The 71570-nt window shown below is 42.7% G+C and overlaps 4 protein-coding genes and 3 pseudogenes across 7 annotated transcripts; 4 read left to right on the plus strand and 3 right to left on the minus strand.

Annotated features, from left to right (window-relative positions):
• Positions 1-218: 218 nt before the first annotated feature.
• On the plus strand, positions 219-7245 carry LOC130205681 (neurofilament medium polypeptide-like; annotated as a pseudogene).
• Positions 7246-10570: 3325 nt separating this feature from the next.
• LOC130205682 (neurofilament medium polypeptide-like) lies at positions 10571-23855 on the plus strand (annotated as a pseudogene).
• Positions 23856-45447: 21592 nt separating this feature from the next.
• LOC130205683 (neurofilament medium polypeptide-like) lies at positions 45448-51176 on the minus strand. The gene is given in 6 exon segments (XM_056433180.1): positions 45448-46579; positions 46638-47385; positions 47516-47640; positions 48459-49491; positions 49493-49523; positions 51137-51176. Coding segments are annotated over 6 exon segments (2616 nt in total). The 3' UTR covers positions 45448-45940.
• Positions 51177-52180: 1004 nt separating this feature from the next.
• On the plus strand, positions 52181-54908 carry LOC130205416 (neurofilament light polypeptide-like; annotated as a pseudogene).
• Positions 54909-57820: 2912 nt separating this feature from the next.
• nefla (neurofilament light chain a) lies at positions 57821-60481 on the minus strand. The gene is made up of 4 exons (XM_056433328.1): positions 59424-60481; positions 59194-59318; positions 58519-58949; positions 57821-58413 (listed from the first exon to the last, which is right to left on the minus strand). Exons 1-4 carry the CDS (start codon positions 60474-60476, stop codon positions 58085-58087), a joined length of 1938 nt encoding a protein of 645 aa, XP_056289303.1. The 5' UTR covers positions 60477-60481; the 3' UTR covers positions 57821-58084.
• A 3878-nt stretch (positions 60482-64359) lies between these two features.
• pgam2 (phosphoglycerate mutase 2 (muscle)) lies at positions 64360-66272 on the plus strand. Its single transcript, XM_056433329.1, has 3 exons — positions 64360-64899; positions 65059-65239; positions 65832-66272. Exons 1-3 carry the CDS (start codon positions 64483-64485, stop codon positions 65999-66001), a joined length of 768 nt encoding a protein of 255 aa, XP_056289304.1. The 5' UTR covers positions 64360-64482; the 3' UTR covers positions 66002-66272.
• A 1016-nt stretch (positions 66273-67288) lies between these two features.
• On the minus strand, positions 67289-71163 carry LOC130205315 (syntaxin-like). 4 transcript variants are annotated; one of them, XM_056432593.1, is made up of 9 exons: positions 70998-71163; positions 70501-70566; positions 70304-70403; positions 69804-69878; positions 69281-69354; positions 68991-69099; positions 68415-68488; positions 68137-68256; positions 67289-68028 (listed from the first exon to the last, which is right to left on the minus strand). In XM_056432593.1, exons 2-9 carry the CDS (start codon positions 70552-70554, stop codon positions 67822-67824), a joined length of 813 nt encoding a protein of 270 aa, XP_056288568.1. In that variant the 5' UTR covers positions 70555-70566; positions 70998-71163; the 3' UTR covers positions 67289-67821. The 4 variants fall into 4 exon arrangements, with proteins under 4 accessions (XP_056288568.1, XP_056288567.1, XP_056288565.1 ...); XM_056432592.1 differs by having other exon boundaries at positions 70501-70569; XM_056432590.1 differs by lacking the exon at positions 70998-71163 and adding an exon at positions 70913-70985 and having other exon boundaries at positions 70501-70569.
• Positions 71164-71570: the final 407 nt, after the last annotated feature.

The following is a 71570-nucleotide window of genomic DNA, read 5'->3' on the forward strand; positions in this document are numbered from 1 at the left end:
TTTTGCTGGACTTCTTTTCTGCTGCAGTGCCATTTGAAAACACTCCAACCCTTCTGCAGTGTGCTGGAGCCCAGAACTGATGTTGAATGACTCCGCTGTTTTTTGCCCAACGCGCACATCCGTCGAGCCACTGTGTACATCACATTACCGCCATCGCCCCTCGTAAGGCATCCAAAAGCACCGCAAATTACTGAGGAAAAGACCCGATAGTTAAATACATGCATTTAAAAAGCCTGCACAGAGAAACTCATGGAGCAGTGGTCAAGGACACTGTCAGCGTGCCAGGAGATGGTGGGTGGGGCTGCTGGAGTAAAAACATTTACAATAAATATCAGTAGGAGACAGTCATTAGGACCGTCTCTCCTCCCCTCCCCCCTCCCTCTCTGTCTAGCTCTCTCCCTCTCTCTCTCCCTCCCTCTCTCTGCCTTTCTGTCTTGGGAGCAATCTAAATGGGCCATGCTTGATGCATTAGCTCTGCTTGACTAAAGCTCGGAGTGGAAAGCCAAAGAGTGAGACAAGACAATGTAGACAGGTGACTGATGGACGATGTCTAATTCCGTGTTAAAAAGCAGAATAACTTCTCTCCTTACATGCTACATCCAAAGCAAGCAGCTGTTTAAAAGGTATACCTTATTTAATTGTGAAAGGTGTACAAATGTACAAACACTATATCTATGCGGGAATGTTAAATAACAACATATGTGTTTCCCCATACAAGATAATAGAAAATGTATACGTAGAACGCTTTGCAGGTCAAATAAAATCCAGATGTAGGCCGTACAAAGGATTTTACTCAAAGGTTTGATGAACATTGGTTCTTTTGTGTTTCACTGAGATTCATCCAAAATAAACGAACGACGAAATCCAAATTAGTTTCTTGACATTAACGGTTCAATTCATGATTTACTTAATGGCTCTGAGTTATATTAAACAGAAATACATTCAACATTAAGTTTTAATGTTCGAATGTCAGCGTTACTAATTTGTCACTTCAGATAAGACAAATGAGGAATATCAATATTAATAGGTAGCTTTACTATTCATTCACTATTATGCTAACTCCTGTCACCACAATCACAGGATCATTGGGTGTAACTTCCTGGTTGGGAAGTTCAAGTAACAAGACAAATCTTCAGTCCATAGACTTGATGAAAAAAATCATCATCATCATGTGAGAGTAGAAGTTCATGCATTTCTAATTCACTTCACAAAAATATGTCAGAAAAATGCTGATGTCATCTAATCAGAGAAAGTGTTTTAGCTGAGGGAACCACTGACGCTGTCCGTGGTGCTGAAGCGACGAGACCAACTCAGCCAGAAATTGTTCCGACCAGTTACCTCATTTTGAAGAGAGGGAGAACAGATTAAAAACTGTCGAAAAATATGTTTTTTTATCATCGAGGTGTCTTTTTTAAATTTAAAAAAATCGATCTATCTCAACACCCGACTCGACACCCAAGTAGCCGCTGCAGCCCACGTGGTTCAGACTGCATGGGCGGGATGCGCACTCCCCTCCCTGTGATCAATGGACGAACTAAAAGTGCTTGGACTTGTCTTGTTGCCGACAGTGTCTCCGGTATATAAGGCGCAGCGGATAGATGAGGTCTCATTCGCTGTGAGAGCCCGTCACCTGCACACACACACACGCACACACACACACACTCATATCACACACGCACACACACACTCGCCCCACGCCTTCACCCTTTGCAGTGTTCCTCCCTTCATTCCGGCGCACATCAGAGTCTGACCGGATAAATTACCCGGTGGACACGGAGCCCCTTCAGGAGAATTATGGATACTCGGACGACCGGCTACGGCTACAGCCGCTCAGGCGGCGCCCCCTCCAGCGGCTTTCGCTCCCAGTCCTGGTCCCGGGCAAGCCCCGGCTCCACCATGACCTCGTCCTACAAGAGGAGCGCGAACATGCCGGTATCCCGGGTTTACAGCTCCACGGTGCACAGCTCTGCCGACGGCGGTGATTATGGTCAGACCTCCATCCTGAACGGAGACTACAAGCGATCTAACGAGAAAGAGCAACTTCAGGGGCTCAACGACCGGTTTGTTGTTTACATCGACAAGGTGCACTACCTGGAGCAGCAGAACAAGCAGATCGAGGACGAGATCCAGGCACTGCGGCAGAAGCAGGTGTCGCGCTCCCAGCTGGGCGACCACTACGACCAGGAGCTGCAGGAGCTGCGCTCCGTGCTGGAGCAGATCCACCACGACAAGACGCAGATCCAGCTCGACACCGACCACATCGAGGAGGACATTCAGCGGCTCAGGGACCGCTTCGACGAGGAGGCTCGCATCCGGGAGGAGACCGAGGCCATCATCCGCCTCCTGAAGAAGGACACGAGCGACTCCGAGTTGGTGAAGTCTGAGTTGGATAAGAAAGTTCAGTCGCTGCAGGAAGAGATCGCCTTCATCTGCAACAACCACGAGGAAGAGGTGAACGACCTCTTCGCCCAGATCCAGGAGTCTCATGTGACCGTGGAGAGGAGAGACCACCAGAAGACGGACATCACCGAGGCTCTGCGAGAGATCCGCTGCGAGCTCGAGTGCCACTCCAACCAGAACCTGCAGCAGACGGAGAACTGGTTCACGTGCCGCTTCTCGAAGCTCACCGACGCTGCGGAGCAGAACAAGGACGCCATCAAGTCCGCCCGTGATGAGATATCCGACTACCGCCGCCAGCTGCAGTCCAAGACGGTGGAGCTGGAGTCCATCCGCGGGACCAGAGACTCGATGGAGAGGCAGCTGAACGACATCGAGGACCGCCACAACAGCGACCTGTCCAGCCTGCAGGTAGGAAGCAGCCACCGAGCCGTGCGCAAAGACAGAAACACACCGTCTGAATACACTTGGACAATGTTGATATGAGACTTATTTTATGTTCACTTTCATGTTTTTAACTATTAACTGGGGCGGCTTTAGCTCAGTGGGGTAAGAGGGCCGTCCTGCAACCGCAAGGTTGTGGGTTCGATCCCCGCTCTCCCCATTAGTTGCAAGTCGAAGTGTCCTTGAGCAAGGCACTGAACCCTCAGTTGCTTCCCGGGCGCTTCACCGCAGCCCACTGCTCCTTAATAACTATGGATGGGTTAAATGCAGAGAACTAATTTCCCCTTGGGGATTAATAAAAGTGTATATTCTATTCATATTCTTAATCGGGGTTTGAGTTGGTGGCGATTATAGATTGTTAATGCACTGCATATTTAATTGTTTGTATATTTTATTGTGACGCAGTTTTTAATCTGAGGGATTTAACAATAGCAAACTAACTTAATTAATTGATTCATTTTCTAAATCATAGTTTAGCTCCAGTGTTGAAACATTTTCTGCTGCGTAATGACCGCTATGAGCGTTATTGCGCTTCCAAGTCATGACAGCTGACTTCAGGGGCGTTTGTCGGATTCAAAGAAGGGGGGGGGGGGGGCTAAACCCCAAGTCGAGTGGTATGATGTGGCAAACATTTTTTTCTGCTTTGTAGTTATGATTGCATTCAGTATATCATAACACAAGAGAGATCACTTCAGGGTCCTAGTGATATTTAATGTTCATTTGGACACTATCGCTGAGATAAAGATGAACTAGTTCAGTTTAAAATATACCATTTAATGTAAACACATATTATAATAGTATATATTAATGCAAAGAATAGAGAGATGTCGATAGTTATTTCTTGTATTAAGAATTTCACTCGTGCACTCTTCCTCAATGGAGACAGTTTCTAAGTTTCCTTTAATTTACCTCAAGTAAAGCTAAACGTAAGCAGGTAACAATAATTACCCACTACAGATATATTTTATATATATATATATATATATATATATATATATATAGCCACATTCTGTAACTACCTGGACTTACAGTTCACTACGTGCATTATTGACTTTGAGGTAAACTCCTGCTGTCGTTGATGAGAGACGTTACTTGGCAGAGTGACAAAGCCAGTGCAGTAGCCTCCCCAAGGTGCTAGTGCCCGTGGATTATATCGTTATAGGATATTGGATTGTTATTTGAATGGGAATAAAACATACAAACAAGAACGCACGCACATATGTAGCATGTTAAAGTTATAAATAGCGTGTCCATGTGAGCAACAATAATTTAATTTAATGAAATTACCCACACAAAAAAAGATTTTTAAAGTCAAAAATAATTTGGGAGGGCTGAAGAATGCTTTAGGGGGGCCTTAAAATAGGCCTAATGACGTCCCTGGCTGACTTTTTTTACAAATCACTTACCAAGTGTCAGGAAATGGTTAAAGGGAGATGCCGGAGAAGCATAATCCCCCATCCCTCCTCCACCCTAACCCCTCGCTGTATTGCTGAGTCAGATGCATGGATCGATGCTGAGATGTTGGGGTGGGTGTGAGGGTTCATTGACAAAGAGTGGAGTCCGTCCTTGAGACAGAGGCCCTGAACATGAATGAATGGTGTGTGTGGCCTCAGATTCTATTAAAGCTACATCATTTGGTGCACAGAGTTTATACAAATGTGCACAGAATATAAAAGACGGAGGCATCAACACAGGTTAAAGTTTAATTTCAAGGTCAATTGGTAAAACATTCTTTGAAATTCTTTGAAAAGCTGTTGCCACAATGGTAATCCAAGAAGGTGATCTTCAAAGATGCATGAATGAACCTTTTCTCTGTGTGTCATCTTGTTGTACTTAATCAACCTTGTATTGTGTACTGCTCTGTTTTCTCAGGAGACGATTCACCAGATGGATAATGAGCTCAAGAGCACCAAATGGGAGATGGCTCGTCACCTGCACGAGTACCAGGACTTGCTCAATGTCAAGATGGCCTTGGACATTGAGATCGCTGCATACAGGTAGCCAATATACTGACCTGCAATGAACATTTTTCAGAAATGATATTTGCATTCATTTAAAATAATGGTTTTCTTTTCTGTATATCAAAGGGATTACTGAATATTATATATATATATACATTTGCTGTCCTCAGGAAACTCCTAGAGGGAGAGGAGACCCACTTCAGCACTTTCCCTTATGGTCAGGTGGTCACACCTTCCAAAATCTCTAAAGTCAAATCAGACTCTCCGAGGATGAAGGTGCACCACAAGTTTGTGGAAGAGATCATTGAAGAAACAAAAGTTGAAGATGAGAAGTCAGAAATGGATGAGGCCCTGGCGGAAATAGCGCAAGAGCTGTCTGCTACAGCCGGAGGGGGAAGAGATGAGGGTGAGGAAGGAGATGGAGAGGAAGCAGAGGGTGAGGAGGGAGAGGGTGAGGGCGAGCAGGAAATTATATCCGCCACTGAAGCCAAAGTTAGCTCTAGCGAACCCGCTAAAGAGGAAGAGGAGGATGGAAAAGGTGACGATGAGGAAGAAACGGGTGACGGAGAAGGGGGTGAAGAAGAAGAGGATGAGGGAGAAAAGGGGGAGGATGAGGAGGGAGGTGATGAAGGAGATGGAGAAGAGGAAGAAGACAAAGTTGAGGAGACCGTCTTGTGCTCCAAAGCTCCAGAGTCTAAAGCCTCTCTTGACAAAGAGAAGGCCGACGACAAAGAAGGCAGCGGAGGTAAAGAGGAAGCTGCTGTTGCTGAAGAGGAGGATCAGGATGAAGATGCAGGAAGTGACAAAGGATCCAAAAGCGTGGATGAGAAAGATGAAAAAGAGGATGCGGGCAAAGACCAAAAAAGTGAAAAAGATGAGAAGTTAGAAGATAAGAAAGCAGAAGAAGCTGTAGCCACGACAGAAGCTCCAAAAACAGAAGCGGCAAAGCCAGAGGCCAAGAAGGAAGAAGCCGAGGCATCAAAACCAGATTCCACCAAGTCTGAATCCCCAAAGCTTGGATCTCCCAAGTCTGAAACCCCAAAGCTTGGATCTCCCAAGTCTGAAACCCCAAAGCTTGGATCCCCCAAGTCTGAATCCATAAAGCTTGCATCCCCCAAGTCTGAAACCCCAAAGCTTGAATCCCCCAAGTCTGAATCCCTAAAGCTTGCATCTCCCAAGTCTGAATCCCCAAAGCTTGCATCTCCCAAGTCTGAAACCCCAAAGCTTGGATCCCCCAAGTCTGAATCCCTAAAGCTTGCATCCCCCAAGTCTGAAACCCCAAAGCTTGCATCCCCCAAGTCTGAATCCCTAAAGCTTGCATCTCCCAAGTCTGAATCCCCAAAGCTTGCATCTCCCAAGTCTGAATCCCCAAAGCTTGGATCCCCCAAGTCTGAATCCCCAAAGCCTGAATCTCCTAAATCTGAATCACCTAAACCTGATTCCCTTAAGTCTGAGTCTCCCAAGCCTGCATCTCCGAAGTCTGAGTCCCCAAAAGAAGTCTCAGAAAAGGCTGGATCCCCAAAACCCAGCTCCCCTAAAACCGAGTCTCCCAAGTCAGATTCCTCAAAACCCGAATCTCCAATAGTTGAATCCACAAAGGTCGCCAAGTCTGAGGCCCCAAAAGCTGCTGAAGAGAAACCAGAGAAAAAAAGCGACTCAACAAATGAGAAGAGCGAAGGAAAGAAAGATGTTTCCATGAATGGCGATGTCGACAAGAGCAGCCCAGAAGAGAAAGAGAAGAAGGATGAGGGCAAAGAAGAAGGTGGCGTGATCTCTAACGGCGTGGACGAAAGTCCCTCCAAGGAAGACGCCAACCAGAAAGTGGTGATCACCAAAACCGTGGAGACGATCACCACCGAAGGAGATGGATCCAAGCACGTCACCAAATCCGTCACCGTGACCGAGACGGTGAAGGAGGAGGTGGAGGAGGTGATGCAGGAGACGCTGCTCGCCACCAAGAAGACGGAGAAGCACTCCAGCCTGTCCGTCAAGCAGGTGACGGAGGCCGAATGAGCGGACTCCGGGGCGGCTGATCCGTGGAGGTGGAGGACACGAGATAAGCAATCAACCCAGAACTAACATTACAAAAGAAAACCATACAGCTAGAGTGATGTAATAAAGATAACCACTCGCAAACATACAAACAAATCATAGAGAGAAGCCAAAACTTAAATTGTACAAGTTTTAAAAAATGCATGTTGAGTGACAGCTTTAAAAACGGGCTTTGCTGCAGACAGGTGAGGAGCTAGCGACTGAGACATTTTATCCTCTTTTTCTTTCTTTCTGCATTTCACGGAGCGAGCTCACGGGAGGGAGGGGGGTCTCTGCATGCTAGCTCAGGAGAGGGGGGAACCTTCCTATCTTCTGTATGTATGGTAGACATGCACTGTAAAAAGAGTAAATATGTCAATGGAATAACTGCATTGTTGAGGAATATTAATGAAGTTGAGAGGTTTTTGGAGTTTAAGTTAAGGGGGGGGGGGGGGGTGTAAGAGGGACAAGCAGACGGGAGGGTCCTCTACACTGCAGACACTTGCTCTACTGAAGAAGCCTTACTTGACATGTGAAGATAGCAACTGAGCCAAAAAGAATCTAACAACAAATACACCATAGAGAAGAACGAGCCGGGCAGCGATACGATAAACACATGACCATATTCATCCAGTTAAAGCTTAACAATCCTGAAGAAACTCTTAGCCTTAAACATGCTTTTTATCCGTGTCTGTTATGTTTACCTGAGTGTAACTGAAAAATAAAACAACTTTAAATGTATAGATATGTGCATTCTTGTATGCATAGGGTGGACTTGAATTTAAATACAGAAATACATGAGGTGCTACTGTTTGCATCCCATAACTTTACTCACCATGAACAATTTCCCAGCAGCATTTGCTCAATGAATGTCATAATGAAGTAAAAAAAAAAAAGAGAGATTGTTTCCTGTCATTTATATTATTTTATATTTTTGCTTTATGTATATATATATATATATATTAGGGCTGTCAATCGATTAAAAAAAATTTAACTAATTAATCGCACATTTTGAAATTGCGATTAATTAATTGCAATTAAAAGTTAAAAGTTAAAAGTTCATTCTTTTTAAAGACAAAACTTCACACAGAGCTGTGTTTTCAAAGAGGCTCCTACATATACAGTGCCAGCGAGGTATTTAATATCGTGGATGATAAATTGTTTCTTCAGTGAAACATCAGATTAGTAAAAAAAAAAGAAGTATATTGAGACCCCATTGGTCCTGTCATCTTTAACATTGAACACAGCAGAACCAGTGGCCTTGATAACTGACTGACATTCAAATATGTCACGTTAACCCTCTGGAGGCTGGGCTCATTTTATACATTTTACCAAAAAAATTAAATTCACCGTTTAAAGTCTTTTGCATGTGACACATACCCACGTGTTATACATCAAACATTCCAGAACAATCTCAGCTCTGAAATGAGCCTCATTGTCCTCGCGCCGTGTCCTCTGGTTCGCTGACTGACAGGCTGCTAAATGAGCCTTACCTGTGAGGTGGGAGGTCCTTTGTGATTTACTGAGTGTTCATTGGTTTTTTTTCCCCCGAAATGTTGACAGACAAACGGATTGACCAATCACGTTGAAGGTTTCGTGTGTCGCGTTCTTTCCGCGCCGCGTCACCCGACACGTCGCCCCTCCGTTCCTCTGTGTATCAGAGGGGGAGACCGGAGGAAGGAGGAGCAGGAGGAAACCCGACTGATTCATCCACGAGTTAAACTGATTTCTGCTCCTTATTTTCGCGGAGAAATGATTGTTTTAAAAACGGAAACAGTGTCAAACCGTACTGCCGCGGTTAAAAAAAAAAAAAACATTTGCGTTAATTGCGTTAAAATATTTTAGTGCGTTAACGCGGCCAAATTAATCGCATAGGTTAACGCGTTAACGCTGACAGCCCTAATATATATATATATATATATAAACATTACACATTGCAATCAAATAGCTTACACTCCAAAATATACTTGTCTGTGGAGATCACTATTAAACCTCCTGTTATGTTCACTTCTCAGGAACAACAATGATGTTTAATCATCTAAAAGTGTTCTGAAACCAAAATCTCAAATAAAAAAACGAATAAATATTAACATTTCAATCAGTGTTTAGTGGCATGGAGTTATTCACTCTTCCATATATCATAGTTCAATTATGATAACTTTATTAAAAATACATATTCAAACAAGTATTTAGGTATATTGGAAGAAAAATAGATATAAATTGCATTAGTCTACCATAACAAGTAGTTTTTCCTCAATTGAATTTGCATTTTTCATGGTGTAATGTAGATAAAGAGAGATGAGACACTTGTCATATTGACCTGCTCACTCAAAATCAAGCCAAATGAGTCATAAGGATTTGTATTGAAAGTTTTATTAATTTTATAGTTATGGAGTCATTTCTATAAATATTTTTTTCTAGATTTTCAAACGGGTCAATTTGACCCGAACATAACATTAAGGTTAATGAATATTAAAATCAATTAATCAAAGGAATTACACAAGACACAGTTTTCTCTGGCCCTTCCCCAGGTGATTTCTACACCTTAATGGATTACACACTTAACCATGATAATGTTCTACAGGCCACATGCATAATGTAATGCTGTATTAGGATGTATGATTGATAATCAGACTAAAATAACTTCATCATCGAAAGCAGCTGTTAAATAGTGACCAGAAAATGTAATCTGATAAATGAGCCAATGATGTAATTTGAAAAAGAATGAAGTAAGACCATGCTGAAAAGATGGGCAAGATTAACTTTTCGGCTTAATGATATTGCTGAAAGTAGTTTCTTCAGATTTAAAACAAATTAATGTTCTGCTGAACTACTTTGTTTTAAATGTTTGGCTTCGTTTAAAAAAATAAAAAATGTTGTCAGCACCAAAGAATGCAACCGATGTTTTTGTTAGGTGGAAAAGAAATACCGCTGCATCAGTTTTTTAGACCCACCACCAGGGCTGTTTGCACCATCCCAGGCCTGTATAGAGAAATTCATGGAGCAGTGGTCAAGGACACTGTGACGTCAGCGTGTCAAGAGATGGTGGGGGAGGCTGCTGGAGTAAAAGCATTAACAATACATATCAGGAGGAGACAGTTATTAGGACCGTCTCTCCTACAGGTGTACGGCATGATACAATCAGGGAGACAGGAGTGGCTGAGGGCAGGTGAAGGTAATTAACCAATCAAGAGGAGAGACAGAGGAGACACAGAACACAGGAAACAGGAGATACAGAGGAGACAGAACACAGGAGACAGGAGACAGGAGATACAGAAGAGAAACGAAACAGGGCGTTACGGGAAGGTGGTCTCCCCGATAAAAAGATCATTTGCTTGAAGCACGTAGTGTCTCACCGCAGATTCCTTTTCATGATACTGAACGACCGGAGCGCCGAGCTCAACCTCCACTTCCACGTTCGAGTAGATGATAACGATTACGTGATTTATGCGGCTAAGTTGGTAATGAAATATCTACCTCATTCGTGACGTTTTGGAGGTCTTCAGCTCGTTAGGTATTGACACTGGTCTGATTTCTCTAAATCAGGGAAAGGCTTTTGACCACAATGAACACAACCTCCTTCTGGAAGGTTATGGGGAAGTTTGGGTTCAGCGCTGGCTTCATAGCTCGGATCAAAGTGTTGTACAGTGAGGTTGAGTGTGCTGAAGATAAACGGCCGTCTGTGTGCTTCTTTTAGAGTGGGTAGAGGGGTCCGGCAGGGCTGTGCTCTGTCCGGGATGCTCAATGCACTCTCCCTCGAGCTCCTCATCAAGATACGCTCCAGTCTGCATGGTTTGGTTTTACCTGGTTTTGTTGAGAACATGATTTTATCGGCTTACGCCAACGACATATTTTTTTTATTAGGGACCAGAGGGATGCAGACCTGTTAGACAATTTCGTAGAGGTTTTTAGCAGGGCATTGCCAGCGAGGGTAAACTGGAAAAAAGCGAAGCCCTCGTTTTCGGTGAACGGCGTGGCGGCCTCCCAGTTAATCCCCAGAATTCCGTATGGAGGACGGATGGTTTCAAGTACCTGGGAATATTTCCAGGACAAGAAAACATGGTCCGGAAGAACTGGGAGGACGTTACAGAAAAGATTGAGGGAAAACTTTCGAAGTGGGAGTGGCTCCTCCCTCAGATGCAGGGTCGGCTTGTCCATAAGGGCGATTGGGGCGACGCACTGCCTCGGGGAAAAGGGGAAAGAAAAAAAAGAAAAACTCCTGATGTATAAACACAATATCCTTGTAAGTCGCGTAAATGACGACGTGTACATTTAAATGTAATACTTTTTTTTCTGTCGGATTCTACCACTAGACCGTCTGATCTGCCTCTGTATGTCATTGTCGAATCAGGTAACAGTCATTCAGTCAGCCTAAAGTCGTGCTTCAAATGGCCCCGCCCCTTCTGGGGCGATTTGGGGCGAAATGAAAATCGCCCCAGACCTTGCCCATTGACTCCCACGTTAAATCCATTTTTTTCACAAAACAGAGCTCTCAATGCATTCTCTATGGTTTCCGGGAGGGCTCGCCCCTCCATGTCGTGTCATAAGTATTCAATGTAAAACCGTATAAGTACGTCATACAGCTTCGACAGAGACATATTCAGTCGAGATGGCCAGTGCTAAGTGAAATATTTCTGTTGTGTGCTGCCATCTACTGTACACAAAGGTATTGCTGTATGAGTTAATCAGCTCACAACAAATATACAAATGTCCTGCTTTAGGTACTTACAGAGTGGGTCGCCTTAATCATTATCAAAACATTTTTTAAATAACCTTATAGTATCCAAATGTGGCACTGACTAACCAGTCTAGACCCTTCCTCAGGCTTTTTAGCCAACATACAAAACAAAAATGTTTTCATTCTTTTTGGGAGGGCCTACCCTGGGTGCCACAAACGGTGCTGTTTTTAGCCAGACAGGAAGGGGAATAGGGCCTCGTCCACATGGCTTACGGAACAGCCACTTTAAGAATACAGTTTGTTAAAAAATACCTGACTAGTCCAGAGTTTATATTGTGGATGGATGTGGCCAGCTGCATCCTCAGACGGGCTAACGACCTGGGGATGGATACTGCTCGGTTTTTAATAGACTAGTATTTTAAAGTTAAGTGGATTGCCTCTGTTTTATTAGGGTGTTTTTTAAGTAGTGGGCCCTTTTTAATGGCAAAAGGTGCCCACAGTCTAACTCTCTGTTCTGGTTGTGGAGAGAACCGGTCATCATACCTATCCATGTAGTCAGTTAGTATCTGTACTCAATGTGGTAAATACCGGCCTTGTTTATTATGAAATGTAACCTGTTAATTGTGGGATAGAACATCAAGTATCACTGTACGCAGATGACCTTTTGTTGTGTGTAAATCACCCAGTGGCATCCTCTCCCACAATAAAATCGATTCTGGTTAAATTTGGTTCATTTTCAGGATACAAATTAAACTTCAAGAAAAGTGAATTGTACCCGATAAACGATTTGGCTTGCCAAATTCAACAGACTTCAGTACCTTTTCGTTTGGCCAGTTCAGGTTTCAGATACCTTGGTGTGAACATAACAAGCAGTCTTGCCTCTCCATACAGCCAACTTTAACCCCTTGGTTGAAAATATGAAAAATGACCTTCTTAGATGGAGCAACCTGCCTCTGTCACTACCTGGCAGGGTGCAGTCCATGGAAATGATTTCATTCCCCAAATGTCTATACTTGTTTAGATGCCTGCCAAAATCTTTTTTTCAATCTATTGATCAAATTATTCTAAACTTTATCTGGGCAGGTAAGTGAGCAAAGTCTTTCTCCAAGGCCCGAGGGACACAGGTGGCCTTGGCTCTTCCTAAAGTATTTTTTTTAGGGCTGTGAAACGATAACAAATTGTAATCAAATTAATCACAGGTTTCTGTGGAATAATCATGATTAATCACATATTACCGATATTCTCGGTATATTTTTGTGAGAACATAAAGATTTATGACAAAAGACAGATATATACATTTATACACAGGGGTGCACCTAACTTTTTCAGTGAGTTACTCAGGTGAGTACCGGGAGATGGTGTTTGGTACTCACTCCATATGTAGCGTCAGTTTTTGTGACGTCCACCTACGGGGGGGGGGGGGGGGGGGGTGTGTGCTAGTGAGAGTGTGCTCAACAGTGTGCGTCGGCATCGGAGCTCTGCGTTGCGCGAGACGGAGAGCCGAGACATGTTAACGCGACACGTAGAGACAGAAATGACATGCTGTTGGTTAGAGATGACCAACAACAGACCTATTGGAAGCTCATTCTGCGCATGCGTTAAATGTGTTAAAAAAACTAACTAATTAATCCTGTAATTTAATCATAATGCGTTAACGCATATTGTTATATTGTTCTGTTGTCGATGAGGAGTTAGTGTTCGCACCATTTTTATCAGATTCAGTTTCAATTCAGTTTATTTTATATAACCCAACATCACAAATTTGCCTCAAAGGGCTTTACAAAATGTACACATACGACATCCCTGTCCCAGGACCTCACATCGGACCAGGAAAAACTCCCAAGAAATAGAAAAAAACTGTTCACAGGGTAAAAAAAGGGAAAGAACCTTCAGGAGAGCAACATAGGAGGATCCCTCTCCCCGGATGGACAGAAGCAATAGATGTCATGTGACCAGAAGGAATCATTACAGAGTTACAACACATTCAATGAGTATGAAAGATTATATGAATAGTTTGTATAGGCATGGACCACGATCCAGACCTCCATGATCCATCAGGCAGATGGAGGTAGAGAGGAGGAGTGGGCGGAGCATCAGCAGGGCCATGGCATCAGAACCCATTTTTAAAAACCAAAACAACCTGTGATTTTGACACACTTTATATTAAAGAAATTGTATGCGTCTGTGGAGAAAGGATCATTTTGACAAGATTAAACAAGTCATGAAGTCATGTGTCCTCAAATAGCACGAATGCAGCTGTTTTTGCTGCATCCCTTCCAACAATTCCCATTTACGCTTTGACCGGAGTGACCCGAGATTAGAGGGAGGCATCACGATTGATGGGAGATCAATAGCCTGTCGGTGAGGCAGAGCCACCAGTTGGGCATCCCCAATGACGCTGCAGTTCAGAAGGGAATGTCTCAGCTAATAGAATGAATAGCCACAATGCCCACGTAGCGTTGCACTTCTGATAGTGAGGCTCACAGAGATCGCTGGAGGAAAAGTGTGTGCATGTGTCCTGTAAGGTAAGGTGAAATGTACAAACACTATTCAGCTCTGCAGAAATGTAAAACAACAACATATGCACTGTAAACCCGAATAAGTTATCAGAACTCAAAAAAATTGAGGCAATATATTGCCTCAAATTTTTTGAGTTAATAATTTTTGATTTTGATTTTTAAACCTTAAAGTTTGATGACTCACTTACTTTTTGTTTGATTACAGCTTAAATTAAGTGTTAATTTAGCTCAAACAATTATTTTTCAGTATTAGTACTTAAAATGTTCAAGTTTTCAAACCACCACTGGAATAAGTTCTTAAACTTTAAAAACACACACAACCACACTTTTTCATGTTCACAAACTCAATGTTTTTGAGTTCACATTCAAAGTTTTTTTTTATTTTTGTAAAAAAAAGAGACACTAGAAACTTTTTTTTTGATTTATTATTTCATTTATTACATCGAACAACAAAACAAAAAAAAAAAAGTCATGAACATCTATCTATTGAACAATTTTCTTTTTCTACTTAGCACACTGCAATATTAAAAATAAATAATTTGAAATTATAAAATATACTTAGATAGATTTAGAGCTGGTGACAAAAAAACATAAACACATTTTACAATTTTTGAAATTTTGAAAAACACTGCTCTTGGCTTCCTGAGTATATAGTGCAGCATTTTTATATTAACACATTACATTTTCAGAAACAGAAGAACTTCAGAAAAAAAGTTTCTGATCAAATTATAATTTAATTATTCATTATAATTATTTTAATGGGCACATTTAAACTTCACAACCAAAGTTAAACAAAATAAAAACCAAACTTCAAATTGTCTAAAAATAAAAAATAATGATTTAAAAGCTAATGATGTTAATAAATATTGTAAATATATTAACAACACGAGATGAGATAGCATTTAATTAAACATTTATTTTAAAAGATTTTTATAGATTTTTACTGCTACTTTTAACCTCTGCCTCTACCTTTACTCCACCATAATGAATAACACACAAACATACCATCATATGATATGATGGATCATAATGATTAAGACGTGATCAAGGACCTTTTAACTTGAACATGTTGAACCTTTTACATGCTTTTATTTACAACATGTGCTTTCTTTAGCCAGAGTTTGCTAGGTTCTCTGGCAAGGTGACAGTTGTCTGCTTTCTTGACAGTACTAGACAGGACAGTTGAGCAAAAGTCTTGGAATGTCTTTGGGGAAAGTGAGGTGTGGCCAAGTCTTGTGAATTGAAGACTACCAAGCCTCATACAATCATCTCATCACTACCAACCGGAACTGCACTCTCACTCTAGATTGGTTTTCACAGGGAACTTAACACTGTCATTGTCAAGGGCTGGTGGTAGTGAACTGCTCTGAATCAGCTCAAAAATCATACCCTGAACAAATGACCTGCATGAATGCATCATCAGACAGAATGTGATCATCCCTGAATGAAGTAATGATGATATGAGCCTATATGCTGGAGCAAAACAAGCAGTCATAATAGGAAACCTTAACTCTTGTAAAAGGGAGACACAAACAATTCAACCAATAGAGAAAGACATCCAAATCAGGAGAAGAGAGGAGCAGGATGTACTACACCAACATCAAGTACCACACATCAATAAGCTTGTGAAGAGAATCCTCACTTTGTCGTTACAAAACAGACTATACCCGAAACTAATAGACCTCTCCAGACAAGACAGTTTAGACTTGCCAATAGAAAACCTTTGGTATATTGAAAACATCCTACAGACTAAACATATTAGTATCCTAAAGAAAGACTTACATTTGAAGACTTATAACATCCATGAACTGAGATAGAAGACAAGGCAGCATCTGGAGGTGTCTTGTGCAGACTCAAGTGTCAGGTTTCAGAAGAATCGAATGCATCACATTAAAATGCTACTCCAGTCCAGGAGAACATATATTGCACTTGGTACCTTCACATTGGTACATTTATGTCAATAAAAAACAAACACAAATTTACAACACACCAAAAATAACAGTTTCATTTGAGTTTATACAAATCATTAATTCAATCAAACAAAAATCAAGCAGTTTTGGAAAGGACAAAAAACCTGTTCAATTTCATTTGAGTCATTGAACACAAGTGATCTGTGCCGGTTCAACCTCTTGAGTAATTCTGCCTAAATTATTTAAAGAGTCAAAAGTGATTTTTCAGAATTTCATTCTGCAATCCTGTTCTTAGAATAAAGTCGTTTTTCCTGAGAAATAAGTTCAGGAAGTAAAAGGTAGCAAATATTGGGTTCAGCACTGAATCAAAACATTCAATCTAAATTGGTTATCAACTACATAGCAATACATTGAAGATGAAAAGAAACTTCACAAATAAGATCTGATAATAAGAACTATCAATTCAAAAGTCACAATTGAAATTTCGATCAAATGAATAAGATATTAATAAAGCTAAGAGATGATCTTCTTTTAAGCAGAAGATCTGATTGTAAATTTGAACTAAAGTTTGTTGATTTCTTGTACGAGACATGAATCACCGCTGCTAAATTTGTTTTAAAGCTTTTTTTGTCAATTTGATCATTGTTTCACCACCATCTCATGATGTCCACTTCTCTGCGTCTGCCACATCCATGCTCTGGTTTTTTGAATAGTTTCTTCAATCACTAATATCCTCAAATACTGGAGATAAGAATTGTATCATCTCACTGACAATATCATGTTGAAATTCAGATGTGAGACCTGAGTGCGGAAAACTGTTTTTATGAAAACGGAGCATGACACAATATGTTGCAAGCTGTGCGCCAACAATACACATGTCTGAACTGAATGATTTGCTCTGAGCTGAGATGTAATTGGCGGGTATGATGAGCAGATATTGCTGGGTGAAGGCCGCACATGAACTCTGAATGCAATCCTGACTCTGTGAAGAGACTTGATCTAAGATTGTGCTGTATCTTATCTTGATCTAAAGTACTCCTTAAATAGGTGCAAGAGCGCGTGCAAATGGAATCGGCTGATTTTAGGCAAAAACCACTGGATTAGGGAAAAAAACCAGCATAACTGCAAAACGTAAAAAACATCTGAAACAAACTTACTATTACTTAAGCTTTAGCAAACAACCAGCAAACCAAATACTAAACCATAAACAACAAGGCAAAATCTACAACTACAGCTAAAACTGCACTTACTAATTAATATAACAAATTAATATTAATTACTAATTAAAATTAGAAGTTAAAACTAAAAAAACACTGAAAACAAATTGCATGTTTTCAGTTAAATTGTCTTCTTTAAAATTTTTGTATAATTATTGATTTGAAAAAGAACTAAAAGAAAAGGACGTAAACTGTTTCCCTATTCATCAGAGAAGAAGAAAAAAATTCACTCAAATGAATGAGAGATAAGGACTTTAGGTTTCTTTTTTTTACAAAAATTTTCAAAAATACAATGTTTCTCATTACCTCTTATCGTCAATTTATTTTATTTTTTTCATTTTTTTTCAAAATTTTTTTTTTTAGTGTTTTTTTTTTATGCTTATGCACAAGATCAATTCATGTACGTTATTTTATTTTATTTACTTCTTCAATTAACGTTTTTTCTGTGCTGCACTTCTTCATGCAGTCCTGAATATTTCTTTTGTGACATATGTCTACAAACACAGCAGACTGTACATATTTACGCGGGCAGGTAAACCTGAACAATAAACATAGGACACTTATCTTAATAATACACAAACATAACAAAACAATCTAAATTGGTTCATTTCCATAGCTTACATAAACAGATGCTGGTCTTACAGGATGTGACGAATACAAGTCAAAATAACACTTCCATAAAGAGATTCTAAGACAAACACGGTTCTTGTGTGCGTGTTCAAAACAAAAGGGCTGCCAGTTATGCGCGAAGTTGGCAAGTCAAGAATCAAGTTTAATAGCTCCCACGAACGTGAACAGAAGCAAGGAGCGAACTGTCGTGCGTTAGCTATACGTTAGCTCGCGTAAGTGGAGCGAGTTTCTCAGTCCCGAACAAGGTGTCAGTCGAACACACCTCGTGCTGCTGAACTGGTGCGTCAAGAGAGTTGGCATGTCTCGGCAGTAGTTAGTCTATGACAGACGAGTACTACTCTCCTGAGTAGTCTCTTTAGCGTAACCACTAGTGTTCTGAGTTTGGCTTTGCCACTTGGCTTCCTGATGAGAAACAACGGGGGTGAGGCACAGAGAGCTGAAAACACTTAAAGGCAAACCTATACGTAATGTCTCTCGCAAAGTCTATTTAAGATCTCAAGGTTTAGAGTTTCGGAAGGCATGAAATTTTTTAGTAGCATCATCATGTAACTAAACCATAGATCCATTAAAAATAAACACTCCACACATCTCCTCGTATGACGTAAACAAAGCCAGCTCGAGTGATGATGACACCCACAGCATTTGAGGACAGGTTGAGGATGAATATTTGTAATCCCCACCGCGAAATTTGTTGATATGAAAAGTGACTTTTGTAACTAACGCATAACTAAAAGTTGATGATTTACAAGTTGATATTTAATTTTTGATTTGAGATTTTTTTTTGTGGTATTTTTATTTATCGTAACAAATAATTACTTTGATTTTATATTAAAATTACTAAATTCTAATTTTACTATGTGATTTAACTACATTACAAATATTTTATGTTTGTATTGTATTTTTTTAATGTTATTAATTTTTATTGTTAATCACAAATAAATTTAAATCAATAATAATAAAAAAACTTCTTCATTACAAGCACTTACATTTTGAATTAAATTTAATGATAAAATTCTTAATTTTTACAATCTACGACCATTTAAGTTAAAACATATGTGTTTCCCCATACAAGATAATAGAAAACGCTTTGCAGATCAAATAAAGTCCCGATATATGCAAAGGATTTTATTAAAAGGTTTGATAAACATTGGTTATTTTGTGTTTTACTGAGATTCATCTCAAATAATCCAACAAATAAACAACTAAATCCAAATGAGTTTCTTGACATTAACGGTTCAATTCATGATTTTTTTTCGATGGCTCTGATTTATATCAAACAGAAAAACATTCAAGATTAAGTTTTCACAAATCAGGAATATTTATATTCAGAGTTTTACTATTCATATAATATTATGCTAACTCCTGTCACCACAATCACAGGATCATTGGGTGCAATTTATTGTGAAGTTCAAGTGACAAGGCACGTTTTTTAGAGTCCATAGACTTGATTCACATTTTTAAACATTTTTTAAAAGCAGTCACCATGTGGGAGATAGAAATTCATGCATTTCCAATTCACTTCACAAAAATATGTCAGAAAAATGCTGATGTCATCTAATAAGAGAAAGTGTTTTAGCTGAGGAAACCACTGACGCTGTCCGTGGTGCTGAAGCGACGAGACCAACTCAGCCAGCATTGTTCCGACCAGTTACCTCATTTTGAAGAGAGAGAGGACAGATTTAAAACTGTAGAAAAATATATATATTTTTCTATCGAGATGTCTTTAAAACATCGATCTATCTCAATCGGACACCCAGGTAGCGGCTGCAGCCCACGTGGTTCAGACTGCGTGGGCGGGATGCGCACTCCCCTCCCTGTGATCAATGGACGAACTAAAAGTGCTTGGACTTGTCTTGTTGCCGACAGTGTCTCCGGTATATAAGGCGCAGCGGATAGATGAGGTCTCATTCGCTGTGAGAGCCCGTCACCTGCACACACACACGCACTCACACACTCATAACAACACACACACACTCGCCCCACGCCTTCACCCTTTGCAGTGTTCCTCCCTTCATTCCGGCGCACATCAGAGTCTGACCGGATAAGTTACCCGGTGGACACGGAGCCCCTTCAGGAGAATTATGGATACTCGGACGACCGGCTACGGCTACAGCCGCTCAGGCGGCGCCCCCTCCAGCGGCTTTCGCTCCCAGTCCTGGTCCCGGGCAAGCCCCGGCTCCACCATGACCTCGTCCTACAAGAGGAGCGCGAACATGCCGGTATCCCGGGTTTACAGCTCCACGGTGCACAGCTCCGCCGACGGCGGTGATCAGACCTCCATCCTGAACGGAGACTACAAGCGATCTAACGAGAAAGAGCAACTTCAGGGGCTCAACGACCGGTTTGTTGTTTACATCGACAAGGTGCACTACCTGGAGCAGCAGAACAAGCAGATCGAGGACGAGATCCAGGCACTGCGGCAGAAGCAGGTGTCGCGCTCCCAGCTGGGCGACCACTACGACCAGGAGCTGCAGGAGCTGCGCTCCGTGCTGGAGCAGATCCACCACGACAAGACGCAGATCCAGCTCGACACCGACCACATCGAGGAGGACATTCAGCGGCTCAGGGACCGCTTCGACGAGGAGGCTCGCATCCGGGAGGAGACCGAGGCCATCATCCGCCTCCTGAAGAAGGACACGAGCGACTCCGAGTTGGTGAAGTCTGAGTTGGATAAGAAAGTTCAGTCGCTGCAGGAAGAGATCGCCTTCATCCGCAACAACCACGAGGAAGAGGTGAACGACCTCTTCGCCCAGATCCAGGAGTCTCATGTGACCGTGGAGAGGAGAGACCACCAGAAGACGGACATCACCGAGGCTCTGCGAGAGATCCGCTGCGAGCTCGAGTGCCACTCCAACCAGAACCTGCAGCAGACGGAGAACTGGTTCACGTGCCGCTTCTCGAAGCTCACCGACGCTGCGGAGCAGAACAAGGACGCCATCAAGTCCGCCCGTGATGAGATATCCGACTACCGCCGCCAGCTGCAGTCCAAGACGGTGGAGCTGGAGTCCATCCGCGGGACCAGAGACTCGATGGAGAGGCAGCTGTACGACATCGAGGACCGCCACAACAGCGACCTGTCCAGCCTGCAGGTAGGAAGCAGCCACCGAGCCGTGCGCAAAGACAGAAACACACCGTCTGAATACACTTGGACAATGTTGATATGAGATTTATTTTATGTTCACTTTCATGTTTTGAACTATTAATCGGGGTTTGAGTTGGTGGCGATTAGCCTATAGATTGTTAATGCACTGCATATTTCATTGTTTTTATATTTTAGTGTGACGCAGTTTTTAATCCGACGGACATAACAATAGCAAACTAACTTAATTTATTTTCTCTATTTTCTAAATCATAGTTCAGATCCAGTGTTGAAACATTTTCTGCTGCGTAATGACCGCTATGAGCGTTATTGCGCTTGCAAGTCACGACAGCTGACTTCCTCTACAAATCACTCACCAAGTGGCAGGAAAGGGTTAAAGGGAGACGCTGCAGTAGCAGAAACTCCGCTCCCTCCTCCCTCCTCCCCCTCCCCCCTCACTGTGTTGCTGAGTCAGAGGCATGGGTCGATGCTGTATCCTTACATCACTTTTTAGGGCGGATGTGGGGGTGCATTGACAAAGAGTGGAGGCTGTCCTTGAGAGAGAGGCCTCAGATTGTATTAACTCTACAGGGTTTGGTGCAGAGTTTATACAAATGTGCACGGAATATAAGAGACGGAGGCATCGACACAGGTTCAAGTTTAACTTAAAGGTCAATTCATAAAACATTCTTTGCAACGCTTTTGCCACAATGGTAATCCACGAAGGTGATCTTCAAAGATGCATGAATGAACCTTTTCTCTGTGTGTCATCTTGTTGTACTTAATCAACCTTGTATTGTGTACTGCTCTGTTTTCTCAGGAGACGATTCACCAGATGGATAATGAGCTCAAGAGCACCAAATGGGAGATGGCTCGTCACCTGCACGAGTACCAGGACCTGCTCAATGTCAAGATGGCCTTGGACATTGAGATCGCTGCATACAGGTAGCCAATATACTGACCTGCAATGAACATTTTTCAGAAATGATATTTGCATTCATTTAAAATAATGGTTTTCTTTTCTGTATATCAAAGGTATTACTGAATATTTCATATATACATTTGCTGTCCTCAGGAAACTCCTAGAGGGAGAGGAGACCCACTTCAGCACTTTCCCTTATGGTCAGGTGGTCCCACCTTCCAAAATCTCTAAAGTCAAATCAGACTCTCCGAGGATGAAGGTGTACCACAAGTTTGTGGAAGAGATCATAGAAGAAATAAAAGTTGAAGATGAGAACTTAGACATCGACGAGGACCTGGCAGAAATAGCGCATGAGCTGTCTGCCACACTCGGAGGGGCAAGAAATGAGGGTGGGGAAGAGGAGGTTAAAGAGGAAGGAGATGGAGAAGAGAAAGAAGACGAAGTTGAGGAGACCGTCTTGTGCTCCAAAGCTCCAGAGTCTAAAGCCTCTCTTGACAAAGAGAAGAGGGAGAGGTGAGGCAAGGAGGAAGTTGCTGCAACTGAAGAGTTAGATCAGGATGAAGATGCAGGCAGTGACAAAGGATCCAAAAGCGGGGATGAGAAAGATAAAAAAGACTATGCGGGCAAAGACCAAAAAAGTGAAAAAGACGAGAAGTTAGAAGATGAGAAACCAGAAGAAGCTGTAGCCACGACAGAAGCTCCAAAAAGAGAAGCGGCAAAGCCAGAGGCCAAGAAGGAAGAAGCCGAGGCATCAAAACCAGATTCCACCAAGTCTGAATCTCCCAAGTCTGAATCCCCAAAGCTTGGATCTCCCAAGTCTGAATCCCCAAAGCTTGGATCCCCCAAGTCTGAATCCCCAAAGCTTGGATCCCCCAAGTCTGAATCCCCCAAGCTTGGATCTCCCAAGTCTGAATCCCCAAAGATTGGATCCCCCAAGTCTGAATCCCCCAAGCCTGAATCCCCAAAGCTTGGATCCCCCAAGTCTGAATCCCTAAAGCTTGGATCCCCCAAGTCCGAATCCCCAAAGCCTGAATCCCCTAAATCTGAATCACCTAAACCTGATTCCCTTAAGTCTGAGTCTCCCAAGCCTGCATCTCCGAAGTCTGAGTCCCCAAAAGAAGGCTCAGAAAAGGCTGGATCCCCAAAACCCAGCTCCCCTAAAACCGAGTCTCCCAAGTCAGATTCCCCTAAACCCGAATCTCCAATAGTTGAATCCACAAAGGTCGCCAAGTCTGAGGCCCCAAAAGCTGCTGAAGAGAAACCAGAGAAAAAGAGCGACTCAACAAATGAGAAGAGCGAAGGAAAGAAAGATGTTTCCATGAATGGCGATGTCGACAAGAGCAGCCCAGAAGAGAAAGAGAAGAAGGATGAGGGCAAAGAAGAAGGTGGCGTGATCTCTAACGGCGTGGACGAAAGTCCCTCCAAGGAAGACGCCAACCAGAAAGTGGTGATCACCAAAACCGTGGAGACGATCACCACCGAAGGAGATGGATCCAAGCACGTCACCAAATCCGTCACCGTGACCGAGACGGTGAAGGAGGAGGTGGAGGAGGTGATGCAGGAGACGCTGCTCGCCACCAAGAAGACGGAGAAGCACTCCAGCCTGTCCGTCAAGCAGGTGACGGAGGCCGAATGAGCGGACTCCGGGGCGGCTGATCCGTGGAGGTGGAGGACACGAGATAAGCAATCAACCCAGAACTAACATTACAAAAGAAAACCATACAGCTAGAGCGATGTAATAAAGATAACCACTCGCAAACATACAAACAAATCATAGAGAGAAGCCAAAACTTAAATTGTACAAGTTTTAAAAAATGCATGTTGAGTGACAGCTTTAAAAACGGGCTTTGCTGCAGACAGGTGAGGAGCTAGCGACTGAGACATTTTATCCTCTTTTTCTTTCTTTCTGCATTTCACGGAGCGAGCTCACGGGAGGGAGGGGGGTCTCTGCATGCTAGCTCAGGAGAGGGGGGAACCTTCCTATCTTCTGTATGTATGGTAGACATGCACTGTAAAAAGAGTAAATATGTCAATGGAATAACTGCATTGTAGAGGAATATTAATGAAGTTGAGAGGTTTTTGGAGTTTAAGTTAAGGGGGAGGGGGGGGGGGTGTAAGAGGGACAAGCAGACGGGAGGGTCCTCTACACTACAGACACTTGCTCTACTGAAGAAGCCTTACTTGACATGTGAAGATAGCAACTGAGCCAAAAAGAATCTAACAACAAATACACCACAGAGAAGAACGAGCCGGGCAGCGATACGATAAACACATGACCATATTCATCCAGTTAAAGCTTAACAATCCTGAAGAAACTCTTAGCCTTAAACATGCTTTTTATCTGTGTCTGTTATGTTTACCTGAGTGCAACTAAAAAATAAATCAACTCTAAATGTGTAGATTTGTGCATTCTCGTATGCATAGGGTGGACTTGAATTTAAATACAGAAATAAATGAGGTGCTACTGTTTGCATTTGCTCAATAAATGTCATAATCAAGTTTAAAAAAAGAGATTGTTTCCTGTCATTTATATTCTTTCATATTTTTGCTTTGTGTATATATATCAAACATTACACAATACAATCAAATAGCTTACACACCAAAATATACGCATCTGTGGAGATGGCTATTAAACATCCTGTTATGTTAATTTCTCAGGTACAACAATGATGTCTCGTCATCCAAAAGTGTTCTGAAACCAAAAACTATAAATATAGTTTGTTCCTCATCACCAAACACCATTACTAAAATTTAAATCAGTTTTAGTGGCATGAGGTTATTCACCCCGCCATAGATCAAACTTCAATTAGGATAACTTTAATAAAAATACTGGTTCAAACAAGTTTTTAGGTACATTGAAAAAACCTAGATATATATTTCATTAGTCTACCATAACAAGTATGTTTTCCTGAATTGTATTTGCCTTTTTCATGGTGTGATGTAGATAAATAGAGATGAGACACCTGTGCTGTATGTGGCCATATGGACCGCTCACTCGAATACAAGCCAAATGAGTCATAAGGATTTGTATTGAAAGTAAACTTGGGGCCTGGCACTTTCTTTATAATACATTCAGCAGACATTTCTTTGATTTTCTGAAAAACTGTAGAGTAATATCGCATAGAAATGATCATGGGCATAGCAGACTTCATCAATAACAAGATCAGTTTAATTTCTTTCTACACTTTTAATTATCTGCTTTAAAAAACAAATTTAATATTGGAGAATTATGAATATCATGATTTTGTTTTAGCTGACTTTACTTTGATTAGTTTAATATCTGTATATAAATATGCTGACAATAATCATGGGCATAGCAGAGGCCATCGATAACAAGACAGCAGTGTCATTTCTATATACACTTTTAAGGATCTGCTTTTTTAAAAACTATATATTGGAGAATTATGAATATCAATATTCCTTTTTAACTGAATTTGCATTTCATTATCTCAATATCTGTAAAGTAAAATATGCTGAAAATAATCATGGGCATCGTAAACGTCATCATTAACAAGATCAGGGTGTCATTTTTAGATACATTTGTAATAATCTGCTTTAAAAGATGTTCAGATATTGGAAATGTATGAATATCATTAACGAGAAAAAGGTGACATTAACTTTAATTTGACCTTTAATAATATTTATATCATGTCCAAAATAATGTTGTTTTTGACTTGTATGAAAGTGCAGACATTTTTGTTGGAAAATAGGTCTATATCCGTGCTTTTGGGTAATACAAGCCTTTGTAGGCCTACCGTAACACCACGAATAGAGGTGTATTACATTTTAAGTGGCGGCTCACATAACCAAGTATCCACAGATGCCGGCCCACATGACGGCAGCGGCGTGAAACAAAAAAAGTCCTTTACTTCAGAAAAAAGGTTAAACTAAAGAACTTCGGTTTGAAACCAACTACAATAAAAAACTAGGAATTACCATGCGAACAAAGACTGAGAGTGAGAAATCAAAACAGAGACACTACAAGTCTGAGATAAAGACAACAAACCGATAGGAGACAAGGGAACAGGCACGTGCACAGACATTTTGGGGGGCAGGTGCTCAAACCAAAAAAAAGGGCACCCAATGCCAAAAAAAAATTCTGACAGAGTTGAAGCATAAGCAGCATTACACTGATGATGCTGTCCTCGACCTGCGTTTCCTCTGGGCAGCATCAGACCACTAGCTTACATTTTCTTTATGAATAAAGATGAATTATTAGATAGCAACAACAGTACAAGCGTTCTGATTGGCTAATGGGCGTCATGCCAGCCACGTATTGCCCTCCTCGCTGGTCTGATACGGATCCGTATTGCCCTCTTACGTCATTTTCAAAATGAGCGATATTGATAGACATCAACAGCCAAGAGCAGTGGTCCTCAAACTAAGGCCCGCGGCCGGATCACACCGCCTCCACATTTGGCCCGGCCCTCTGAACAAGAGAGGCCTTATGATTTTTTTTCAGTCTGGCCACGCAAATCCTAGACTAGCCCCAGTTGAATAGAACGAAATAAGAATTATCTCTCCTCTCTCTCTCTTCTCTCTCTCTCCTCTCTCTCTTTCTCTCTCTCTCTCTCTCTCTCTCTCCTCTCTCTCTCCTCTCTCTCTTCTCTCTCTCCCTCTCTCTTTTCTCTCTCTTCTCTCTCTCCCTCTCTCTCTCTCCTCTTCTCTCTCTCTATATTCTCTAAACATAACTAACGTCAGTAAACAGCTGGACGAGGCTTTGAAATCACGGAGTTTTTGTTTGTTTATTTTTTTAGGAAACGTCGGACCAGTTGTGACGTCATGTTTTCAGCAGCGCTAATGTTGTGGTTGATTTATCACAAAAAAAACGTCAGGGGACAAACACCGTCAGGTGTGTCTGGTGCTGCGGGTCAGAGGAGAAGGAGGTGCAGCCGTTCGGTGGCGCGAGGAGCACTGCGCGGAGGAGGAAGTGGAGGAGGAGGAGGGAGGAGGAGGGGGTGGGGGCTCGTGAGCGCCGCGGAGCGGGTCTAGGCGAAATTCTCACAAGAACTCAAATAAATGCCCCGTCGGATATTAAAACACATTTGGGGGGGACTTGATGACAGAAAGAGTAACGTTTATTCTTAAATACGGATGAATAAAAAAAAATGTGTCTCCAGCAAAAAGGGCACTTTACTCATCCAGGGCAAAGGGGCTGGTGCTTGAGCACCACTAGGGCTCAATCTGTGAGTTCAGTAAAGTTAGAAAGATATTCACAGATATTCAGAATCCCGGCTCAATAGCTCTCAAACGACACGGAGTTAAAACACAAAAAACACCTCTCTGTGACCGGAGTGATGTCGACAACAAGCTACAACCTTCATTTTACAAAAAAAAGCCGATCTTCGAGATCGATAAATAACGTTGGTCTCAATGTGCGATCAGCTGTGAGACCAGGGACCGTCTGGAAAAAGCAATCCAGGAAAAACATATTCCAAAAATATTCAATAGCTCCACTGAAAGATTTTCTAGGCTGACACCACTGATACCGTACGTCAAATGGCCACCCTGTGTTGTACTACAGCTGTTATTTTGGAGAAAAAAACTCATCTTAAATAATTATTATGAATTATATTTCATAATTTATGGAAACAATCTTCAATAGCGTCACTGTTATCAAGTGTAGAGTGAAATCATTCAATATCTACGTCAATGGGCTCCACATGAGTGGACTACACCTCGTACTTTGAAGAAAAAAGATTTGGAATAATTTTTATGAATATTTTGTCATAATTTATGGAAACAATTTTCAATAGCTTCACTATTATCAAGTGTAGAGTGAAATCATTCAATATCTACATCAATGGGCTCCACATCAGTGGACTAAACCTTTTATTTTGAAGAAAAAAGATTTGGAATAATTATTATGAATATTTTGTCATAATTTATGAAAACAATTTTCAATAGCTTCACTATTATCAAGTGTAGAGTGAAATCATTCAACATCTACATCAATGGGCTCCACATGAGTGGACTACACCTCATACTTTGAAGAAAAAAGATTTGGAATAATTATTATGAATATTTTGTCATAATTTATGGAAACAATCTTCAATAGCTTCACTATTATCAAGTGTAGAGTGAAATCATTCAATATCTACATCAATGGGCTCCACATCAGTGGACTACACCTTTTATTTTGAAGAAAAAGATTTGGAATAATTATTATGAATATTTTGTCATAATTTATGGAAACAATTTTCAATAGCTTCACTATTATCAAGTGTAGAGTGAAATCATTCAATATCTACATCAATGGGCTCCACATCAGTGGACTACACCTCGTACTTTGAAGAAAAAAGATTTGGAATAATTATTATGAATATCTTGTCATAATTTAGATCAGTGTTGAAACATTTTCTGCTGCGTAATGACCCAGAGCGTTATTGCTTGAGCAGAACTGACTTCTTAAAATCACTCACAAGGCAGAAAGGGTCCAAGGGAGACGCTGCACTCAACTTGAAGCCCAACGTCCTTCGACCTCTCACTGTTTTGGTCAGAGGCATGGGTCGATGCTGTATCCTTACATCACTTTTTAGGGCGGATTGGGGTGCTTGACAAATGGAGGCTGTCTTGAGAGAGGCCCTCAACATGATAATGTGTGACTCAGATTGTATAATCCGGGTTTGGTCAAGTTTATACAAATGTGCCGGAATTAAGAAGACATCGACACAGGTTCAATAACTTGGTCAATTCATAAAATTCTTTGCAACGCTTTTGCCACAATGGTAATCCAGAAGGTGATCTTCAAAGATGCATGAATGAACCTTTCTCTGTGTGTCATCTTGTTGTACTTAATCAACCTTGTATTGTGTACTGCTCTGTTTTCTCAGGAGACGATTCACCAGATGGATAATGAGCTCAAGAGCACCAAATGGGAGATGGCTCGTCACCTGACGAGACAGGACCTGCTCAATGTCAAGATGGCCTTGGACATTGAGATCGCTGAACAGGTAGCCAATATACTGACCTGCAATGAACATTTTCAAAATGATATTTGCATTCATTTAAAATAATGGTTTCTTTTCTGTATATCAAAGGTATTACTGAATATTTCATATATACATTTGCTGTCCTCAGGAAACCCTTAGTGAGGAGACCCACTTCAGCACTTTCCCTTATGGTCAGGTGGTCCCACCTTTCTAAAATTCTAAACAAATCAATTCGGATGTTACCAAGTGTGGAGTAAATCATTAATATAAAATTGCAATGGAACTAACCTCGACTTGAGAAAAAGATTGAATTTTGAAATTTGGAATTAGAAATAGTGGAAAGGTATTTAAAGTGTGAGGAAATTGAAACTAACAATGGGCCACAGAGTGGAACCCTTGTGCTTTGAAGAAAAAGATTTGAATTCTTCAGAAATTTGCAATTTTGGAAAAGTTTAAAGCTCGTATGAAGGGAGTGAATTGCTGAAAGAGGCTCCAGATGAAACTCTAGTTTGACAAAAAAAGCGGGAAAATAAGAAAATAAAGACTATGTGGAAAGACCAAAATGAAATCAAGTGAAGATGAAATCCAATAAACAGAAGAGCTGTAGCCACGACAGAAGCTCCAAATGAAGGGCAAAGCCAGAGGCCAAGAAGGAAGAAGCCGAGGCATCAAAACCAGATTCCACCAAGTCTGAATCTCCCAAGTCTGAATCCCCAAAGCTTGGATCTCCCAAGTCTGAATCCCCAAAGCTTGGATCCCCCAAGTCTGAATCCCCAAAGCTTGGATCCCCCAAGTCTGAATCCCCCAAGCTTGGATCTCCCAAGTCTGAATCCCCAAAGATTGGATCCCCCAAGTCTGAATCCCCCAAGCCTGAATCCCCAAAGCTTGGATCCCCCAAGTCTGAATCCCTAAAGCTTGGATCCCCCAAGTCTGAATCCCTAAAGCTTGGATCCCCCAAGTCCGAATCCCCAAAGCCTGAATCCCCTAAATCTGAATCACCTAAACCTGATTCCCTTAAGTCTGAGTCTCCCAAGCCTGCATCTCCGAAGTCTGAGTCCCCAAAAGAAGGTTCAGAAAAGGCTGGATCCCCAAAACCCAGCTCCCCTCAAACCGAGTCTCCCAAGTCAGATTCCCCTAAACCCGAATCTCCAATAGTTGAATCCACAAAAGTCGCCAAGTCTGAGGCCCCAAAAGCTGCTGAAGAGAAACCAGAGAAAAGGGACTCAACAAATGAGAAGAGCGAAGGAAAGAAAGATGTTTCCATGAATGGCGATGTCACAAGAGCAGCCCAGAAGAGAAAGAGAAGAAGGATGAGGGCAAAGAAGAAGGTGGCGTGATCTCTACGCGTGGACGAAAGTCCCTCAAGGAAGACGCCAACCAGAAAGTGGTGATCACCAAAACCGTGGAGAGATCACCACCGAAGGAGATGGATGAACATTCCAATACGTCACCGTTATCAAGGTAGAGGAAATCATTCAAATCTACATCAATGGGCTCCACATGAGTGGACTAGACCTCTTTGAAGAAAAAGATTTGAATAATTTTATAAATTTTGATAATTTATGGAAACAATTCAATAGCTTCAATTATCAAGTGTAGAAATCATTCAAATCTAACAATGGCCACATCAGTGGACTACACTCGTACTTGAAAAACAAAGATTTGGAATAATTATTATGAATATTTTGTCAAATTTATGGAAACAATTTTCAATACTCAGATTATCAAGTGTAGAGTGAAATCATTCAAATCTACATCAATGGGCTCCACATCAGTGGACTACACCTAACTTTGGAAGAAAAAGATTTGGAATAATTTGGATATTTTGATAATCCCAATGGAAACAATCTTCAATAGCTTCACTCTTATCAAGTGTAGGTAATCCATTCAAATCTACATCAATGGGCTCCCATAGTGGACTACACCTCTAATTTGAAGAAAAAGATTTGGAATCCCAATTTGAATATTTTGTCCCAATTAATGGAAACAATTCCAATAGCTTCACTGTTATCAAGTGTAGCGTGAAATTATTCAACATCTACATCAATGGGCTCCAAGTCTGAGTACTACACCTGAACTTTGAAAAGTGGATTTCGAAACATTATGAATATTTTGTCATCTAATGGAAACAATTTCAATAGCTTCACTTTATCAGTGTAGAGTGAAATCATTCAATATCTACATCAATGGGCTCCAAGTGGACTACACCTGACTTTGAAGAAAAAAGATTGGAATAATTTATGAATATTTTGTCATAATTTATGGAAAGAATTTCAATAGCTTCACTGTTATCAAGTGTAGAGTGAAATATTCAAGATCTACGTCAATGGGCTCACATGGAGAACTACCCTCTACTTTGAAGAAAAAGATTTGGAATAATTTTATGAATATTTTGTCATAATTTATGGAAAAATGTTCAATAGCTTCACTGTTATCAAGTGTAGGAGTGAAATCATTCATCTACATCAATGGGCTCAAATAGTGGACTACCCACAGACTTGGAAGAACCATTGGAATATTATAGAATATTTGCAATTATGGAACAGTCATACTTAGTAGAAGGAGATAAATCATCAAACTACATCAATGGGCAACATGACTAACTGTATTAAGAAACAATTGAATAATATTAAATATTTGCAAATTTATGGAAAATTTTAATGCATGTTAGTGAGTAAAATCATTCTCACATGGGACTAGGACTAACCTTTACTTTAAAATTTTGATTTAGAATTGGGAGATTTATGCACTCAAGAGGGGGAACCTTCCGTCTTCTGTATGTATGGTAGACATGCACTGTAAAAGAGTAAATATGTCAATGGAATAACTGTATCAGAGAATATTAATGAAGTTGAGAGGTTTTGGAGTTTAAGTTAAGGGGAGTGGGGGTAAGAGGACAAGCAGACGGAGGGTCTCCCATCACAGACACTGTTCTACTGAAGAAGTTTTACTTGATACATGTGAAGATAAAACTGAGCCAAAAAGAATCTAACAACAATACACCACAGAGAAGAAGAAACGAGCTGGCAGCGTCATTTATAAACACATGACCATTCATCCAGTTAAAGCTTAACAATCCTGAAGAAACTCTTACCTAAACATGCTTTTATCTCAGGTTCACAGTGTTTACTGAGTGCACCAAAAATAAATCAACTCTAAATGTGTAGATTTGCATTCTCTTGCATGCATAGGGGTGGACTTGAATTTAAATACAGAAATAAATGAGGTGCTACTGTTTCACATTTGCTCAATAAAATGTCATAACTGCTTAAAAAAGAGATTGTTTCGTCATTTATATTCTTCATTTTTGCTTTGTGTATATATATCAAACATTACACAATACAACTGGGGCCAGCTTACACACTAAAAATATAATGTGATCTGTGAGATGGCTATTAAAACATCCTGTTATGTTAATTTCAGGTACAACAATGATGTCTCGTTATCCAAAAGTGTTCGAAACCAAAAACTATAAATAGGTTTAATTCCTCATCACCAAACACCATTACTAAAATTTAAACTAGTTTTAGTGGCATGGAGGTTATTCACCCGCCATAGATCAAACTTCAATTAGATAATTTAATAAAAAATATCATTCAAACAAGTTTTTAGTACATTGAAAAAAACCTAGATATATTTCATTAGCTCACCATATGTTTCTGAATTGTACGGCTCTTTTTCATGGTGTGATGATAAATAGAGATGAGACACTGTGCTGTATGGCCATATGGACCTCAATTTAATACAAGCCAAATGAGTCATAAGGATTTGTATTGGAAAGTAAACTTGGGGCCTGGGTACTTTTATAATACATTCAGTAGACATTTCTTTGATTTTCTGAAAAACTGTAGAGTAATATCGCATAGAAAAATGATCATGGGCATAGCAGACTTTATCATTAACAAGATCAGTTTAATTTCTTTCTACACTTTAATTATCTGCTTTAAAAACAATTTATTATTGAGAATTATAATATCATGATTGTTTTAGCTGACTTTTACTTTACTAGTTTAATATCTGTATATAAATATGTTGACAATAATCATGGCATAGCAGAGGCCATCGATAACAAGACAGCAGTGCTGCCTATATACACTTTTAAGGACCGCTTTTAAAACTATATATTGAGAATTATGAATATCAATATTCCTTTTTAACTGAATTTGCATTTCATTATCTCAATATCTTGTAAAGTAAAATATGCTGAAAATAATCATGGCATCGTGAAACGTCATCAATAAGATCAGGGGTGTCATTTTTAGATACATTTGTAATAATCTGCTTTAAAAAGATGTTCAGATATTGGAAATGTAAGGAATATCATTAACGAGAAAAGGCATATTAACTTTACCTGACCTTATTACGATTTATATCATGTCCAAAATAATGTTGTTTTGACTTGTATGAAAGCGCGCAGACATTTTGTTGGAAAATAGGCCCATCCGTGCTTTTGGGTAATACAAGCCTTTGTAGGTCAATTTAACACTACCTAATAGAGTGTGTATTACATTTTGGCGGCGGCTCATATAACCAAGTATCCAAGCAGATGCCGGCCCACATGACGGCATGGGTGTGAAACAAAAAGTCCTTTACTTCAGAAAAGGTTAACTAAAGAAACTTGGCTCTGAACCAACCAATACAAAAACTAGGAATTACTATGTAACAAAGACTGAGAAGTGAGAAATCAAAACAGAGACACTATGTCTGAGATAAAGACAACAAACCGATAGGAGATAAGGAACAGGCATGTACAGACATTTTGGGGCAGGTGCTCAAACTGGGTGGCACCCAATGCCAAAAAAAATTTGACAGAGTTGAAGCATAAGCAGCATTACACCTGATGATGCTGTCCCTCACCTTATGCTTTCCTCTGGGCATCAGACCACTAGCTTACTTTCTTTATGAATAAAGATGAATTATTGGGATAGCAACAACAGTACAAGCGCTCTTGATTGGCTAATACGCCATGCTAAATAATGTATTGCCCTCCTCGGTCTGATACGATCCGTGATGTCTTCTTACGTCATTTTCAAAATAAGCTTATATTGATAGACATCAACAGCTAAGAGCAGTGGTCTCAACCATGTCTACAATGGATACGGCCCGCCCACATTTGGCCCGGCCTCTGAACAAGAGAGGCCTTATGATTTGTTTTCAGTCTGGCTCCGCAAATCCTAGACTAGCCCTTAGCTGAAGAACGAAGAATTATCTCCTCTCTTTTCTCTCTCCTCTCTCTCTCTTCTCTCTCTCTCTCTCTCTCTCCTCTCTCTTTTCTCCTTGAATTCCTCTCTCTTCTCTCTCTCTCTCTCTCTCTCTCTCTCCTCTCTCTCTTTCTCTCTCTCCTCTCTTCTCTCTCTCTCTCCTCTCTTTCCTCTCTTTTCTCTCTCCCTCTCTCTCTCTCCTCTTCTCTCATTCTAAAACATAACTAACGCCAGTAAACAACAGCTGGACGAGGCTTTGAAATCACGGGCTTAAGCTTTTTGTTTGTTTCATTTTTAGGAAACGCTCGGGACCAGTTGTGACGCCGCGTTTTCAGCAGCGCTTAATGTTGTGGTTGATTTATCACAAAAACGTCAGGGGACAAACAATTCTCCGTCAGGTGTGTCTGGCCCAGCTGCGGGGTCAGAGGAGAAGGAGGTGCAGCTGTTCTGGTGGCGCTGGAGGAGCACTGCAAAAGCGGAGGAGGAAGTGGAGGAGGAGGAGGGGGCGCGGCGGGGAGGAGACGGGGCCTCGTGAGCGCTGCGGAGCGGGTCTAGCGAAATTCTCACAAGAACTCAAATAAATGCCCCGTCGGATATTGAAACACATTTGGGGGACTTGATGACAGAAAGAGTAACGTTTATTCTTAAATATCAACATGGATGAATAAAAAAATGTGTCTCCAGCAAAAAGGGCACTTTACTCATCCAGGGCAAAGGGGCTATGCTTGAGCAATTACTTAGGGCTCAATCTGTGAGTTCAGTAAAGTTAGAAAGATATTCAAGCAGATATTCAGAATCCCGGCTCAATAGCCTTCAAACCGACACGGAGTTAAAACACAAAAAACACCTCTCTGTGACCGGAGTGATGTCGACAATGTTTAGCAACCTTCATTTTACTCAAAAAAAGCCGATCTTCGAGATCGATAGAATAACGTTGGTCCTAATGTGCGATCAGCTGTGAGACCAGGGACCCGTCTTTGCAAAAAGTTAAATCCAGGAAAACACATATTCCAAAAATATTCAATAGCTCCACTGAAAGATCTTTCTAGGCTGACACCACTGATAATTGCGTATCAAATGGCCACCCCTTGTGCTTGTACTCACAGCTGTTATTTCCTTGAGAAAAAAACTCATCTTAAATAATTATTATGAATTATATTTAATAATTTATGGAAACAATCTTCAATAGCTTCACTGTTATCAAGTGTAGAGTGAAATCATTCAATATCTATACAATGGGCTCCAAGTACATGAGTGGACTACACCTCGTACCTTTGAAGAAAAAAGATTTGGAATAATTTCTATGAATATTTTGTCATAATTTATGGAAACAATTTTCAACAGCTTCACTTATTATCAAGTGTAGAGGAAATCATTCAATATCTACATCAATGGCTCCACATCAGTGGATCAAACCTTTATTTTGAAGAAAAAAGATTTGGAATAATTATTATGAATATTTTGTCATAATTTATGAAAAACAATTCTCTACTAGCTTCACTATTATCAAGTAGAGTGAACATCTAACATTCATATCAATGGGCTTCCACATGAGTGACTATGGCACCTGCTACTTTTGAAGAAAGAAGATTTTGAATAATTTTAATGAATATTTTGATATTATTTATGGAACAATCAATAGCTTTCCACTATTATCAAGTGTAGAGTGAAATCATCAACATCTACATCAATGGGCTCCACATCAGTGGACTACACCTCGTACTTTGAAGAAAAAGATTTGGGAATAATTATTATGAATATTTTGTCATAATTATGGAACTAATTTCAATAGCTCTGGCTATTATCAAGTAGAGTGAAATCATTCAATATCTACATCAATGGCCCACATCAGTGATCACACCACTCGTAATTTTGAAGAAAACAAGATTTGAACAATTATTGCGAATATTTTGTCATAATTTATGGAAACAATTTTCGTTATTTCACTATTATCAAGCAGAGGAAATCATTCAATATATACATCATCGGCTCCATCAGTGGATCACACCCTCGTACTTTGAAGAAAAAGATTTGAATAATTATTATGAATATTTTGTCATAATTTATGGAAACAATTTTCACAGCTTCACTATTATCAAGTGTAGAGTGAACTGTCTAATATCTACATCAATGGCTCCACATCAGTGGACTACACCTCTCATTTTGAAGAAAAGATTTGGAATAATTTTGCGAATATTTTGGATATAAATTATGGAAACAATCTTCAATAGCTTCACTCAAGCAACAAGTGTAGGTATATTCATTCACCCATCAATGTCCATCAGTGACTACAATTCTCCCATTTTGAAGAACAAAGATTTGAATAATTTTGCGAATTTTATTGCTATTTATGGAAACAATCTTCAATAGCTCACTGTTATCAGAAGTCTAAGAAATTATTCACATCTACATCAATGGGCTACATATGAATGGACTCACACCTCTTACTTTGGAGAAATGTGTTTTTTGAATACTATTATGAATATTTTGTCAGAACTTATGGAAACAATTTTCAATAGCTTCACTATAACAGTGTAGAGTGAATCATTCAATATCTAAGATCAATGGCTCCACATCAGTGGATTCAGCACCTCGTACATTGAAGAAAAAAAAGATTTGAATAATTTTTATGAACATTTTATTATAATTTCTGGAAAGAAACTTCAATAGCTTCAATTGTTATCAAGTCTAGAGGAAATTATCTAAATAAATCCGTTAATCAATGGGCCAAGCACATGAATGGACTACACCTCGTACTTTGAAGAAAAGATTTTGGAATAATTTTATGAATATTTTGTCATAATTTATGGAAAGAAACTCAATAGCTTCACTGTTATCAAGTGTTGATGAAACTATTCATTTTGACTACCGGGCTCCATATAGTGGTACTACACCTACCGGCTATACCGCGAATCATTATACCATGGGTTTAATCTTGTACGGCACGAGAGAGCAAATGGCCAGGTAAGGGTTAAAAATATAATTATAATATTATTATAAATCTTAACATCAAGTTGTTTTGAAACAATCCATTTGAAAAAGCAGCTTAGGTTTTTGGTTGTTCCATGGAGGAAAAATACATAATAATGGGTACATTCTACTTGAGTTTTGCAGCAAAATACAATTATTTTTCCATTTACGCATGTTGTTTGTGTCACATTTGATGACGGTGATGGAGCCATTGATTTGTCAACATAAGAAATGCACTGGAAGCTTGTGGTGAGTAAGTAGTTGAGTCATGTGGGTACAATGCCTTTATATATTCATGTATGGCTCATTGTTGTGAGTGTATTTTAAGGTTATCAATCTTAAATTGCTTTAGATATTTATAACATACAATCAAGTCAGTAACTAAATCTAATTTAATGTTAAATACAAGTTTTATTAAGGGGTTAATGTAATTTTTCATAAATTGTCATTAATAAATGAAGAGACAACAGATTGTATATTTTGTATCTAATGTAGTTGCATTGTGTACATGCACATCTGTAGTATGGATTGATTTTCAGACTGTCTTTAGTTTTAAATGTCTCCATGGTCGCCATGGTCCTTACCTTAATGAAAATATATATGATTATTGTCCAATCAAAGCACTTTGAATCATCCAACAGGATCCCAAGCAGTAGTCCCTACTGCTACTTCCTAACAATTTGAGTTTTCTTTGATTGAGTATGACCCTATATTGTGAACTTATTTTCAGACTAATATTCAGTACTTTCAAGTAAAATGTTAAATATGCCTATTTAGCGGGTTTGTTTCTTTTATTTACTCAGTTGTGATTACTGTAGTACACAACATATTTCCAATGTTGCTCATTTAGGTTTTACATAAATAAAATGTATTATGTTATTATTGTTGTTGTTGTTATACGTTTAAAATATGGCATGCTTTAACATATATTACTTTTTAAACAGTATCTCCATGCCCTTTAAACCAGATATTTGTGGTTGATCCTCTGCAAGTGTTGTTGAAGTTGACGACCCAGAAAAGGCTGGCCAAAGATGTGGGTAAATATTAATTAGATTATGTGAGAAATATATACGTTATTCACATCTTAGTAAGGCTACAGAGGTGCAATGTAAACCAAAATTATTTTCCTTCATCCTGCAGACAGTATTTCAAACGCGCCGGAACAGACTTGGAAAGGAGGACTGGGTGAATATCAAGTGGCAGCCACAGATAACCTGTTGTTGCCAGAAAGATGGCAGCAGTTGGGGACTGGTTGCGCAGGTTATTTAATGCAACCTTTGTCTTTCTGATAGATTAAATAATGTTGTTTTACCATGTAAATTCAGGACAAGGTGTGTTGTTTTGCCATTTGACAGATGGCCGAGATGACGGTGATGGGAACTTCCAAAGATTCCCTCAGCATTTCGCATCAACTCATCTAAACAATCTATTGAAAAGCTAAGAAGAGACGAGGTTGAAGACATTCTAAAACAACCAGTTTAAAAAAAAATAGGTAATCAATATTTGTTTGACTTAGTAATTGGACACCATATGTATTACTTTTACATACACTGTCACTTTCAAATCACTGCTTTCTGTACCCTGCTACTTACATACTGTCTATTGCACTCACTGCTACTCCCATTTGTCTGTAGTTTGGGTTTATTATATGTCACCATATGTAGTATATGTTATATGTATATATGTTAGTAATATATGTATAGGTTGGTATATTTAGTAAGGTCATTATATGTTATTATAAATTATGTTCAGAGTACTTGTACAGAGGCGTCATGTTATGTTATATTATGTTTCATATATATGCTATGGTAGTTGTTGTGTGGTGCCTGTCCTAAGAATTTCAGTGCCCAGTCTGACCTCAGTCATTCTGTGCATCTGACAATAAAAGACTTGTAACTTGTAACTTGTAACTTTATTTAACATAACAGGAGGTTTAATAGCCATCTCCACGGATTGGTTTCAAGTATATTTTGGGCGGAAAGCTTACGAATTGTCAAGTGTAATGTCGGATATATAAAGTACAAAGCAAAATATGGAAACAATATGAATGACACAAAATAATCTCTTTTAAACTTCATTTTGACATTTATTAAATGCTGCTGGAAATTGTTCATGATGAGTAGTTAAGGGACGCAAACAGTAGCACCTCATGTATTTCTGTATTTAAATTCAAGTCCACCTTATGCATACAAGAAATGAAACCATCGAAATATATATCTAGGTTTTTCAATGTACCTAAAACTTGTTTGAACTAGTATTTTTATTAGTTATCCTAATTGAACTTGATCTATGGTAAGTGAATAACCTCATGCCACTTCAAAACTGATTTAAATTTTAGTAATGGTGTTTGCGGATGAGGAATAAATTATATTTATAGTTTTGGTTTCAGAACACTTTGGATGATTTAGACATCATTGTTGTACTGAGAAATTAAATATAACAGGATGTTTAATAGCTATCCTTGCTAGATGCGCATATTTTGGGTGTGTGTTTATTTGATTGTATTGTGTAATGCTTGATATATATACACAAAGAAAAAAATAAGGAAAGAATATAAATGACAGGAAATAATCTCTTTTTTTAAATCCTTTATTATGATATTTATTGAGCAAATGCAAACAGTAGCACTTTCATTTATTTCTCTGTATTTAAATTCGTTCAATTTATGCATACGAGAATGCACAACCCATATATTTAGAGTTGATTTATTTTTCAGTTAAAATTTCAGGTAAATATAACAGATACGGATAAAAAGGCAGTTTAAGGCTAAGAGTTTCTTCAGATTGTTGTTTAACTGATGAATATGGTCATGTGTTTATCAGACGCTGTCTACCTGCTCTTCCTCTGCTCAGATGTATTTGTTGTTGATTATTTTTGGCTCAGTTGCTATCTTCACATGGCAGGCTTTCCAGTAGAGCATGGTCTGTGTGTAGAGGACCTCCTGGGCCTCGCTTTGTCCCTTTCTCTGCTTAATCTCCCTAAATTTAAACTTCAAAACCTCTCAAATCATTAATATCCTCAACAATGCAGTGTCTGTATGACATATTTACTCTTTTTACAGTGCATGTCTACCATACATACAGAAGATAGGAAGGTTCCCCTCTCCTGAGCTAGCATGCAGAGACCCTCTCCCGTGAGCTCGCCCGTGAAATGCAGAAAGAAAGAAAAAGAGGATAAAATGTCTCAGTCGCTTAGCCTCACCTGGGTCTGCAGCAGCCTGTTTTAAAGCCGTCACCAACATGCATTTTAAAACTTGTACAATTTAAGTTTTGGCTTCTATGATTTGTTTGTATGTTTGCGAGTGGTTATCTTATTGGCACGCCTAGCTGTAAGGGTTTTCTTTGTAGCTAGTTCTGCCGATTGCTTTATCTCGTGTCCTCCACCTCCACGGATCAGCCGCCCCGGAGTCCGCCTTATTCGGCCTCCTGTCACCTGCTTGACGGAGGCTGAGTGCCCAGCTTCTCAGGCGGCAGCCGCCTCTGCATCACCTCCACCTCCTCCTTCACCGCCCCGGCCACGGACGGATTTGGTGACGTGCTTGATCCATCTCTCTCGTGGTGATCGCTCACGGTTTTGCGTGATCACCACTTGGCTGGCGCCTGGAGGGACTTTCGTCCACGCTGCTAGAGATCACGCCACCTTTCTTGCCCTCATCCTTCTTCTTTCTCTCTTCTGGGCTGTTTCTTGTCGACATCGCCATTCATGGAAACATCTTTCTTCCTTCGCTTCTTCCTCATTTATTGAGTCGCTTTTTCTCTGGTTTCTCTTCAGCAGCTTTTGGGGCTCAGACTTGGCGACTTTTTGGTGGATTCAACTATTGGAGATCTGGGCTTAGGGAATCTGACTTGGGAGACCTGGTTTGAGGGAGTTGCCTAGATCCAGCCTTTCTGAACTTCCTTCTTTGGGGACTCAGACTTCGGAGATGGTGCTTGGGGAGACTCAGACTTAAGGGAATCAGGTTTAGTGATTCAGATTAGGATTCAGGCTTTGGGATTCGGACTTGGGGGATCCAAGCTTTAGGATTCAGACTTGGGGGGATCCAAGCTTTGGGGATTCAGGCTTGGGGATTCAGAATTTGGGGATCCAATCTTGGGGGATTCAGACTTGGGAGATCCAAGCTTGGGGATCTAGACCTGGGGATCCAAGCTTGGGGATTCAGGACTTGGGGATCCAAGCTTTGGGGGATCCAGACTTGGGAGATCCAAGTCAGGGATTCAGACTGAGATTCAGACTTGGTGGAATCTGGTTTTGATGCCTCGGCTTCTTCCTTCTTGGCCTCTGTTTGCTGCCTTGCTTTTGGAGCTTGTCGGCTACAGCTTTCTTCTGCTTTCTCATCTTCTAACTTCGCCTTTTTTTCACTTTTTTTTGGTCTTTGCCCAGATCCTCTTTTTTATCTTCCCCTATCACCAACTTTTCCATCCTTCTTCCTCTTTAGCAGGTTCACTAGGAGCTAACTTTGGCTTCAGTTGCAGCTATAACTTCCTCCCTCGCCCTCACCTCTCCCTCTTCCTCCTCACTCCCTGCTTGCCCCATCTCCTCCGAACTCCTCTCCTCCTCTCTCACCTCATCTCTGCTCCTCCGAGTGTGGGTGAGACAGCCCATGGCTTCTGCCAGGTCCTCGTCAATGTCTAAGTTCTCATCTTCAACTTTTATTTCTTCTATGATCTCTTCCACAAACTTGTGGTACACCTTCATCCTCGGAGAGTCTGATTTGACTTTAGAGATTTTGAAGGTGGGACCACCTGACCACAAGGGAAAGTGCTGAAGTGGTCTCTCTCCTCTAGGAGAGTTTCCTGAGGACAGCAAATGGTTATATATAATATTCAGTAACTCTTTGATATACAGAAAGAAAACCATTATTTTAAACATCAAATATCATTTCTGAAAATGTCAGCCAGATGTCAGTATATTGGCTACCAGAGGTAGCGATTCAATGTCCAAGGCCATCTTGACATTGAGCAGGTCCTGGTAAAATGAAGGTTGTAGCTTGTTGTCGACATCACTACGATCACAGAGAGGTGTTTTTTGTGCTTTAACTCCGTTTAGTCAGAGAGCTATTGAGCCGGGAAGTCCGAATCTGTGAATATCTTTCTAACTTTACTGAACTCTATCAGTGCACGTGCCTGCAAGGGAAAGACTGGCACAATATTTAAGGGGGAAACAGGTGTACGGCATGACAATACAATCAGGGAGTCAGGAATGGCTGAGGGCAGGTGAAGGGAATTAACCAATCAAGAAGACAGAGGAGTGGCTGAGGGCACTGAGGTGCAATTACCTAAAACTATTACTTCTATACGAAATACTAGTAGTAACTGTTTACAATCTGTTTCATAAGTACATCTATAATCTTCTTTAATGTGATAAGAGACGATCCAAACAAAGCACATTATCCTCTGACACCTGCCTCACCCAGAGCTGCTGTGTTATTGTACTCCCTTGGGGAGATATTATGTTCAATTCAGTTTATTTTATAATTAAATAAAATAAAAAATGGGCCTCAGAAGGCTTTAGAACCTGTACACAGACGACATCCCGGTCCCAGGACCTCACATCGGATCAGGAAAAACTCCCAAGAAATAGAAAAAAACTTTTCACAGGGAAAAAAAGGGAAGAAACCTTCAGGAGAGCAACAGAGGAGGATACCTCTCCAGGATGGACAGAAGCAATAGATGTCATGTGGAATCATTACAGAGTTACAACACATTCAATGAGTATGACCGAGTGTATGAATAGTTGGCAGTAGACATGGACCACGATCCAGACCTCCATGATCCATCAGGCAGATGGAGGTAGAGAGGAGGAGTGGGCGGAGCATCATCAGGGCCATGGCATCAGACCCAGCCAGGTCCAATGAACCCTTTGAGACGGAAAGTCACAAGGACACCGTAGCGGAAGTAGAATTAGTAATGTGCAATGAAGAGATGTATATTTATCCATAAGTAGAGAGAGAAGGGGAGATAGGTGCTCAGTGTATCCTAAAACGTCCCCCAGCAGCCTAAAAGCCTATAGCAGCATCTCTAGGGGCTGGACCAGGTGAACCTGATTCAGCCCGAACTATAAGACTATCAAAGAGGAAAGTCTTCAGTCTACTCTTACATGAGGTGACTGTGTCTGCCTCCCGGACTGATGATGGAAGCTGGTTCCATAAAAGAGGAGCTTGATAACTGAAGGCTCTGGCTCCCATCCTACCTTGTAAGACTCCAGGAACCACATGTAACCCCGCATTTAGTAAGCGCAACTCTCTAGTGGGGCAACATGGTACTACAAGCTCCTTAAGATATGATGGAGCATCACCAATCAAGGCTTTGTAGGTAAGGAGAAGACTTTTAAATGTGATTGTTGATTTTACAGTGAGCCAGTGCAGAGTACAGGAGTAATGTGATCTCTTTTCTTGGTTTTAGTGAGAACACGAGCTGCAGCATTCTGGATCAACTGGAGGGACTTAAGAGACTTATTAGAGCAGCCTGATAATAAGGAGTTGCAGGAACGAAAGCGTGAACACATTTGTCTGCATCTTTTTGAGACAAGATGTGTCTGATTGTTTAAATGTTACGTAGATGAAAAAATGCAGTCCTTGAGATTTGCATGGTTAAATGTGAAATCCATAATGGTGGATAGATCACCTGGGGAAGGGCCAGAGAAAATGTATCTTGTGTAATTCCTTTGATTAATTGATTTTTTATAATCATTAACCCTCTTGTTATGTTGCGGGTCAAATGAACCCGTTTCAAAGTTTGAAAATCTAGGGAAAGAAATGTGCTTTTTCCATATAAAACGTATTCTGCTAACACACTCTCTCTGTCTCACTGCCCTACCTGTGCGAGAATTACAGATACTATTACGATTTTTTATGAGTATCTTTTATTTCCCCGTGGAAAAACTACACCCATACTTAGCAGGGGGTCGAAACTCCTTGGGAGTCCTACCAACATTACACTCTGCAGATACATACAACTCAGCAGATTACTGTGGGACAATATGACGAACAGAAACAAAAGGATGACAGCCTTGATCACGACAATTAAGATTATAATGGTTCTGATTGTGAACCATCAGGTTCCTCCAAGCGTCAGCTGAGACTGTCTGTCCAAAATATTATAAAGACAGTGTCAGGCCCCAAGTTTACTTTCAATACAAATCCTTATGACTCATTTGGCTTGTAGTCGAGTGAGCGGGTCAATATGACCATAAACAGCACAGGTGTCTCATCTCTATTTATCTACATCATACCATGAACAATGCAAATACAATTTAGGAAAACATAATTATTATGGTAGACTATTCCAATATATATCTAGCTCTTTCCAAACCTAAAAACTTGTTTGAACATGTATTTTTAATAAAGTTATCCGAATTGAACTTTGATCTATGGAGGGGTGAATAACCTCATGTCACTAAAAACTGATTGAAATGTTAGGAATGGTGTTGGTGATGAGGAACAAACTATATTTATAAGGAGATTTTTGGTTTCAGAAAACTGTTGGATGATTAGACATCATTGTTGTACCTGAGAAATTAACATAACAGGAGGTTTAATAGCCATCTCGACGGATTGGTTTCAAGTATATATTGAAGTGAAAGCTATTTAATTGTCATGTGTAATGTTTGATATATGTATACACAAAGCAAAAATATGAAACAATATGAATGACACAAAACAATCTCTTTTTTAAACTTCATTTTGACATTTATTGATCAAATGCTGCTGGGAAATTGTTCATGATGAGTAAAGTTATGGGACGCAAACAGTAGCACCTCATGTATTTCTGTATTTAAATTCAAGTCCACCCTATGCATACAAGAATGAACTAATGAAATATATATCTAGGTTTTTTCAATGTACCTAAAAACTTGTTTGAACCAGTATTTGTATTAGTTATCCTAATTGAACTTTGATCTATGGCAGGGTGAATAACCTCATGCCACTAAAACTGATTTAAATTTTAGTAATGGTGTTTGGTGATGAGGAACAAACTATATTTATAGTTTTTGGTTTCAGAACACTTTTGGATGACGAGACATCATTGTTGTACCTGAGAAATTAACATAACAGGATGTTTAATAGCCATCTCCACAGATGCGTATATTTTGGTGTGTAAGCTATTTGATTGTATTGTGTAATGCTTGATATATATACACAAAGCAAAAATATGAAAGAATATAAATGACAGGAAACAATCTTTTTTTAAACTTTATTATGATATTTATTGAGCAAATGCAAACAGTAGCACCTCATTTATTTCTGTATTTAAATTCAAGTCCACCCTATGCATACGAGAATGCACAAATCTACATATTTAGAGTTGATTTATTTTTCAGTTGCACTCAGGTAAACATAACAGACACGGATAAAAAGCATGTTTAAGGCTAAGAGTTTCTTCAGGATTGTTAAGCTTTAACTGGATGAATATGGTCATGTGTTTATCGTATCGCTGCCCGGCTCGTTCTTCTCTGTTTGTGGTGTATTTGTTGTTAGATTATTTTTGGCTCAGTTGCTATCTTCACATGTCAAGTAAGGCTTCTTCAGTAGAGCAAGTGTCTGCAGTGTAGAGGACCCTCCCGTCTGCTTGTCCCTCTTACACCCCCCCCCTAAATTTAAACTTCAAAAACCTCTCAACTTCATTAATATTCCTCAACAATGCAGTTATTCCATTGACATATTTACTCTTTTTACAGTGCATGTCTACCATACATACAGAAGATAGGAAGGTTCCCCCCTCTCCTGAGCTAGCATGCAGAGACCCCCCTCCCTCCCGTGAGCTCGCTCCGTGAAATGCAGAAAGAAAGAAAAAGAGGATAAAATGTCTCAGTCGCTAGCTCCTCACCTGTCTGCAGCAAAGCCCGTTTTTAAAGCTGTCACTCAACATGCATTTTTTAAAACTTGTACAATTTAAGTTTTGGCTTCTCTCTATGATTTGTTTGTATGTTTGCGAGTGGTTATCTTTATTACATCGCTCTAGCTGTATGGTTTTCTTTTGTAATGTTAGTTCTGGGTTGATTGCTTATCTCGTGTCCTCCACCTCCACGGATCAGCCGCCCCGGAGTCCGCTCATTCGGCCTCCGTCACCTGCTTGACGGACAGGCTGGAGTGCTTCTCCGTCTTCTTGGTGGCGAGCAGCGTCTCCTGCATCACCTCCTCCACCTCCTCCTTCACCGTCTCGGTCACGGTGACGGATTTGGTGACGTGCTTGGATCCATCTCCTTCGGTGGTGATCGTCTCCACGGTTTTGGTGATCACCACTTTCTGGTTGGCGTCTTCCTTGGAGGGACTTTCGTCCACGCCGTTAGAGATCACGCCACCTTCTTCTTTGCCCTCATCCTTCTTCTCTTTCTCTTCTGGGCTGCTCTTGTCGACATCGCCATTCATGGAAACATCTTTCTTTCCTTCGCTCTTCTCATTTATTGAGTCGCTCTTTTTCTCTGGTTTCTCTTCAGCAGCTTTTGGGGCCTCAGACTTGGCGACTTTTGTGGATTCAACTATTGGAGATTCGGGTTTAGGGGAATCTGACTTGGGAGACTCGGTTTGAGGGGAGCTGGGTTTTGGGGATCCAGCCTTTTCTGAACCTTCTTTTGGGGACTCAGACTTCGGAGATGCAGGCTTGGGAGACTCAGACTTAAGGGAATCAGGTTTAGGTGATTCAGATTTAGGGGATTCAGGCTTTGGGGATTCGGACTTGGGGGATCCAAGCTTTAGGATTCAGACTTGGGGATCCAAGCTTTGGGGATTCAGGCTTGGGGATTCAGACTTGGGATCCAATCTTTGGGGATTCAGACTTGGGAGATCCAAGCTTGGGGGATTCAGACTTGGGGGATCCAAGCTTTGGGGATTCAGACTTGGGGGATCCAAGCTTTGGGGATTCAGACTTGGGAGATCCAAGCTTTGGGGATTCAGACTTGGGAGATTCAGACTTGGTGGAATCTGGTTTTGATGCCTCGGCTTCTTCCTTCTTGGCCTCTGGCTTTGCCGCTTCTGTTTTTGGAGCTTCTGTCGTGGCTACAGCTTCTTCTGCTTTCTCATCTTCTAACTTCTCGTCTTTTTCACTTTTTTGGTCTTTGCCCGCATCCTCTTTTTTATCTTCCTCATCACCAACTTTTCCATCCTTCTCTTCCTCTTTAGCAGGTTCACTAGAGCTAACTTTGGCTTCAGTTGCAGCTATAACTTCCTCCTTGCCCTCACCCTCTCCCTCTTCCTCCTCACCCTCTGCTTCGTCTCCATCTCCTTTCTCTTTAACCTCCTCTTCTCCCTCCTCTTCCTCACCCTCATCTCTTGCCCCTCCGAGTGTGGCAGACAGCCCATGCGCTATTTCTGCCAGGTCCTCGTCAATGTCTAAGTTCTCATCTTCAACTTTTATTTCTTCTATGATCTCTTCCACAAACTTGTGGTACACCTTCATCCTCGGAGAGTCTGATTTGACTTTAGAGATTTTGGAAGGTGGGACCACCTGACCATAAGGGAAAGTGCTGAAGTGGGTCTCCTCTCCCTCTAGGAGTTTCCTGAGGACAGCAAATGTATATATATAATATTCAGTAATCCCTTTGATATACAGAAAAGAAAACCATTATTTTAAATGAATGCAAATATCATTTCTGAAAAATGTTCATTGCATGTCAGTATATTGGCTACCTGTATGCAGCGATCTCAATGTCCAAGGCCATCTTGACATTGAGCAGGTCCTGGTACTCACGCAGGTGACGAGCCATCTCCCATTTGGTGCTCTTGAGCTCATTATCCATCTGGTGAATCGTCTCCTGAGAAAACAGAGCAGTACACAATACAAGGTTGATTAAGTACAACAAGATGACACACAGAGAAAAGGTTCATTCATGCATCTTTGAAGATAACCTTCTTGGATTACCATTGTGGCAAAAGCGTTGCAAAGAATGTTTTATGAATTGACCTTTAAGTTAAACTTGAACCTGTGTCGATGCCTCCGTCTCTTATATTCCGTGCACATTTGTATAAACTCTGCACCAAACCCTGTAGAGTTAATACAATCTGAGGCCTCTCTCTCAAGGACAGCCTCCACTCTTTGTCAATGCACCCCCACACCCGCCCTAAAAAGTGATGTAAGGATACAGCATCGACCCATGCCTCTGACTCAGCAACACAGTGAGGAGGGAGGAGGGAGGAGAGAGGAGGGAGGAGGGAGCGGAGTTTCTGCTACTGCAGCGTCTCCCTTTAACCCTTTCCTGCCACTTGGTGAGTGATTTGTAGAGGAAGTCAGCTGTCGTGACTTGCAAGCGCAATAACGCTCATAGCGGTCATTACGCAGCAGAAAATGTTTCAACACTGGATCTAAACTATGATTTAGAAAATAAAGAAAATAAATGAAGTTAGTTTGCTATTGTTATGTCCGTCGGATTAAAAACTGCGTCACACTAAAATATAAAAACAATGAAATATGCAGTGCATTAACAATCTATAGGCTAATCGCCACCAACTCAAACCCCGATTAATAGTTCAAAACATGAAAGTGAACATAAAATAAGTCTCATATCAACATTGTCCAAGTGTATTCAGACGGTGTGTTTCTGTCTTTGCGCACGGCTCGGTGGCTGCTTCCTACCTGCAGGCTGGACAGGTCGCTGTTGTGGCGGTCCTCGATGTCGTTCAGCTGCCTCTCCAGCGAGTCTCTGGTCCCGCGGATGGACTCCAGCTCCACCGTCTTGGACTGCAGCTGGCGGCGGTAGTTGGATATCTCATCACGGGCGGACTTGATGGCGTCCTTGTTCTGCTCCGCAGCGTCGGTGAGCTTCGAGAAGCGGCACGTGAACCAGTTCTCCGCCTGCTGCAGGTTCTGGTTGGAGTGGCACTCGAGCTCGCAGCGGATCTCTCGCAGAGCCTCGGTGATGTCCGTCTTCTGGTGGTCTCTCCTCTCCACGGTCACATGAGACTCCTGGATCTGGGCGAAGAGGTCGTTCACCTCTTCCTCGTGGTTGTTGCGGATGAAGGCGATCTCTTCCTGCAGCGACTGAACTTTCTTATCCAACTCAGACTTCACCAACTCGGAGTCGCTCGTGTCCTTCTTCAGGAGGCGGATGATGGCCTCGGTCTCCTCCCGGATGCGAGCCTCCTCGTCGAAGCGGTCCCTGAGCCGCTGAATGTCCTCCTCGATGTGGTCGGTGTCGAGCTGGATCTGCGTCTTGTCGTGGTGGATCTGCTCCAGCACGGAGCGCAGCTCCTGCAGCTCCTGGTCGTAGTGGTCGCCCAGCTGGGAGCGCGACACCTGCTTCTGCCGCAGTGCCTGGATCTCGTCCTCGATCTGCTTGTTCTGCTGCTCCAGGTAGTGCACCTTGTCGATGTAAACAACAAACCGGTCGTTGAGCCCCTGAAGTTGCTCTTTCTCGTTAGATCGCTTGTAGTCTCCGTTCAGGATGGAGGTCTGACCATAATCACCGCCGTCGGCGGAGCTGTGCACCGTGGAGCTGTAAACCCGGGATACCGGCATGTTCGCGCTCCTCTTGTAGGACGAGGTCATGGTGGAGCCGGGGCTTGCCCGGGACCAGGACTGGGAGCGAAAGCCGCTGGAGGGGGCGCCGCCTGAGCGGCTGTAGCCGTAGCCGGTCGTCCGAGTATCCATAATTCTCCTGAAGGGGCTCCGTGTCCACTGGGTAACTTATCCGGTCAGACTCTGATGTGCGCCGGAATGAAGGGAGGGACGCTGCAAAGGGTGAAGGCGTGGGGCGAGTGTGTGTGTGTGTGTGTGTTGTTATATGAGTGTGTGATTGCGTGTGTGTGTGCAGGTGACGGGCTCTCACAGCGAATGAGACCTCATCTATCCGCTGCGCCTTATATACCGGAGACACTGTCGGCAACAAGACAAGTCCAAGCACTTTTAGTTCGTCTATTGATCACAGGGAGGGGAGTGCGCATCCCGCCCATGCAGTCTGAACCACGTGGGCTGCAGCCGCTACCTGGGTGTCCGATTGAGATAGATCGATGTTTTAAAGACAGCTCGATGAAATAAAAAAAATATTTTTCTACAGTTTTAAATCTGTCCTCTCTCTCTTCAAAATGAGGTTACTGGTCGGAACAATTTCTGGCTGAGTTGGTCTCGTCGCTTCAGCACCACGGACAGCGTCAGTGGTTTCCTCAGCTAAAACACTTTCTCTGATTAGATGACGTCAACATTTTTCTGACATATTTTTGTGAAGTGAATTGGAAATGCATGAATTTCTATCTCCCACATGATGACTGCTTTTTTTTTTAAACGTGCCTTGTCACTTGAACTTCACAGGAAGTTGCACCCAATGATCCTGTGATTGTGGTGACAGGAGTTAGCATAAGATTTTATGAATAGTACAACTATTAATATAGATATTCCTGATTTGTGAAAACTTAATGTTGAATGTTTTTCTGTTTGATATAACTCAGAGCCATTCAAAAAATCATGAATTGAACCGTTAATGTCAAGAAACTCATTTGGATTTAGTTGTTTATTTGTTGTATTATTTGAGATGCATCTCAGTAAAACACAAAAGAGCCAATGTTTATCAAACCTTTTAATAAAATCCTTTGCATATATCAGGACTTTATTTGATCTGCAAAGCATTTTCTATTATCTTGTATGGGGAAACACATATGTTGTTTTACATTTCTGCAGAGCTGAATAGTGTTTGTACATTTCACCTTACCTTACAGGACACATGCACACACTTTTCCTCCAGCGATCTCTGGGAGCCTCACGATCAGAAGTGCAACGCTACGTGGGCATTGTGGCTTTTCATTATTAGCTGAGACATTCCCCTCTGAACTGCAGCGTCAGTGGGGATGCCCAACTGGTGGCTTTGCCTCACCGACAGGCTATTGATCTCCCATCAATCGTGATGCCTCCCTCTAATCTCGGGTCACTCCGGTCAAAGCGTGAATGACAATTGTTGGAAGGATGCAGCAAAAACAGCTGCATTCGTGCTATTTGAGGACACATGACTTCATGACTTATTTAATCTTGTCAAAATGATTTGAGAGCTAATGCATCATGCATGGCCCATTTTAGATTGCTCCCGAGACAGAAAAGAGAGAGAGAGAGAGAGAGACAGACAGACAGACGGTCCTATGACTTTCTCCTCCTGATATGTATTGTAAATGCTTTACTCCACCATCTCTTGGCACGCTGACGTTACAGTGTCCTTGACCACTGCCCCATCACTTTCTCTGTGCAGGCCCTCCTGCTGGTTGCAGGATTTTAAATGCATATATTTAACTGTCGGGCCTTTCCCTCAGTAATTTGAGGTGTTTCTTAACGCCCTACGAGGGGCGGCGGCGGTGACTCTGCATGCGGCATGGTGCAAACAGCCCTGCTGGTAGCTCTAACAAACTGATGCAGCGGTATTTCTCTTGCACTTAACAAAAGCAGCGGTCACATTTTTTTGTGCTGACCAAAGCATTTTATTTTTTATGAAAAAAAGCCATATATTTAAAACTTCTTACCAAACTAGTTCAGCAGAACATTAATTCATTTTAAATCTGAAGAAATATCTTTCAGCAATATCCATAAGCCAAAAAGTAAATCTTGCCCGTCTTTTCAGCACGGTCGGACACACCTAAACTCACAGAGTTTGTGTTGTTAGTTTACAAAAATGTGCTTATTTGGTATTATTATAGATATATAAATATTATTGACATTATGGAAAAATTACTACAAATTAACCAACCTCCCAGCAGACAGACAAGCTTACTGACAGACCAAGACGTTTTAAAAAATATATTCTACATGATGTTGTCACTGTCTTTTGACGTAAAGGCTGTAGTTCTGCTCTCCACCAGAAGGAGAGATGCTGTGTCACGGTTGTTAAATCAGGACAGCCCCCCCCCCTCTCCTGCAGCGAGAGAGCACAACAAGTACATTAACCATGTGTTTTGGTCTAGAAAATGTAACTCTTAACAAAATGTGGTCCAGTTCTTTTACAGTACAAGTCCACATAAGCACACAGATTTATTTTTTTGAAACTTAGCTTTGATAAAAGTCACTTTAATGGAGAAAAAAAACCATAAACATGGATCCATGTGACATGTATTTTTGCGACCTTACTTCCAGTCTTTTCTTTTGTCCCTAACTCGCTGCCCTCCGAGACGCTCGTCCCCACGGAGGCTCTCCGCCTCGTTTCCTGCGGTGCAGTGTGAGCCGAGGCTGCGTGGTCAGTGTTTGGGGAAAGCGCTTGCGTCAGAGATCACTGTGCTGCTATAAAAGCAAAGGCTGCTGCAGCAGCAAGCAGTCGAGGCTTAAGCCTGAGCCCGTTGTACGCCTCCACACACACACACACACACACACACACCCACACACACACACACACACACACACACACACACACACCCACACACACACACAAATAGGAGAGGAAGAGCAGCCCGTCCTCCTACCACTCAGCCATGAGTAGCATCGGGTATGACCCCTTCTCCTCCGCCTCGCCATACAGACGCTGGTATGCCGAGGCCCCCCCTCGTGCCGCAGTGACCCGAGGGCGGACCCACTCCGTCTACTCCACCCATGCTTCCCCGCTGTCCTCCTCCCGTCTGCAGTACTCCTCTCCCGGCCGGGGGCTGCTCTCCTCCTCCTCCTCTTCCTCACAAGCCGCGTCCCTGGAGCTGGAGCTCAGCCAGGCTGCGAAGATCAGCTCTGAGTTCCGCACCGTGCGGACCCAAGAGCGCGGCCAGCTGCAGGAGCTCAACGACCGCTTCGCTGGCTTCATCGACCGCGTGCGTGAGCTGGAGCAGCAGAACCGCGCGTTGGAGGCCGAGCTGCTGCTGCTGAGGCAGAGGTACGCCGAGCCGTCCCGCCTCAGGGCGCTGTATGAGCAGGAGGCCCGGTCCCTGAGAGCTGCCGTGGACGAGGCCAGGGCAGAACAACAAGCCGTCCTGGGTCAGAGAGAGCGGCTGGAGCAAACCCTGAGCGCCTTGCAGGGTCGATATGAGGAGGAGGAGCTGGCTCGCCAACGGGCCGAAGGTCGGCTGACGGACACACGCCGAGGCCGACCGGGCGGCTTTAGCGAAGGCCGAGCTGGAGAAGAGCGTCGAAACGGTGCTGCAAGAGCTGGCCTTCCTCAAGAGGGTCCATGGCAGCGAGCTGGTCGAGCTTCAGGCCCGGGTCCAGATGGGTGTCCAGCTGGCGGTCGAGTCCCGGGCCGCAGCTCCCGACCTCTCTGGGGCTCTCAAGGACATCCGGTCCCAGTACGAAAAGCTGGCGGCGAGAAACATGCAGGCGGCGGAGGAGTGGTTCAGGGGCAAGGTGGGCTCCATGAGCCAAACGGTGGCCCAGCACAGTGACACCGTGAGGAGCTCCAAGGCGGCGGGAGAGTACCGACGGCAGCTCCAGGCCCGCCTCCTGGAGATCGATGCTTGCAGAGGCCTCAATGAATCGCAGGAGAAACAGCTGCATGAGACGGAGGACAAGCAGAACGCCGAGATAGATGCCATGCATGTCAGTCGTGTATTCTATTGCGATGCCTTACTTATTATCCAGAACTTTTGATTTGAGGTGTTATTACTTATTTGTTGTCCTGACTTGTCATTGTCTTCTATTTAGGACGCCATTGCAGAGCTGGAGAGTGAGCTGAGGGGCAGCGAACACGAAGTGGCCCGCTACCTGAAGGAATACCAGGACCTCCTGAAGGTCAAGATGGCTCTGGACATCGAGATTGCTGCTTACAGGTGAGATGCAGAGAGGCCGGGGTAAAAGTATATGTTCAACTGATGTTTAAGAGTTTAGGGATAGAACAAGTTTTAAAAAGCTGGCAACCTTTTATGTTGGTCAACATATTCTGTGATAAAGCAAATCTGAGATTTATGAGGGTGAAAGTTAACTTTCCACACGCTGAGTGATAACAAATGGCCTCACTGAGTTCCCCGGCCTGCAGGACTCATCACCGTTCTGTTCACAAACCTCTACAGGCAGCTGCTAGAAGGGGAGGAGTCTCGTTTCAGTGGAGGAGTGCCTGGGAGGGTGTCCTCGCTGTACAGCCACAGTTTCTCAGCGCCCTCCATCGCCCGGCCCTTCCACTCCAGCCTGAGCTCTGGCTCCTCCTACATGATGACATCACACCTCCCCAGCTCCAGCTTCAGCACCATCGAGGGCCTCATCTCTGCCATCCACACCCAGCAAGCAGAGGCCAGCCCACCTGGGGAAGAGGAGGAGGCCGCGGAGGAGGTAAAGGAGGAAGAGGAGAAGGAGAAGGAAGAAGAGGGAGGAGAAGAGACAAAGGAGGAAGAGGAGAAGGAGGATGAAGAGGAAAAAGAAAAGGATGGTGATAAAGAGCAAGAGGATGAAGAAGAGGCAACGGTAGACGAAGGGGCTAAGGGAGGAGATGAGGAGACTGAAGAGGGTTAGTACACTGGTTATGTTTATGTTTTGTAATGACTCAATTAAACTTTAAAGTTCTTAAAATACGGATGACATCAAATGAATCTATTCATATCTATTGGTGCAGGTGGTGAGGAAGAGCAAAAGGAAGAGGTGACAGAGGCTGCCGAAGATGACGGAGAGAAAGGAGACCAAGGAGAAGGAAAGGAGACCGAGATTGAAGAGGAAGCCCAAGAGGAGGTAAAGAAGGAAGGAGGCGACGACAAAGATGAGGATGCAAAAGAAAAGGAAGAGGCAACAACAAGTGAAGAGAAAGAAGATAAAGCGGCTGCCAAGAAAGACGACACAGATCCCATGAAAACAGATGTCAAAGCTGAAGCCCGAGCCGAGAAAGAGGAAGGAAAAGCAGCCGAGCCGGAAGCTGCAGGAGAAACGAGCACAAAGGGTCAAAAGTGAGCCAGCAGCTTCAGAAAACTCCTGACCGTCAGCTCGATGACCAGTAGCGCCGTTCTACGCCTCTCAAATCTGCTTGTTATCATGGTTGTCAATAAAACAGTCCAATCAGCATTTACAACAACACATCAAGGTCAGCTGCTTGCCAACACGAGGAGGAGTCCATGGTGTGGTTGCACACGGCCTGATGAGGTCATACGGGTAACTGTCGAGTGCAACAGGGAGTGTGGGAGATTCTGGTGGCTTAATAAACACCTCTTAACTCTACGTGTGTCATTGATTGTGTGTTGATGTCCCGACTTCACTTGTAACATCCCCAGCATCTGTGAACTCAGGTGTGTGTGATCACCTCGCCGCCAGCGGGTTGGTGGAGCAATGGGAGCAATGAGAACCAGTTGCTGTTTGAGATGTCATTTTACAAATGGAAGCACAGCAAAATAACACTGTATCACTTTGGAACTGAAGAAATCGTGGGGATTGTCAGGGGAATTCTGCAACTATACAAGCGTCTCCGACTCCTCCGGGCGGTTACTGCGGTCATGTGGGCTGCCGCTTGAAACGTAATGCACCTCTATTCATGGTGTTACGGTACAAGGCTTGTATGACCCAAAAGCACGGATAGAGACACTTTTTCCAGCAATAATTTCTCCACTTTCATATGACAAGTCAAAAACAACATTATAGTAAAAAACAACACTATTTTGGACATTATATGAAATAATATTGTCGTCAAAATAAAAGATAGTCACCTTAAAATAAATAATGATATTCAGAATTTTCCAATTTGAACTTATTAAAAAGCAGATCCTTAAAAGTGTATATGAAAATGACTGCTTTCTTGTTAGTAATGAAGTCTGCTATGCCGATGATCATTTTGAGCATGATTTACTCTACGGATATTGAGATTATCAGGGCAAAGAAATAATTATATTCATAACCTTCCAATATTTGATTTTTTTAAAGCAGATCATTAAAGTGAATATAAAAATGACACTTTGATCTTGTATTCGATGACGTCTGCTATGCCCATGATTATTGTCAGCATATTTAACTGTACAGATATTGAGATAATAAAAGGCAAAGTCAGCTAAAAAGAAATAATGATATTCATATTTCTCCAATATTAAATTTTTATTAGGCAGATCCTTAAAAGTGAATAAGAAAATGACAAGAAAGCAGTGTCATTTCCATATAAACTTTTAAGGATCTACTTTTAAAAAGATCAAATATTGGGAAATTATGAATAACATTATTTCATTTTAGCTGACTTTAACTTAGATTTTCTGAAAAATTGCAAAGTAATATCTCATCAAAATGATCATGGGCAGTGCAGAGGTCATCACTCACAAGAAAACAGTGTCATTTTCATCTAAACTTTTAATAAACTACTTTAAAAAATGTCAATATTGGAAAATGATGAATTACATTACTTATTTTAAGAAATGACAAATGAAAAACTGTACAGTAAATCATTCTGAAAATAATCACGGTTATAGCAGAGTAAATCAATAACAGGATAATAATATTTTCATATACACCTATAAGGATCTCCTTTAAAATAAATCTGATATTGGAAAATTATGAATATCATCATTTCATCATCATCAATTATGAATATCATCATTTCTTTTTAGCTGAATTTGCATTTGATTATCTCAATATCCGTAAAGTGAATCATGCTGAGAATAATCATGGGAATAAGAGAGGTCATCACTAACAAGAAAGCAGTCATTTTTATATCCACTTTTAATGATTTGCTTAAAAAAAAAGTAACTATTGGAGAATTTGGAATAACATTATTTCTTTTAAGATGACTTTAACTTTGATTTTCTCAATTTCCACCAAGTAAAATATGCCTAAAATAATCATGGGGATAGCAGAGGTCATCAAGAACAAGAAAGTCATTTTCATAAACACTTTTAAGCGTCTCCTTTTAAAAGATTTAATTATGAATATCATTATTTCTTTCTAGCTGAATTTGCCTTTGATTTTCTCAATATCTGTAAAGTAAATTATGCTGAAAATGATTATGGGAACAGCAGAGGTCATCACTAATAATAAAGCACTGTCATTGTCATATACACTTGTAATGATCTGCTTCAAGAAATGTTCAAATATTGTACAATTATGAATAATATTATTAATTTTGTACTTGACTTTAACTTTGATCTCCTGAAAAACTGTACAGTAATATCTCATGGCAGTAATCATGGTAACCAATAACAAGTAAGGTAATCAAGCAGTATCATTTTCAGAAACACTTTTAATGATCTGCTTTAAAAAAAGATAACAATATTGGAACATTATGAATAACAATATTTATTTTAAGCTTTGATTATGTCACAGTAAATCATGCTGAATATAATCATGGGCATAGCAGAGGTCATCAATAATAAGAGGCCATTTTCATTTGTATTCACACTTTTAATGATCCTTTAAAAAAATGTCAAATATTGGAGAATTAGGAATAACATTATTTATTTTAAGATGATGTTAACTTTGATTTCAACTATAATATTATTTCATATAATTTCCTATATAATATTTTTGACTAAAATGTTGTTTTTGACTTGTTACACGAAAGTGGAGAAATTATTGCTGGAAAATATATCTATCGGCTTCTGGGCCGTACAAGCCCTCACACCATGACAACATGAACAGAGGTGCATTACACTGGCCCACAGTGGATTGAGCTGTGCATCCATGGGTAAGATTACATCACCTTGTGCGTCTTTTTCTTTTCTTTTTTGCTAAAATGTAAACATATATAGGGGCTACAAATAACAGCATACATATCAAGACTCTACAACGTTAAACTTAACGCTTATCGCCACTAAAACATTATTGGAGCTAAAATTCCAGGATTAAGGAAGACCAAGATGAATATTTCATTTGTATTTAGATATATATTATACATATCATTTAAAAATGTTTTTATATTACTAAGTGTCTGAATGTCACTTTAATATGTCAGCAGGGTTTGTTTGGGTGTGTGCTTTGCTGTTGAATTAGTTTCTCGTGTGTTTCTAATGGAATGAGTTACTGGGGAACGAGGAATTAGTGACACGTGCTCCCATTGCTCCACCAACCCGCTGGCGGCGAGGTGATCACACACAGCTGAGTCTACAGAGGATGTTACAAGTGAAGTCGGGACATCAACACACAATCAATGACACACGTAGAGTTAAGAGGTGTTTATTAAGCCACCAGAATCTCCCACACTCCCTGTTGCACTCGACAGTTACCCGTATGACCTCATCAGGCCGTGTGCAACCACACCTTCATGGACTCCTCGTGTTGGCAAGCAGCTGACCTTGATGTGTTGTTGTAAATGCTGATTGGACTGTTTTATTGACAACCATGATAACAAGCAGATTTGATAGGCGTAGAACGGCGCTACTGGTCATCGAGCTGACGGTTAGGAGTTTTCTGAAGCTGCTGGCTCACTTTTGACCCTTTGTGCTCGTTTCTCCTGCAGCTTCCGGCTCGGCTGCTTTTCCTTCCTCTTTCTCGGCTCGGGCTTCAGCGTGGACATCTGTTTTTATGGGATCTGTGTCGTCTTTCTTGGCAGCCGCTTTATTTTCTTTCTCTTCACTTGTTGTTGCCTCTTCCTTTTCTTTTGCATCCTCATCTTTGTCGTCGCCTCCTCCCGTCTTTACCTCCTCTTGGGCTTCCTCTTCAATCTCGGTCTCCTTTCCTTCTCCTTGGTCTCCTTTCTCTCCGTCATCTTCGGCAGCCTCTGTCACCTCTTCCTTTTGCTCTTCCTCACCACCTGCACCAATAGATAAGAATTGATTCATTTGATGTCATCCAGATTTTAAGAATTTTAAAGTTTAATTGAGTCATTACAAAACATAAACATAACCAGTGTACTAACCCTCTTCAGTCTCCTCATCTCCTCCCTTAGCCGCTTCGTCTACCGTTGCCTCTTCTTCATCCTCTTGCTCTTTATCTCCATCCTTTTCTTTTTCCTCTTCATCCTCCTTCTCCTCTTCCTCCTTTGTCTCTTCTCCTCCCTCTTCTTCCTTCTCCTTCTCCTCTTCCTCCTTTACCTCCTCCGCGGCCTCCTCCTCTTCCCCAGGTGGGCTGGCCTCTGCTTGCTGGGTGTGGATGGCAGAGATGAGGCCCTCGATGGTGCTGAAGCTGGAGCTGGGGAGGTGTGATGTCATCATGTAGGAGGAGCCAGAGCTCAGGCTGGAGTGGAAGGGCCGGACGATGGAGGGCGCTGAGAAACTGTGGCTGTACAGCGAGGACACCCTCCCAGGCACTCCTCCACTGAAACGAGACTCCTCCCCTTCTAGCAGCTGCCTGTCGAGGTTTGTGAACAGAACGGTGATGAGTCCTGCAGGCCGGGGAACTCAGTGAGGCCATTTGTTATCACTCAGCGTGTGGAAAGTTAACTTTCACCCTCATAAATCTCGGATTTGCTTTATCACAGAATATGTTGACCAACATAAAAGGTTGCCAGCTTTTTAAAACTTGTTCTATCCTACACTAAACTCTTAAACATCAGTTGAACATATACTTTTACCCCGGCCTCTCTGCATCTCACCTGTAAGCAGCAATCTCGATGTCCAGAGCCATCTTGACCTTCAGGAGGTCCTGGTATTCCTTCAGGTAGCGGGCCACTTCGTGTTCGCTGCCCCTCAGCTCACTCTCCAGCTCTGCAATGGCGTCCTAAATAGAAGACAATGACAAGTCAGGACAACAAATAAGTAATAACACCTCAAATCAAAAGTTCTGGATAATAAGTAAGGCATCGCAATAGAATACACGACTGACATGCATGGCATCTATCTCGGCGTTCTGCTTGTCCTCCGTCTCATGCAGCTGTTTCTCCTGGGATTCATTGAGGCCTCTGCAAGCATCGATCTCCAGGAGGCGGGCCTGGAGCTGCCGTCGGTACTCTCCCGCTTCGCCCTTGGAGCTCCTCACGGCGTCACTGTGCTGGGCCACCGTTTGGCTCATGGAGCCCACCTTGCCCCTGAACCACTCCTCCGCCGCCTGCATGTTTCTCGCCGCCAGCTTTTCGTACTGGGACCGGATGTCCTTGAGAGCCCCAGAGAGGTCGGGAGCTGCGGCCCGGGACTCGACCGCCAGCTGGACACCCATCTGGACCCGGGCCTGAAGCTCGACCAGCTCGCTGCCATGGACCCTCTTGAGGAAGGCCAGCTCTTGCAGCACCGTTTCGACGCTCTTCTCCAGCTCGGCCTTCGCTAAAGCCGCCCGGTCGGCCTCGCGGCGTGTGTCCGTCAGCCGACCTTCGGCCCGTTGGCGAGCCAGCTCTTCCTCCTCATATCGACCCTGCAAGGCGCTCAGGGTTTGCTCCAGCCGCTCTCTCTGACCCAGGACGGCTTGTTGTTCTGCCCTGGCCTCGTCCACGGCAGCTCTCAAGGACCGGGCCTCCTGCTCGTACAGCGCCCTGAGGCGGGACGGCTCGGCGTACCTCTGCCTCAGCAGCAGCAGCTCGGCCTCCAACGCGCGGTTCTGCTGCTCCAGCTCACGCACGCGGTCGATGAAGCCAGCGAAGCGGTCGTTGAGCTCCTGCAGCTGGCCGCGCTCTTGGGTGCGCACGGTGCGGAACTCAGAGCTGATCTTCGCAGCCTGGCTGAGCTCCAGCTCCAGGGACGCGGCTTGTGAGGAAGAGGAGGAGGAGGAGAGCAGCCCCCGGCCGGGAGAGGAGTACTGCAGACGGGAGGAGGACAGCGGGGAAGCATGGGTGGAGTAGACGGAGTGGGTCCGCCCTCGGGTCACCGCGGCACGAGGGGGGGCCTCGGCATACCAGCGTCTGTATGGCGAGGCGGAGGAGAAGGGGTCATACCCGATGCTACTCATGGCTGAGTGGTAGGAGGACGGGCTGCTCTTCCTCTCCTATTTGTGTGTGTGTGGGTGGTGTGTGTGTGTGTGTGTGTGTGTGTGTGTGTGGAGGCGTACAACGGGCTCAGGCTTATGCCTCGACTGCTTGCTGCTGCAGCAGCCTTTGCTTTTATAGCAGCACAGTGATCTCTGACGCAAGCGCTTTCCCCAAACACTGACCACGCAGCCTCGGCTCACACTGCACCGCAGGAAACGAGGCGGAGAGCCTCCGTGGGGACGAACGTCTCGGAGGGCAGCGAGTTAGGGACAAAAGAAAAGACTGGAAGTAAGGTCGCAAAAATACATGTCACATGGATCCGTGTTTATGTTTTTTTTTCTCCATTAAAGTGACTTTTATCAAAGCTAAGTTTAAAAAAAAAACCTCTGTGTGCTTATGTGGACTTGTACTGCAAAAGAACTGGACCACATTTTGTTAAGAGTTACATTTTCTAGAACAAAACACATGGTTAATGTACTTGTTGTGCTCTCTCGCTGCAGGGGAGGGTGGGGGCTGTCCTGATTTAACAACCGTGACACAGCATCTCTCCTTCTGGTGGAGAGCAGAACTACAGCCTTTACCTCAAAACACCTGCAATGATAAATATGTAGAATATTTGTTTTCAAACGTCTTGGTCTGTCACTAAGCTTGGCTGTTATTTAGTAGCACATATGTTGGGTCAGTTTTTTTTTCTACAATGATAATAATATTTAACAAATATATTCTCGGTTTCTGACTGTAAAACACATTTTGGCAAACTAACAACACAAACTATCCGAGTCCACCAAATAAGACCCTGAATGTAATGAGGACATGTGAAGTTATGTAAAGTAAATAATGAAATTGGTAAACAATGTTGTCCCTATGATTTGACATGGGAGAAGGCATCAATCACAACATAATTCATATGTTACTTTAAGAGCAATGTTTTAAATCAGTGAAAAAAAAGTCTTCTCTGCATTTTGTCAGGTTGTTCTTTCAATTCCATAAAATCAATAGATATATTTGTCAGGTCAATCACACCCAGCTGCTGACATTTTCTTTCTTCTGGCATTTTTTGTTCTATTGTGTGAGTGCGTACGAGTATGTGTGTGAGTGCGTGTAGGTGTGTGTCTGTGTGTGTGTCTGTGTGTGTGCGTGTAGGTGTGTGTCTGTGTGTGCGTGTAGGTGTGTGTCTGTGTGTGTAGGTGTGTGTCTGTGTGTGCGTGTAGGTGTGTCTGTGTGTGCGTGTAGGTGTGTGTCTGTGTGTGCGTGTAGGTGTGTGTCTGTGTGTGCGTGTAGGTGTGTGTCTGTGTGTGCGTGTAGGTGTGTGTGTGTGCGTGTAGGTGTGTGTGTGCGTGTAGGTGTGTGTGTGTGTGTGCGTGTGTGTGTGTGTGCGTGTAGGTGTGTGTGTGTAGCTGTGTGTGTGCGTGTAGGTGTGTGTGTGCATCTGTGTGTGCGTGTAGGTGTGTGTGTCTGTGTGTGTGCGTGTAGCTGTGTGTCTGTGTGTGCGTGTATGTGTGTGTCTGTGTAGGTGTGTGTCTGTGTGCGTGTAGGTGTGTGTCTGTGTGCGTGTAGGTGTGTGTCAGTGTGTGTGTGTGTCTGTGTGTGTGCGTGTAGCTGTGTGTCTGTGTGTGCGTGTATGTGTGTGTCTGTGTAGGTGTGTGTCTGTGTGTGCGTGTAGGTGTGTGTCTGTGTGTGCGTGTAGGTGTGTGTGTGTGTGTGTGTGTGTGTGTGTGTGTGTGTGTCTGTGTGTGTGCGTGTTCCAGAGTGTGAACACTCCAGTAATGTGCCGATGCAGCACAGGCCCCAGTACTTCCAGACAGTTCCGCGCCCTCACAGAAGAGGGTTGGGGGGCGTCAGTGGGAGCTGCGTGGACTCTGCTGCAGGCTGAGTCATCGTAACAGTTGTGATCACACTAACCTCACAGTTCTTTCCCGCCCTAACAGCAGCCTGACTATCTGCACCTGGGCGATGTCTTGGCCGACAGGATGCTTACAGGACCCGGGGAAATGGTCAAGGGAAAGTAGAACATTAACTTCTCTTCCCAATTTTTTTTACTTGTAACACGTGTAATTTCTAGGTCAACGATGTTCTGCCTGTGAAGCCGATTAACATTAAAGCACAGCCTTAGTCTAAGTATCAAATAATAAACATAAAATGCCCACTAACTCCGGGAATCTGCATGGTCACAGCATCGCAGCCGCACCTTATGCATCCCCTGTTGGCCACTAGGGGCGCTATGTGCATAACAAGCATACAGGCACACAGCCTCCATCATTACAAATACTGCCACAGGGGTTGAACGGTAAATGTTTAATAGAACTAAAATATTAATTTCATTCTGGATTGAAAACTGTGTTTTAATATTCATTTTATTAACGTCCATTCACCACAGACACAAAGTGGCGCAGCGGCAACGAGCCACATCCAGCGTTGTTCCTGCAGCGTCACTGTGTGCTCCTTCAGGCTCCTTCTCAGGCCGTCTGGCATCACGCCTGGAACTCCATTAATATCATATTTTTGGAGGATTGTATTGCCCTCTTGTTTCTATACTTGGATCATAATTTGATTGGGCATGGCAGGAGAGATTGACTTTGGCCTGACAGCTCTGGAATTACCAGAATTATAGTTTCAGTGTTCCTGTCCTGTACGTCTGAGTGCTTCCTAACATTCCCTTTCATGACACATACACGCATACATACACACACACATATATATACACACACACACACACACACACATACCCTCCCCTCCTCCAAAACAAAACACAAATAACAACAATAAAAAGACAACAAAAAACAACCCCGGCACCCCCTTAATTATCTTTTACTTGTAAGTGTGTATACACCACCCTGCATCTGTATTTGCAATCCCCTCAAAATCCAAATCTTACCCCTGAGTACCTGAGTATTTGACCCCTCCTCTCATTTGTAATGAAAGCCATCAGGCTTTTCCATGCTTGGTCAGTTTGGCTTGAACTGTTCTTCAGCCTGGCAATCATACTTTCAAAAGCAGCCGTCTCCGTCATGAGTTTGAGCCAGTCTGTGAGCGTTGGCCGTATGTGGGCCACGACATTTCTCAACTTGAATAATTGAGTATAATTAAAATATGTTGAGACAGGGCAGCACTTTGATTTCTTAATGTGCAGTCCGGCCCATGCTTGTCTCTGTACAACAGCTGTGTATGTGCATGACTCAAATCTCCTTTGAGATCCATTCTTAACCCACAGTGTGACATATAACTGATACTAGAGCAACCCCTAGAGGTGGCCAGTAACAACACTTGATAAAATCCCTCTGCCTGTTTCAGAATTAAGAGACTTCATGATTATTTGCTAAGATATGATTCTTCGGGTCGGACCAGATCGAGTCGTTAAAGATTAGTCAAGATGTAGTACGAGATCTTTGAGGAGCCCTTTTCCTTTCAACTTTGCACCTCAATTGCGTTACCATGATTATTATTGGTTGAGAGTCGTGGACGCAGCTTCTAGTTCATCTGTGTTTTGGCAACATGTTGCTCTCCCCCTCCCACAGTGCGGAGCCGCTGCCGCCCTGTGAACACACGTTATATTTACTAAGCATACCGAACATCTTCAGAGTGTAATGAGCTGCAGTTTCTCTCTGTTCATGTCTGAACGAGGCACCTCTCTGAAGCCGACTCTGCTCTTTACACTTTTGTTCCACAGACCTCACTTTTAAAGTCATGTTGCTATTTTGGCCGACTCTCTGACCTCTGGCCTTCCCCGCCACCGCATGTCTCCCTGCAGCTCGGCAGACGTGTCGTCCTATTGGCTGGCCATGTACGTCCATCAGAGCGGGAATGCCTCTCACACGTGGGAAGTGAAGGGGGCCTGTCTGCTATGCACTGCCACCATCCAGGCGGCTATAAAAAGGCCGTGGTATGCCGGCTCGGGCTCACTGTCGGTCAGACGGTGTGTGTGCAAGTTAGAAAGAGCTGAGAGAACTCCGTTAGCTTCAAGTCAAACTCACGAGACGCACTGTAAACATGGCCGCCGCCCATCGTTTGGTCATCGTCCGCCACGGTGAGAGCACCTGGAACCAAGAGAACCGCTTCTGCGGCTGGTTCGACGCCGACCTCAGCGAGAAGGGGGTGGAGGAGGCCAAGCGTGGAGCCCTGGCCATCAAGGACGCAGGCCTCAAGTTTGACGTGTGCTACACCTCCGTGCTGAGACGGGCCGTGAAGACCCTGTGGACCATCATGGAGACCACGGACCAGATGTGGCTGCCCGTGATCCGGACCTGGCGCCTGAACGAGCGCCACTACGGAGGCCTCACCGGCCTCAACAAGGCCGAGACGGCCGAAAAGCACGGCGAGGAGCAGGTGAAGATCTGGCGCCGCTCTTTTGACACCCCTCCCCCACCCATGGAAAAGGACCACGCCTACAACAAAGTCATCAGTGAGGTGAGACAGCTGAAACTAAGGGTGTTGGCCAATCAGAAATCTATTAGCATGACTTTTTAAATCAGAAGAATATCATATGGCGCTGCCGCGTCGGCCTCATCAGTAAATTGTGTATCTTCGATTGTTGTGGGAGTGAACGACCTTTGTTACGACCTCCAGTCCCGGCGCTACAAGAACCTGCAGCCCGGCGAGCTCCCCACGTGCGAGTCACTGAAGGACACCATCGCCCGCGCCCTGCCTTTCTGGAACGACATCATCGCGCCTCAAATCAAGTCGGGGAAGAACGTTATTATCGCTGCCCACGGCAACAGCCTGCGTGGCATCGTCAAGCACCTGGAGGGTGAGTAAGACGGCGTGTCGGAGGACGGAGCTTTAAAAAAGAAAGTTCTGCGGTAAAACATTTAAGGTGAATGCTGACATTATGAAAGCGAACACCACAAAATGGCAAATTAACCAAAGATTTGGGTTTGAAAAACAGCTTTCATTGTAAAGGCCAAGGCCTAAATGATCACACACACCAACCACACACACACAGTTGTGGATTACAGAGCATAAAAATAGCATGCAGGGACCCAGGGACAGGGCAGAGGGTCATGTGTTTGGTTCCCATTACAGTCATGACCTTTATGCATAAAGGTTGAACTTTTTCAAGGAGTGGCCAGACATGGATAAGAGAGGTCAACAGAGAGGAACGGTACTGCTGGCGTCATGGAGGAGAGAAACAAGTAGATCAAGTTTCTTAGATTAGAATTTACAGGCTGCTGCGATCAAAATGACTGAAAATACAATCAGATGTAATGAAAGCCTGCAGAGACGATTCCTTTTATTATGCACGAGTATTGTCCTTCCTGTCTGGGCCCCGCCTCTCACTGTATTAATTACATCCCCTCTCCGTTCTGTCTGCTGACCTGCACGTCTGCCCGTCTGCCCAGGCATGTCCGATGCCGCCATCATGGAGCTGAACCTGCCCACGGGAATCCCAATTGTGTACGAGCTGGACGCCGACCTGAAGCCCATCAAGCCCATGGCTTTCCTCGGCGATGAGGAAACCGTGAAGAAGGCCATGGAGGCCGTGGCCGCCCAGGGCAAAGCCAAGAAGTAAGCCAAGAAGAAGGCAGAAAGAAAAAGACTGTTCCCCCTTGGAGCTGCAGCCTTTCCCCCGGTGCAGCCATCTTTGTAGTCCATTCCAGCTACGGACACGGTGAAAGGTTCTTTTGGAGACGGGCCGTATTCAGCACATGAGCCCGGTTTGTTTCAGTGACAGAGGACCTGTCCATCAGAGCTGACGGCCCGGTCACACATCACTCAGCCCTTTTACATAGTGGTCAGGGCCTCACCGTTCTGGCACAACCAATAAAGAAACCATGTTTTTATGTCGGCCTGGTGCGTTTGATTTCCGTCCTTATCTTATCGAGTCGCTCTCTGCCGTGTCTTTCTTCAAAGTACATTGTCATCCTTATCTATTATTATCCTTTTCAGTTTCCGCATTTGGAAATTAGTGGTTTCAGCAAAGAGCAAAGGTGCTGTGAAATCTTATCCAGGCGGTAGAGGAGGAAGAGAAGAAAGAGGGAGGGAGGGAGCGACAGAGAGACAAGTCAATGGGTTCATCCTGGCACTCGTCCTAGGATGCAGCATTCTGAGGTGTTGCCCAATCACCCGACAGTCAGATCCACCATGACACAATAAAAATGTGAGCTATTATCCATCATACATAAACATTCTATATAATAAAAATAAAATATACACTTTTATTAATCCCCAAGGGGAAATTAGTTCTCTGCATTTAACCCATCCTTAGTTATTAAGGAGCAGTGGGCTGCGGTGAAGCGCCCGGGAAGCAACTGGGGGTTCAGTGCCTTGCTCAAGGACACTTCGACTTGCAGCTAATGGGGAGAGCGGGGATCGAACCCACGACCTTGCGGTTGAAGGACGGCCCTCTTACCCCACTGAGCTAAAGCCACCCCCAAATAATAGTGAAATAATATATAAAAACCCAAACAAGCAAGTGGAGGATCATAAGGACGACATAATGCTTCACTACTGGTCTCTTTCCTGACGACAACGCCTCCATCTGCAGGACACAGGAGCCTGAAGGTGAATTAAATGCTTCCCCTTTGCAGTCACCAGCGTGAACCAGTTTACATGTTGGAACTCCGTCACCGACAAAACACTGAAAGAAAGACATAACTTTGAGACCTGATGAATTCTGTATATTGGGAGCTGAAGCAGCCCTTTTGGCTTGTAGTGGCACATTTAATCTGGTACCCATCCATCTGAGTTCGAGGGACTTTTAGACCAACTATATATCTTTTGTACATTCCGATGGTTTCTTGTCACAGTGTTAATTGACTCTCCTTCACAGGTTACAATAAGCACCAGCAACACATGAGACGATGTAGCACTCACCGCAGGTTTATTATAGGATTGCTATCGTCTCACAGCAAGATGATTGACATTTCTTTCAGAATATTAAACAACATGACGTTGGTAAATCACCTCGTGGCTCAGAGTTCTACCTGGTGTTGTCTCGCCACCTGCTGGCCACAAAGGGGAACACTAGCTTGAGTGAATTGATGAACAAATGAATCCAGAAGCTGTTGCGAGTCTAAAGTGTAGCTTGGGTTCGAGTGAGAGTGTTTTGTTTTATCATAGAAATAGAGTAATTCTGGCATGAGTTGATAACCAAATGATTTAGAGGATGTAACCACTGCAAAGAGTGACATCCAGATGTGTTGGAGGTTGGACAGTTCATTTGTCCTTTCGACAGTCCGCAGGTAGCCTCACAAACGGGCTCAGAGTTTCGCCCCCTTCATTTGACTCGTTATCACAACGGATCAAACAACGACCTCGTCGTCCTTCGAGTGGTCAGACGCTGTCTGTCGGAGTCGATCAGGAGGTTTGGTGTTCCTGCAGGTTGGGAGCTCAGTCGAGGTTTAAGTTAGAGGCCTTTTGATCAGGAGCCGTTTTAGCAGAGCTTTTCCTCTTGAAGGACTTGAAGAAGCTCGGGAGAGAAGCGACCTTGTACCGGTTCTTCTTGTATGCAACAGCTTCAGAGGTCTTTGCTTTGGACACGTCCACATACTCTGCAGCACGGGTCACATTATTTTCTATATTGTTGATCAAGTCTCCCTGAAAGAAGAAAAGAAGAATTAACAATAGTCACGATGTCTGTTCCTCAACATCTGTACATCCCTTTAAATTAGTCGTGAATATTTCCACGTAAGGCCGCCATTTCACCTGAACCTCCAGCAGCACGGCAGTGTCGACGAATATCTCGTGCAGCTCTTTGATGCTGGACTCGAGGCAAAGGATGTCCTGATGACGAGACTCAATCTCGCTCAGAGCGTCAGAGCTGATCTGTAAAGTACACCAGTTTTTTAAAATAATCGTTATCTGGTTAGCTTCACATTACAACTGCATATCTACGTGATGGAACAACTACATAAAGCGACAGTAGACATCACCAACTACTGCGTTGACATTTGTCGGACAGAATTGAAGGAAAATCCACTAACGTTGGTTATAAAGATGGCGAGGTTGTCCCGGTACAGCATCTCCTCCAACTCTTCATCTGTTGTCACTTTATCCACTGAAATAGTGACAAAGCTGATGCGTTAAAGGGGAGTTTTTCGACGACGGTACGTGTTAGTTTAACATGCTTCACTCAAAAGTGCATGCTCACATGAATCACAATCACTCGACACGTTTGTGAGTCAACAAGTAGTGTTTGTTCTTTTAGGTGTTCACCACAGCATTACTAGTCTACTGCGGCGCCACTTCCTCACAACTTTAATCAAATAAGTCTACTGCAGACGTAAACCGCAAAATGTGTGTAGACTGGAAAAAACGTAGTTTGAGAATTAAAATGCAACGCTGAGCCTCTTACTCATAGTAAAGACCTAATTGGGAGGAAGAAATAATATTACCATCAGCACATCATAAAATCTCTGACTATCTAAAAGGAAATATAGAAACACCCACAATAACTGTACTGGCATGATACAAAGTCCATTGACACAATGAGCAGAGGGAGGGCGGGCGGGGGAGACAGGTGCTCATGTTCTACTCTCATCTGTTGTTTGGCAACTTACCAATCTCCAGCTGTCTCTGGATCTGTGCTTTGCATCTGTCTCTGAAGGAGATCTGCGCCGTATGGAAGCCCCTCATGACTTCAGCAAAGCACCGAGTCAGATGGGAGTGCTGGTGAAAGCCAGATTATTGATTAATACAAAATATTTCATTTAAATAGAGCACACAGACCATTGACACAGGTGCTTTTTTTTGTCAGGTGCCTAAAGATGGAGGTTTCTGTGTAATGAACTCTAGAGTTGACCATCTTTATGCACCTGGCCCGTCACAGGAAAGAGAAGTGCTGCTAGACCTGGTTCTTCTGAATACGCTGAATTACTGAGGCGTGTTCACCGTTCTTCTCCACAGGAAAGTTCTCCTGCATTGCTGAAAGTACACAGATCAAATATGAAGCACAGCACAGCACCAAAATAAAACAATAGAAACTCGACCATACAGTTTTAGAAAACATGGACAGATTGTTAGAACGCTTTTGTATATTCCCACAACCGGGGTTTTGTTTATCTGAGCTGGACTGTGTTTACCAGTGTGACCAGTAGAGTGGAGTATAGTAGCTTCCTTTTCTACTATAGTAGCCTTCCTTTTCTAACCATTTGCAAGTCAAATGCCACATTGTGAACAATGCAGTTCCCGAATTTGCGGAAGTGTGATTATGTGCGACACACTTCTTCCTCATTGTCTCAAACTCCAACAATAGCCTCCACAGCCACGCACCATGATAACTTTGCATGTTAAAAAACGTCTCTAGTTGCATTATGTCATAATACGGCACAGGATAAACCAATACCTGCTGTACAAAAGCACACTCCCCTTACTTTTTAACTTGGCTCGGACCAAGTTGGCGTTGTTCTTGGTCTCATCGTTCAGCAGCTTCAGGTCGTCTTTCTTTCCTTAAAAACAGCATAAGTTACTTCATTAAAAAAGGCACGTGCTTCATTTTATCCTCCAAGTTTATTCTGATAATGTCAGCATTCTCATCATTGTCACATTAAAAACATTTACCACAAAAAGATGCACCTTATTTTGGTAGCAATTCACCAAGCAAAACAACAACAATCAACATTTACCCAATAACATGTAGTGAATGACAGAAGCACCTGCAGACACATGTTTTACTTGTATTTATACCGTCTGCTCTTCTCCCATGCCATTTATATTGTTTTCCTTATAGCCGCTACACCCCCCTGCCCCCATACAAACAGGCTCAGCTGTGTTTGTCAAAGGCTGTTTAGCCTTTTTGTTTGTCTTTTAATGCGTTGTGCCCTAGAGGAAGGTCTCTGAGAGCATCAGCACCATGACGGCGCACCGCACTTACTCTTGTCTAGGTTTAGAGTAGAAAGGTGAGCCCCCTGTCGTTCCTCCACCTTATCTGCTTGGCAGGAGAGGTTTTCAATGAGGCTTCTCACCTCCCCCACCTGCAAACACGGGTACACGCACGCGCGCACGCACACACACATTAGGCTACTGGATATGTCGGGACAACTAAACAGACAGAAGGTGTGTGAAGTTTACCGTTTTGAATAAGTCCTCCATGTCCACCGTGCTCTCTGCTGTAGCATCTGCCATATCATCGTGCTGCTGCTGCGGGTCAACAAGAGGGAATTCATTGCGCGAACGTTACTTCAACATGAACAAAGAAACTGCCACCTGTTGCTCCAGGTAGATAGAGATCGATAGACACAGATATATAGAGAGAGATAGCCAAGTAGAGTCGTACACTAGTACGCACCTTCTTCATTTCTATGGATTACTACAGTAAAAAGCCACTTTAACGCTGCCTACATTACCAACACTAGCTCAGGTGGTAACCTAGCTTATTAGCCATTTTTCGCACAGGACGAAGTAGTCTATAAACTCATAAACTGTCGCTAAACACTTGCTGTAAATAGCGTAAGAGCTGCCACGCGCCTCGCATAACATTTACCATCGAGTAAAGAAAGACGCTCCCGATAATTGTTTGATTTTTCTTAACGTTATTCCCGGTAAAGCGGAGGAGGCTGGACTTCTACCTGCAGCGTGTCCTCGCGAGCTGCTGAGCGCACCTGTGAAATCAAGAAAGAGCGCGAGTACGCATGCGCGTTACCGTCAACACGGGCAAACAAAGAACCCTATCCACCGCCGCTGCGTTCAAGCGAAAGCTGCCCGGAGCGAGCGGCGACACTCAAACCCCTCTTCGCTGGGTTCATGTTGCACTGTTGAGGCGTTGCTGTGTTGAAAGTGACTGCACACGTAAATGTAGTGCAGTTTACGTGAGAGCGACGTTACGTGTACCTCAGTGGCGGACTCAGGCTGTCTGAAGGGCGGGGGCGAAACAGGAAAAGTGGGGCCCCACATGCATGCACTTTTTATATTGTGTAGAATCCACTGAATCATATGTTCTCAATTTAAGAGCCTACATTAGTTCACTACATCACATTTCCTACATTTAAAGGCTCTCATTAGTCCATGCATCACTTTCTCTCCATTTAAGGGTTCCCATTAGTGCACTGCATCACATTTTTGACATTTAAGGGCCTCCATTAGGTCACTGCATCACGTTTTCTACATTTAAAGGCTCCCATTAGTGCACTGCATTACGTTCT

The sequence above is a fragment of the Pseudoliparis swirei genome, chromosome 15, assembly GCF_029220125.1.
Source record: "Pseudoliparis swirei isolate HS2019 ecotype Mariana Trench chromosome 15, NWPU_hadal_v1, whole genome shotgun sequence".
In the NCBI taxonomy this organism is placed as follows: Eukaryota; Metazoa; Chordata; class Actinopteri; order Perciformes; family Liparidae; genus Pseudoliparis; species Pseudoliparis swirei.

Bases quoted from the DNA above. Each gene is read 5' to 3' on its own strand.
- nefla (XM_056433328.1), bottom strand. From the start codon at position 60,476: ATGAGTAGCATCGGGTATGACCCCTTCTCCTCCGCCTCGCCATACAGA. The intron at 58,950-59,193 runs GTGAGATGCAGA...AAACCTCGACAG, and splicing joins ATCGAGATTGCTGCTTACAG to GCAGCTGCTAGAAGGGGAGG. The intron at 58,414-58,518 runs GTTAGTACACTG...CTATTGGTGCAG, and splicing joins AGATGAGGAGACTGAAGAGG to GTGGTGAGGAAGAGCAAAAG.
- pgam2 (XM_056433329.1), top strand. From the start codon at position 64,483: ATGGCCGCCGCCCATCGTTTGGTCATCGTCCGCCACGGTGAGAGCACC. The intron at 64,900-65,058 runs GTGAGACAGCTG...TACGACCTCCAG, and splicing joins ACAACAAAGTCATCAGTGAG to TCCCGGCGCTACAAGAACCT. The intron at 65,240-65,831 runs GTGAGTAAGACG...CCGTCTGCCCAG, and splicing joins CATCGTCAAGCACCTGGAGG to GCATGTCCGATGCCGCCATC.
- LOC130205315 (XM_056432590.1), bottom strand. The intron at 69,355-69,803 runs GTAAGGGGAGTG...GTGTACTTTCAG, and splicing joins GGTCCGAGCCAAGTTAAAAA to CAATGCAGGAGAACTTTCCT. The intron at 68,029-68,136 runs GTGAAATGGCGG...TTCTTCTTTCAG, and splicing joins CCGTGCTGCTGGAGGTTCAG to GGAGACTTGATCAACAATAT.